At 39.4% G+C, this 72,089-nt stretch overlaps 6 protein-coding genes across 8 annotated transcripts; 4 read left to right on the top strand and 2 right to left on the bottom strand.

Annotated features, from left to right (window-relative positions):
* Window positions 1-34,483: 34,483 nt before the first annotated feature.
* Window positions 34,484-35,065, top strand: LOC142550552 (uncharacterized). The gene has a single exon (XM_075659627.1). The coding sequence runs from the start codon at window positions 34,484-34,486 to the stop codon at window positions 35,063-35,065; it is 582 nt and encodes a 193-aa protein (XP_075515742.1).
* Window positions 35,066-45,039: 9,974 nt separating this feature from the next.
* Window positions 45,040-47,435, top strand: LOC142551128 (chaperone protein dnaJ 49-like). Of its 2 annotated transcripts, none has more exons than XM_075660186.1 (3): window positions 45,040-45,168; window positions 45,371-46,599; window positions 47,019-47,435. In XM_075660186.1, the coding sequence occupies exon 2, from the start codon at window positions 45,542-45,544 to the stop codon at window positions 46,595-46,597; it is 1,056 nt and encodes a 351-aa protein (XP_075516301.1). In that variant the 5' UTR covers window positions 45,040-45,168; window positions 45,371-45,541; the 3' UTR covers window positions 46,598-46,599; window positions 47,019-47,435. The 2 variants fall into 2 exon arrangements, with proteins under 2 accessions (XP_075516301.1, XP_075516302.1); XM_075660187.1 differs by having other exon boundaries at window positions 45,371-46,605.
* Window positions 47,436-49,097: 1,662 nt separating this feature from the next.
* Window positions 49,098-52,449, top strand: LOC142550495 (uncharacterized). The gene is made up of 10 exons (XM_075659575.1): window positions 49,098-49,742; window positions 49,822-49,992; window positions 50,073-50,727; window positions 50,824-50,922; window positions 50,993-51,049; window positions 51,128-51,226; window positions 51,298-51,354; window positions 51,423-51,598; window positions 51,688-52,151; window positions 52,250-52,449. The coding sequence occupies exons 1-10, from the start codon at window positions 49,224-49,226 to the stop codon at window positions 52,389-52,391; spliced, it is 2,439 nt and encodes an 812-aa protein (XP_075515690.1). The 5' UTR covers window positions 49,098-49,223; the 3' UTR covers window positions 52,392-52,449.
* Window positions 52,450-53,470: 1,021 nt separating this feature from the next.
* Window positions 53,471-54,688, bottom strand: LOC142550551 (uncharacterized). Its single transcript, XM_075659626.1, has one exon. The coding sequence runs from the start codon at window positions 54,686-54,688 to the stop codon at window positions 53,471-53,473; it is 1,218 nt and encodes a 405-aa protein (XP_075515741.1).
* A 7,067-nt stretch (window positions 54,689-61,755) lies between these two features.
* Window positions 61,756-62,196, top strand: LOC142550550 (putative mitochondrial protein AtMg00240). The gene has a single exon (XM_075659625.1). The coding sequence runs from the start codon at window positions 61,756-61,758 to the stop codon at window positions 62,194-62,196; it is 441 nt and encodes a 146-aa protein (XP_075515740.1).
* Window positions 62,197-62,826: 630 nt separating this feature from the next.
* LOC142551127 (glyoxysomal fatty acid beta-oxidation multifunctional protein MFP-a-like) lies at window positions 62,827-67,873 on the bottom strand. 2 transcript variants are annotated; one of them, XM_075660184.1, is made up of 18 exons: window positions 67,648-67,873; window positions 67,094-67,165; window positions 66,949-67,014; window positions 66,805-66,861; window positions 66,626-66,693; window positions 66,470-66,551; window positions 66,015-66,070; window positions 65,608-65,910; window positions 65,442-65,528; window positions 64,946-65,120; window positions 64,731-64,852; window positions 64,473-64,636; window positions 64,151-64,405; window positions 63,950-64,071; window positions 63,716-63,837; window positions 63,488-63,651; window positions 63,278-63,416; window positions 62,827-63,116 (listed from the first exon to the last, which is right to left on the bottom strand). In XM_075660184.1, exons 1-18 carry the CDS (start codon window positions 67,745-67,747, stop codon window positions 63,081-63,083), a joined length of 2,190 nt encoding a protein of 729 aa, XP_075516299.1. In that variant the 5' UTR covers window positions 67,748-67,873; the 3' UTR covers window positions 62,827-63,080. The 2 variants fall into 2 exon arrangements, with proteins under 2 accessions (XP_075516299.1, XP_075516300.1); XM_075660185.1 differs by having other exon boundaries at window positions 63,488-63,636.
* Window positions 67,874-72,089: the final 4,216 nt, after the last annotated feature.

Raw genomic sequence — 72,089 nt, 5'->3', positions numbered from 1 at the left:
TCGATGCAACTACAACATGACATATAGTATCGATTCATTGACAACTCTCGATAAACCAATGGTTGTCGAATCGGTCGGGATATATGAGTTGAAGGGACCGTACTGTACGCTAACCATAATTGAATGGTTCTTGCAGGCACTATCATTTGATACCTAGGGAATCATGTAAGCGATGCTGCTAGGCGTTTAACATGATTGGTTGGGTACTATCAGACTTGACTTCTGACGTTCTTGTTATCAAGGAGTTGATAAGTAAGAATGAAGCAATTGGGGTATGCTCATATAAGGACATGTTTAGTCCGAATCACATGGAGATGTGAACCCACGGCTAGTTGTATCAATGAACCATTGAGGGCCACACAAGTACTTTCTTTCTAGATCCCGTTGAGAAGTAAAATAGTTCAATGTGTTGAACGGAAAATAGAAGTATGACTTCTATAAGGAGAACGTAACTTTTTATTTGAGGAAGTGTTCCTAAATTAAAAGTTGGCCAAACGAGTAATATATTTGAAAATTGTGATTTTCATATACATTATTATGGACTAAATTAAATTAATTCAAGTGTTGAGTTAATTAAACACTCGTGGACCTAGTAGATTCCAAATAATTAAATTAATTCAAGTGTTGGATTAATGAAATAACATTAGGCCTTGTAGAGCCCAATTAGAAATAATTATTAAACTAGTGGGCTTGAGTAAAATCAAGTAAAGTTTAAATGGTCTCAAAAGTGTATGAGACATTTAAATAAAAGTCCAAGGGCCTTGTAATTGTTACAAGCCCAAGTAGAAGGCATGCAAGGGAGGTGAAGGGTTGGAGGCAATTTTTTCAATATCCAAGGCATGACATGCAACTTTTTGCTTTTGCTTTTTTCCCAACCAAGAAAAATGTTTCTCTCCTTCTCTCCTATTACACTAGATGGCCGAAATTTACATCTCTTTTCTCTCCAATTTTTGTTCTTCAATGGTTGAGAAACAATACACTTCTCAAAGAAAAATGCTCTAATTTTTCTAGTGCAAAATTAGAGTGATTCTAGCTAGTTGGTGGTGGGCTTAATATTTGAGCAAGGTGGGCTCAAAGGGAAGCTTGAAGATTGTCTTGCCATTCAAGAGCTAAGGTGTTTACACCTTAGTTGGAGCCATCATCAATCTTTTAAGATTGATAGGACATTTCTATAAACACCCTATGTATGACATTTTGGTGTTTTTGTATTTGCTACACACTAGTATTGAGGTGCTCGAAATTTTATGCTACAAAATATGTTTTTCGAAAATTTGTTGCTTCCGTTGCGCATTCGGGCACCTAAAATCGATCCCTTTCAGAATCTCCACGCTAAACTCAATCTCTCATCCTCTTCTCGACCCTGATCATGTCCCACCTGTTGTCATGCACACATACAAACACAACAATAGCCGGATAACTCCGGTGAGAATATAATTCCCAGTATAAACCAAGTATACATGCATTTCATATAAACATATACAAAAGCATATAACAATTATCAATAACATGTATCAAATCTGAAAACATGAAATGATATAACACTGTAAATCAAACTCATATCTCTGACTCGACTCATCTCTAGTCTAGTCTAGGGATCCCGGTTCCCGAACATTGGCATATTATATCGAATATCTGCAATAGAATTAAATCTACTTCTAAGCACATCGATATAAACCAAACATCCAGTGTCTAGGCACCTCTGCCAATGACTCGTTCTCGATATCTATCTTCTATTCTCTGCTTTTCTATAAATCAATAGAAATAGCATTCACATTCAAGTAATACAAGGTATTAAAAAAATAACAAACAATTCTGTGGTTTTGGGAAACTCAAGTCAAATCTAACTCGAGTCATATTTCCCGGTTAATATTGATTTTTACCTTTCTTTTCGTAGTTCTGCTCGTTCTTCTATCGGTTCTGAAGCTTTCAATACCAATCTGGAATAATATTCAAGAACCCCAATATCACAAATAACTCAATGAAATACTGAATCTGATCAATATTCAGTCTAGCTAACTGTCGACGGCATAACGGTACAATCTCGAGATACCGGCGATAAAAACACATGGCTAATCTCAACAATTCATAACCAATCAATAATCGCAATTCCAATACCAAATCTGTATATTCTCAATAAAACATATCTGAAAATCATAACAATTGTATACGGTGTCCGTTCTTCGATTCTGTTTCGATTATACGATGTCTAATATCTTAGGAACACCATATATTAATCATATCTGATTTCTCCAACATTCTTAATTTCAAATCATGTAGGAACTGAATAAAATTTACATCTTTGTGAAGCCTTTGACAGGAGGATTACAGAAATGTATTCGGATTGAAAATCGGCTGGTTAATTCTTGCCAAACCAAATTCCTAAGCTTGGATGAAGCTTTGAAGATTTCCCCTGAATTCTCTCGATTCTTGCTGATGGAATGAAGGGAAATGAAGGTATATATATATATATATGTGTATATATATATATATATATATATATATATATCCTGCATGGCTAGGACACATGTCTTATTCTTCATGTCTATCAGGCGGCATTCGGGCGGTTAAAAATTACCGCTCGAGCACAGAACATTCTGTCGAGCACTATATTTGTTGTACACTGGCACTCGAGCAGTCATTTTCTACCGCTCGGGCGCCAGACGTTCTGTCCGAGTACTAAACTTTTGGTGCACTGGCGCTCGGGCGGTCTTTTTCTACCGCTCGGGCGCCAAACATTCTGTAAAATATTTGTTCTTGTAATGCACCGGTGCTAGGCTTCTCTACTCCCGTCTTACTTTAGCTCCTGAAATCTCAATTCTGTCAATTAATTAATGTCTGCTGACAGTGAAAAAATCTCGGGCATTACAATATGAATATATAAAATTATGTGTATATATGTATTGTTAATATATCATGCATTATCATAAGTTGTTGATAATAATAATAATAAAATAATAATAATAATAATAATAATAATAATAATAATAATAATAATGATGATGATGATGATGATGATAATATGATAATTTTATTATAATAGAATTAAGGAGTCCTGATGGAAGAGGGATTCTTGATCCCATCAAGAATTGTACTTAAGAATGACAATGGGGCGGCGCGGATTTGCCATCCCCGAATTCCATCTCCACCCCCATACCTACCACGATCCTCGCTTTTTTGAGTCCGAGAAATCTCCAAACCCGAAACCGTGGGGATCAAATCCTCATCCATGTCCTCATCCCCGTTTCAAAAATATTAATGAGGTAAGACGAGAGAGGATTCGGGAATTTTCACAAACCAAAACTTATTATTATATATTATTATTAGTGATAATATTAATATCAATATTATATTATTAATACTAATAATATTATTATTTTATTATTAATATTAGTTTTGGGACAGGCTCGGGGACGAGGATAGTAATCTCATATCCTCCCGAACTACTTCGGTGATTTTTAAAAATCTCCGTATCCGAACCCGAAAAAATCGTGAATCCTCGTCCCTGTTTCGGGTTTTCCTCGCTGGGCCTCGAATTCATGGGAAAATTTGTCATCCCTGATTGGACTCTATAAATATACTATTAGGGGGCATATAATACGAGAATTTTTATCCACAAAAAACACACAAAAGCCTTCCTCCTTTCCAAAGCAAGCTTCGGCTATCACAACAAATTTATTGAAAAATTTCAGCTACCACTTATTTCCACGGCCGCGCCCCGGGCTGCTGCATTGGCTCTGGATTTTAGAAATTCGGACGATCAAGCCTCAACACACGAATTGTTTGGCTTCTCTAGTGCGATCTAAGAGAGCAACACAGATCATGGACCGGATTTGATGATCAAGAGAAGAAAGATCCGGTCGTAGGGATATACAAGAAATGTCATCTCCACTAACCCCAAATTGATTTGGTGTCCATCATTATGAATGTGCGGGTAAAAAAACTTAACACCCTATGACATACGACGTCCAAAAACTGTTTTGAACGTCAAAAAAATTTTAAAAATCTTCCTGCTGCGACTTGTGTGTGAGAAAACGGTACATCAACAGTGGTATTAAAGCCAGACTATTCTCAATCGTATGTTTGAATTCAAAATTATCTTGAGTTTATTATTTTAACCGCGTTTGAAATTCCAGGAAAACGCCACCCCTGAAAATAAAATTTTGAAACAAAAAAATTTCTGCGTGGCTGCACATAAAAGTTCAGGGTAGCACGCCTGAGCAGCGCTACGCAACTTGCCCATGCATTTTTTTTAAATAAAATTTTTTTTGGGGGCTGGCCAAATTTTTCTGGCAGCACACAACCCACTATCCGAACTGTTCCAGCAGCAGGGGCGAGGGCTCGGGCAGTTCTGGTAGACGAGGACTCTGTTTTCCAATTTTTTGGAATTTATGGGTCAAAATTGGTATTTTCTGAAAATTGATCAAATTTTCCACGAAAAATAAATTTTGATTAAATCGCGGAATTTTCTCATGAAATAAATAATTAGAATTAGATTTTAATTATTTATATAAAAAATAATTTTTATAAGAAATATAATTAATTGAAGTTAAATAAAAGTTTATTTAACTTATTAATTATGACAGTTAGTGATAATTTATAAAATACATGATTTATAGATAATATGTGAATCGATTTAATATAATATTTGATATTATATGGTAAAAAGATAATCGAGAGACACGACCAATTTGCTAGGTGTATGCTAGGATATTTTACATGTTGTATTTTTAATTATTGGGTAATTAAAAGTGGACCTAGTTTATGGTTCGTTCTCATCCCTAAATTTGTATCCCAATGTGCCATGAAAATTTAATGTAAATATTATATTAATTGGGAGATCAAGATTTAAATTTGGTGCGCCCATATCCTCGAAAGGTGTTTTGAAAATCGAATACATGTAAAATATTGAAAACTTATGTAATATTGGATTTGCATCCCTACATTTACCTAGGTTCTGGACATGGATCCGTATATGGCTCATATGGATTAATTATCTCTCGATTATCCTTTATTATTTATGATGTATATGATATATTACAAATAATCAGTATGTATATTATTATTAATATAATAACAAGAGTTTCATGAATCCGACAAACATACAAACAAACAAAGTATGAGTTTTTAAAATTAATGATGAGACAAATTTTAAAATTGAAATATCTCCTTTTGGATAAGATCCAAAATTTAAATCAAGCCATTAAAGGAAAATATAGAAAGTTTAATATTTTCATGTCTTCTATCAATGGCAGTTGCATGATAAACGCTACCCACGGTCAATGTATGACTCATAAAATTTGGGAGGTCTGACGTCGGAAAGTTGTGACTTCCACTGAATTATTTGATGTGAACTACGTGGAAGTCCCATGACTTCGGCTCAAAAATTGGGGGATCTCATGGCGACCATTCACTAAGGTTCAACATTGATGGGTCGGGCTTGACACGTGAAGAGAAGAAGATCATATTATTGGACTCTCCTCAAACGTGATGCAAAATTACTTGAGAGTTGCAAGAAGTTGAAATTGAGCTCTATATTTTGAAAACCGTGATTGGCTGATATTATTCGAGATCGTGATTTAGCAATTGGGCCTTGTATAGTCACTAAGGAAATTGGATTTCTCATTTTCTTCAGAGGGGTGGGGAAAATATAAAAATAGTAGGAGGCAATTCGTAAAAACAAAAGTCCTATATTTTACGTCTTAGAAAATATTTTAAAATATTCAATAACGTTTATTTTGTTTCTTTTTCAGTATATTTGCGATAGTCGTCTCGAAACCCACTATCTGTTATTCTCAATCAAAACAAGTTAATTGGATCTAACTGTCACGATTGGCTGAAGAATTTAAAAATCGTTTTAAATTATGAGAAAATATCATATGTTCTCAAGAAACCTTCTCAAAAATAGGCAGCTGCAAATGCCCATGTTGAGAAAATTTCCAACCTTGATAAATGGTGGTACCATGATCTTCAAGCTAAGAGCTATATGGTAACTTCTATGTCAAACGAGATGCAAAGGCAGTTTGAGAAAGCTGTAAATGATGTTGACATTTACGGCCACCTAAAAGAGTTGTATGATGAACAAACATGTCCATTGAGGCACACTATTGTTAAGGAGCTCATGCCATCACGCTTGAGAGAAGCGGCCTCGGTCCATGAAAATGGCGTGCGGATGATTGAGCTCATTGAGAAGTTGGTGGGCTTTGACCTTGTTATCTCCAATGAATTGTTCACAGACATTCTACTGTTGTAGCTGTCACCGTCCTTTGATGGGTTTGTGGTGAACTGTAACATGAACAAGTTAGAGACTAGCCTTGAAGAGCTGGTCAACATGCTGGCTAGTTATGAAGCCACCATCAAGAAGGACAAACATGTCTGGGACGAAGAAAGGGCCAAAAGGGAAGGATAAGAAGCATTCCCGTGCTTCCAAGAATAACAAATCTAGCAAGAAGCAGGCTGCAAACACTTCTAAAGGGTCCAAAAAGCATGAGAAAGTAGAAGATGTTTGCTTCCACTGCAAGAAGCTTGGATATTGAAAGCGCAATTGCAAGGAGTATCTTACCCAGAAGGGTTCTGGTAACGATATATTTTATATTGAAATAAAAGTGTCAATTAATTCAAATTCTTGGTTTTTGGATACCAGATGTGGATCTAATCTAAGAAATAATTTGCAGGTGATGACAAGAAGTAGAAGGCTGAAGGAATGTGGGACCTTCCTGATAATGGGTAATGAAGCAAGAGTTGCTGCGCTAGCCATATGAGATATTTATTTAATGTTAAATAACAATTTTAAGTTATTTTTTAGAGATGTTTATTTTGTTCCAGATTTAATTTAAAACATAGTTTCCATTTCTATTCTTGATAAAGATGGATTTTCTTATTTATTTAGTAAATGTGTTTGTATTATGTACAAGAATGAATGTTTGATTTCAACTTGGTGAAATACAAAACAATCTCTATAACTTGAAAAAAAGATATTCCAAACAACCATGTCCAAAGAAACATGATAACAACGACAAACAAAAAACAAGATATTCTAAACTAAGCACACTTAAGGCATAGTAAACTAGGATATATTTCCCAAATAAGGATGCACAAACTAGTGAGAGATGGCATGTTTGACTCGTAAGACTTAAAATCTTTAGAGGCATGTAAGTCATGTCTGAAAGGAAAGATTACCAAAGCCTCTTTCCTAAGGAAAGTAGAACGTGCACATGATCTGTTGGATTTGATCCATACAGATGTGCGTGGATCACTAAATGTTACACTGAGACATGGTCAATCCTCCTTCATTACCTTTATTAGATAACCCCTCGAGATATGAGTATCTATATTAAATGAAATACAAGTCTTAAGCATTTGAAAGGTTCAAATAATTATGATCTCAAGTAGAGAAATAATTAAGAAAGAGTATTAAAACTCTTCGATCTTATCGAGGTAGAGAGTACGTAAGTACTAAGTTTCAAGAGTACCTAAAAAAATTAAATTCTCTCACAACGGACTCCCACATCCACAATCCAGTTGAATGGTGTGCAAGAAAGTTGAACATTGATGGACATGGTTCGATCTATGATGAGATTCACAGAATTGTCGCCATCTTTTTGGGGATTTTCACTTGAAACTACGGTAAACTTGTTGAACCATGTCCACATAAAAGAAGTGGATAAAACTCCATATGAGATATGGATGAGAAAGCCACCCAAATATTCTTTTTTAAGAATACGGGGATGTCCTGCTTATGTGAAGCAGGCGGTGAGAGACAAATCAGATAGTAGAGCCAATTTGTGCTACTTTGTGAGATATCCAAAGAACTCCATTGGATGATAATTTTATGATCTCAATGAAACAAATATGTTTGTTTCAATGAATGTCACCTACTTAGAGAAGGAGTTTCTATTAGATATAAAAGGCGGGATGATAGAACTCGATGAAATTTGGGAACCACCCACTACAGAAATAATAGATACCACACCCAACAGCCAATCGAAGAAACACAAGCTCCTAGGAGAATTGAAAGAGTTTCAAGGCCGCCTAATAGGATGAGCCCGCTTCTTGAGGAGGGCTAAGGTGAGCCCATTCTTAGATGAGATTCAAGAAACTTCAAGAAAGCATTATCTGATGCTGATTCACCTAAATTGCTTGAAGCCATGCAGTCCGAAATGGACACCATGTATTTGAACCAAGTATGGTCCTTAGTAGATCAATCTGAGGGAATTGTTCTCATAGGATGCAAGTGGGTTTAAAAAGGAAACTTGGAGATGATGGGAATGTGGTGACCTTCAAGGCGAGGTTGATAGCAAAAGGATATACTCAAAGGCAAGGTGTTGACTATGAGGAAACCTTTTCTCCAATCGCGATGTTCAAGTCCATTAGGATACTGCTAGCCATAGCAACATAATATGACTATGAAATATGAAAGTTGGATGTGAAGACATCGTTCCTTAATGTGGACATTAAGGAAGAGATTTACATGTCTCAACCTGAAGGATTCACATCAGTAGAAAGTGAGTATAAAGTATGCAAACTTCATATATCCATTTATGGACTCAAGCAGACATCAAGGAGTTGGAACCTAATATTTGAAAAAACTAATCAAAGAGTTCGATTTTGCCAAGAATCCCGAAGAACCTTGTGTATACAAGAACGTTAATGGGAGTGCAATGACATTCTTGATGCTTTACGTTGATGACATACTATTAATTGAGAATGATATATGGATGCTGCAATCAATTAAAATATAGTTAGCTGGTATATTCACCATGAAAGATATGATTGAAGCATCATATGTAATAGGAATACAGATCTATAGGGATAGATCAAATAGGATGATAGAGCTCACCCAATCCACATATATTGATACCGTATCGAGGAGATTCTCTATGGAGTAGTCCAAGAGAAGATATCTCCCAATGTCTCATGGTGTGACTCTATCCAAGTCTATATACCCTAAGACTGATGAAGAGATAGAAACCATAAGCCACATTCCATATGCGCCTGCTATATGCAATATTATGTATAATATGATATCTACTCCACCTGATATTGCATATACACTGAGTTTTGAAAGTATATATCAGTCAAATTCCGGTCTAATAAATTGGAAAGTTGTTAAGGACATTCTTAAGTACTTTAAAAGAACTAAGAATTTGTTCTTGGTTTATGGGAGTTGAGAATTAAAATTGGAAGACTATACTGATTGTAACTTCCAATCAGATATGGATGCTTCGAAATCAACCTCTGAATTTTTATTCAAGCTCAATGGTGGTGTTGTCTATTGGAAGAGTTCCGAGCAAGACACTACAACAGATTCAACTACTGAGATCGAATACATAGCTGCATCGACCGCATAAAATGAGGGTTTTTAGATGAGAAATTTTATTCAAGAGTTGGGTGTAATTCCTCAAATATTTGATCCAATCGTGTCTACAATGACAACATCGGTTCCGTTGCAAAAGCAAAGAAACCGAGGGTCTCATCAGCGATCAAACATATACTGAGGAAGTTACACATAATTCGAAAGATTGTAGGAAGAGGTGACATATCAATAGAGAGAGTCTCTTCCGCAGACAACGTTGTTGATCCACTGACGAAGTCCTGCAAGGACCATTGTTTGAGCAGTGAGAGATTGTTAGAGTAGGTGCCTAGCAAACCAACTTGTGGCTTGAGATTTTATCGACTCTAATGTAAAATGATATTTATTTTAATAATATTTTACTATTGTATTCTATTATGTCATTATGTTTTATCTGTATACCTATGCAAGCTGCATAGACAAAGTCATTGAATAAACAATAGGTACCATGAGATCCATCTCTCAACATAAGATCATGAAACTCATTAGGAAGTGCACCGTATATATTAAACATGTTTCTAGTTGAATCAGCTGCCTAAAATAAAGATAAATGTTGTTTGAGCTTGAGACTAGTATATTTGATGTAAACGTTGTGTTTGATTGGCAAGACCATGGAGATGTCCATTCATACAGAAAAATGATCATATGATGATTCACTAAACAACACTCCCTCGGACTGTCCAAGTGGTTCTCACTTATCGAGTAGAATAGTCCGTGGTTATGACTGTCCACCATTATTCCTTTGACCTGTGACAATTTAGGGGTTCTACGTACTAGCATGCACTTTGACCTATTTACCAACTCCATTGAGGGTCATCAGGTGGCGAGGTTGGGTGTAGTTTTGAAATACATAGGAGCAAATGAATTGTAGTCGAGGATTCACTGTTTTCCTATGAGTTAAGATATCCTATGTGATCTGTTAAGTTAATAGTACAAGGAGTCTCTGGCCAGAGCAAGAAATGTTCTTTAGGAATGTGTTTTCCTAGTTACACATACCATGTCACTATTAGTACTCAAAGATAAATAACATCTTCATAAAATTCATATTTAACTCTTGATATATCAATGGTTGCATATTCGATCGTGATAAATGTGTTGAAGAAACGTACTATACGCTAACATAATTTAAGGTTCTGGCAGGCATTATCAACGATACGTAGGGGATCATGGGGTGATGCTACTTAGGGGGGTCAATTGTGTCAGGTGGGTCGGTTTCAGGTCAACCCGCAAATTTTTTTTATTTTTTTTTCAACCTAAACCCAACCCGAACCCAAAGCAACCCGAAAACCCCCAACCCGAACACGAACCCGTCTAAGCCCGACTCAACCCATCTAACCCCCCTAACCCGGATTTTATTTATTATTATATTTTTAAAAAAAATTAATGAAAAAAATTCGAAAAAATAAAAAATAATAATATTTTAATTTAAACACATAATAACAAAATTTTCGATTTAAATTTGAAAGTTTAATTGTAGAAAATTAAAAGCATATTTACTAAATCAAATAAACATTATTAAAAAAATTAAAAAATAAACAAAATAATTATTAAATGATGAAAATTTATCATATATATTTATAAATTTTGTTCAAACATACAATATATAAAAATAAGTAATATTTTAAAAAAAATCGGGTCAACCCGTGACCCAACCCGACCCAACCCGAAACCCGTCTAACCTGGCACTAACCCGAACCCACCCAACCCGAACCCAACCCGAACCCGAAAAACCCCAACCCGAACCTAATTTTTTTCGTGTTGGGTCGTGTCGGGTTGACGGGTCGTGTTGCATTTTGACACCCCTAATGCTACTAGACGCTCTTACCATGATCTGATGGGTGCAATCGAAAATAATTCTGACATTCCTGATCAAAAATTCGATGGAAAGAATGAGTGTAACGTACCGTACTTTACACTACTTGAAATTTGCGGAAAAATAAAAATTTTCTTAAATATAAAATAAAGTTTCGAATTTGCATTAAAATGCCTCGTTCGTCTAAAAACATTTGCCATAAACCAACCACACTCAAGTTTGCCAACCATCTAAAAGTATTTGCAATAAAAGATCACCATAAAAATTTTACTAACGAAAATACTTGTTTTAGAACATCGTAAACAAACATGAAATCAGAGTATTTGAAACTTTCATAAATTCTTAAAAACATGGCGGTCCTCGGGTTTAGCCTCTTGCGTAGTCCAAGCCAGCTCATTGATCTCCCCCTCGTCTCCTCAAATTCATCCTCACCTGCATCGATCAAGTCTAGTGAGTCTAAAGACTCAACATGTATAAACTAGAGATAATGAGTAACATGTAATAAAATCACATGCAACTTTAAAATAGGACGTACATACTGAAATTTGAACTTGCTTATAAAAACTTGAACTTACGTACATACATAGACGTGCCATAACGTGAAACTTTTCTCAAACACCCTTGCATACTTGTACATACTTGAACATAAATAACTTCATAATTTTGCGTAGAGGCATGTTTCAAAGAAAGTGACTCATACATAAATACGCCTGATCAGACTAAACCACAGTACTGGGCTGACAGGGAAAATCCACTGCCACATACATGAGATCCCCGTTCATGCTTTAACGGGTGGATTGGTCCCTGGTCATGCTTTACCACTTTCCAATCCTGATCTAAACCCGTTCATGCTTTAACGGGGTGGATTGGTCCCTGGTCATGCTTTACCGCTTTCCAATCCCATACATAAATTTGGTCACAAGACATTTAGCATACCTAAAAAACTTGAAATATTTTCTTTTGCACGTCGAACATACTTACTTGGCATTGAGGGATTCGTTGGATCTCGCTTGGGGCCACTGCTGCACATACTATTATAAGTTCAAAGACTTATCTTGCATAACTTATACGTAAGTAACTCGTGCTCGCCACCGAAATAAATAAATAGCTTATGACATTCTATATAACTCGGGACTTGACCTCGTTAAATAATCGTACTAAGCCATGATATAGAACCCTAAAACAAATCCTATATTTTTACATAAATAATAACCATCGTACTAAACCATGATATAGATCCTCGAAGCAAATCCTAAAAAAAATAAAAAAATTTAAATTTTTTTTAAAAGGGTTACACGGATCCGTACACGGGGTCCAGGTAGACGCTGAAAATTTGCATTTTGAAGGAAAAAGGACACATACGGGTCCGAATAGGGGTCCGGGTAGACTCTGAAATTTCGTATTTTGAAGGACAAAGGGGACGGACCATGAACCGACACCTCGAGACCCATCCTAGAGTGCTAGACATTCATTCAAACTAAAAAAAAAGGCTCTAAAACAACGACGTCCAACTTACAACGCAATACAATCATGAACACGAAATTTGACACCAAATCAATTCCTACGATTTCTAACTAAACAAAGTGCCTAACGACACGAAACGAAACACCAACAATCATCCCAACATCATTCTCGATATACATAAACGCAGCAGCGATCACCCGTCGATCCCCAACGAAGCCTGCAACAATAAAACTTCAAGAACACATCAATAGTATATATTCTCAGAAAACGCAGTTTGAGCAGTCCCACAAAAACGATCATAACTCACTCATTTCTTATCCAAATATTTTGAATTTACTGTCAAATCGAAGGTATCAAAAAGTTCTATTTTTTATATGTTGAAAGCCTTTCCAGAAAATCGACCGAAAAGTTGCAGTATTTAAAATGACAGCAAATTTGGAGTTTTCACATCTAAAATCGTTTCAAAACCGATCCAACAAATTTTTGCTAAACATTTTACAATATACATGGATTTTTACGCATAATAAACAACACAACACATAATATGACGAGATCTACGCAGGAAAAATAGAATATACATGCCTTATGATTATTAAAATACCGAAACGGCGATACCGATGCGAGAACAGAGCGAGGTTTGATCCGGGACGAACGTGGCACTGTTTTCCTTGAAGAAAACTCGACGAAATCTAGCTGGAAAGATCAGAAGAAAGGGGCGGCTGTTGTTCTCTCAAGAACCCTAAGTTTGTGTGTATATGTGTGTGCGTGAGTTAGCTAGGTAATTAAGGAAAAGTTTTGCTTGATTACATACTTAACATGCTAATTAAATTGCTAATACAATGCTTACTCAATATTAACTTTACTAACTATCTCACAATAAAATTTAAAGTACAAAATAAAAAAATCTTTAAAAGTTTTAAAATCTAAAAATTACCTAATAATTAAATTAGGATTTTTAAAATACTAAAAACTTATAAATCATTTAAAATGCCTCAATCCTAACTTAAAATAAAATACCACATTTTAAAATTTGCCAAAATCGCCGCTGGTCTCTTCTCCTGGATCCCGCATCGAATAGTCGTCTGAAACATGAAACTCAAGAAAATATTTTAACGTGCATCACATAAGCTTAAATAATTTAAAATAATGTAATTTCATAAAACATGCATCGCTAAAAATCATTTTAACATTAAATAAATGATTTAACAATTAAATAAATGCATGAGTTATAAGTATACTGAATTTGGGCTCTACAGTTCCTCCCCCACTTATATAAATTTTGTCCTCCAAATTAAATCTTACCAAAGAGTTTCGGATAGCGACTTCTCATATCTGCGTCGGTATCCCAAGTGGCTTCCCCCACTGATTGATTCAGCCACTAGACTTTGACCAACTTCGTTACTTTGTTTCGAAGTCTCCGCTCTTGCTTGTCCAGGGTTTGAACAGGTCTTTCCACATATGACAGATCTGGAGCCTACTGCAACTGCTCGTAGCTCAAAACATGCCAAGGGTTAGCTAGGTGCTTCCTCAGCATCGAGACATGAAAAACATTGTGTACCCCGGCCAGATTTGGCGGAAGGGCAACACGATAAGCTAGTGTCCCAACTCTGTCAAGAATATCAAACGGCTCAATAAACCTCGGACTCAGCTTGCCTCTTTTCCCAAATCTCATAACACCCTTCATAGGTGCTATCTTTACAAAAACGTGGTCTCCTACGGCAAACTCTAGATCTCTCATTCTCTTATCAGCATAGCTCTTTTGACGACTATGTACGGTCTTCATCCTGTCTCGGATCTTGATCATCACATCTGCAGTCTGCTGAACAATCTCTGGACCAAGTTCTGCTCTTTCACCGAATTCATCCCAATGAATCGCCGATCTGCACTTCCTTCCATACAATGCCTCGTATGGAGCCATACCAATAGATGATTGGTAACTATGGTTGTAGGTAATCTCCACTACAGGTAGCTTAGATTCCCAAGTCCCATGGAAATCGATCATACAGGCTCGCAATAAATCTTCCAAAATCTGAATCACCCGCTCATACTGTCCATCTGTCTGAGGGTTAAAAGCTGTACTGAATAGCAACTTCTTCCCCATGGTTGCATGCAAACTCTTCCAAAAGGACGATGTAAACCTCGGGTCCCTGTCGGACACAATAGAAACTGGGATTCCATGCAATCATACTATCTCCCGGATGTAGAGCTCCGCATATTGCGTCATGGAGAAAGTCATCTTCACTGGTAAGAAATGTGCTGATTTGGTAAGTCGATCCACTATAACCCAAATAGCATTGGATCCTTTGACTGACCTCGGCAAACCAACAACGAAGTCCATGGTGATATTCTCCCACTGGTCTCTGATACTCTGCCTTCACCTGCTAACAAGTGAGACATTCAGACACAAACCGAAGAATGTCTCACTTCATACCTGGCCACCAATACAAACTCTGCAATTCTTTGTACATCTTGGTGCCTCCTGGGTGAATTGAATACGGAGATCCATGTGTCTCTGTCAGAATATCCTCTCTGATCGAATCAACACTAGGCCCCCACATTCTACCTCTGTATCTCACAATACCATCGGACACTGTGTAGAGTACACTGCCCTTGGCCTCATCATTCAGTCTCCATTTCTGCAACTGCTCATCTGAAGACTGACCTTTACGGATTCGATCAAACAACGAAGACTGGACTGTCAGATTATACAGCCTAGGAGCTCTGTTTTATGATAAACTTCTAAACCAAACCTCTGAATCTCAGTCTGAAGAGTTCTCTGCACTGACATCTGCGCTACAAATGCAACTTTACTGCTCAAGGCGTCTGCCACAACATTAGCTTTTCTCGGATGATAGCTAATTTTCGCAATCGTAGTCTTTTACTAACTCTAACCACCGTTTCTGTATCATATTCAGTTCTTTCTGCAGTGAAGAAATACTTGAGACTCTTGTGATCAATAAATATCTGGTATTTCTCGCCGTACAAATAATGTCTCCATATTTTCAATGCAAAGACGACAGCAGCTAACTCAAGATCATGAGTCGGGTAGTTCTTCTCATGCACCTTCAACTGCCTGGAAGCATAAGCTATCACCCGACCATGCTGCATCAAAACATTGCCTAAACCGAGCTTAGACGCATCGGTGTATAGCACAAAATCGCATTGCCCCATTGGCATGGCTAACACTGGTGCTGAAATAAGAGCTTGCTTCAAAGTATCGAAGCTCTTCTGGCACTCGCCACTCCACACGAACTTAGCATTCTTCTTTGTCAGTGAGGTGAGCGGCACTGCTATTGACGAAAACACTTATGAATAAACTTACGATAGTAACCTTCTTAACCCAGAAAACTGCGGATCTCTGAAGCATTCTTAGGCTCAACCCATTTCTTAACGTCTGCCACCTTTGCTGGATCCACCTCAATAGCACTGCTAGATATTATATTGCCCAAAAATGCTACCTTCTCCAACCAAAATTAACACTTACTGAACTTTGCTAATAACTTGCGACTCTGCAAGATCTGTAAATTTGTCCTCAAATGTTGACTGTGCTCCTCGTGGCTCTTCGATTATATAAGAATGTCGTCAATGAATACTATGACGAACTAGGTCTATGTAAGGCTGAAATACTCGGTTCATGAGGTCCATGAAAATTGCTGGAGCGTTCGTCAGTCCAAACGGCATCACCAAGAACTCGTAATGCCCATCCCTGGTTCTAAAGGTTGTCTTGTGAACATCTGCATCTTTCACCTTCAGCTGATGATACCCCGATCGAAGATAAATTTTTTTTTAGAACACTGTGGCTCCCTGGCAACTGATCAAACAAATCCTCGATCCTTGGAAGCGGGTATTTATTCTTGATCGTTACCTTGTTTAATTCTCAGTAATCGATACACAACTTCGTGCTCCCATCTTTCTTCTTTACGAAGAGTATTGGTGCGCCTGAAGGTGAGAAACGAGGGCGGATAAATTCCTTGTCGATAAGCTCATGTATCTGCTGTTTGAGCTCTAACATCTCCGCTAGAGCTAATCGGTACGGTTCCTTCGACATTGGAACAGTGCCTGGTATAAGATCGATGGCGAACTCCACCTCTCTCTCTGGTGGGAGACCTGTGATGTCATCTGGAAAGACGTCAGGAAAATCTTTGACTAGTGGTACTTCAGATATAGACGGAGTGGGTACGTCAGGTGCGGAAACAACACTGGCCAAGAAAGCCTGACACCCTTTGTGAATGAGTCTCCGCGCCTGCATGCAAGAGATCATGCGAGGAAAACTCCTCCATCTAGCTGGCTCAAAGAGAAATTTTTCCATACCCAAAAGTTCTTACTAACACTGACCTTTTCTGGAAGTCGATAATAACTCTATTCTTCGTCAGCCAGTCCAGTCCCAGAATGATATCAAATTCTGGCATCGGAAACACAATCAAATCGGCATACACTAGGTGGCCCTGCAGTTCCAGATCGATGTCTCTGACCACGCTAGTAGCTGACAATTCTTCCCATGATGGGACTGTCACCGTATAGCTCACGTCGAGTCCAATAGACTTGACGTACAGGTGACTAGCGAATGTCTCCGAAATAAAGGAGTGGGTGGCTCCTGAGTCTATCAGGGTCTCCGTGGTTAGTCTCTTTATGAATATATTTCCAGTCAATAACGTCGTGTCTGGGTTCGCCTCCTGAGCATGCATGGCGAACACTCTGTCCCTGAGTTGGCTGCCTCCATTGTGGGCAGTCCTTTAGCATGTGGTCAATGGCTCCACATTTAAAGCACTTGCCTGACCCATATAAACATTGTCCCGGGTGCTGGCGGTTGCACTTCGGGCACACCGTGTGGTAACCTGGCCTCTGTGGCGCCTTCTGCTTTGGCATAGGACCCTTGCCCTTTGGCGGTCCTTGATATGGCTTCTTCCCTGGCTGCCCCTGGAACGGCCTCTTAAAATGAGGTCACTGTTGCTGCTGCTGTGGAGACTGATAGGGCCTCTTGCCCTGCCTATCAGCCTCAATATCCCTCTGATCTTGTTCTGCCGCCAAAGCTCTGGACACGGCAACTGCATATGTAGTAGGACCAGCTACTCGGACATCTCGGCTCAAGATCGGCCGTAACCCATTCATGAAATGCCTCAACTTTTCCCGGGCATCATTAGCTATCAGGGGTACAAAGTAACACCCCCTCTCAAACTTCGCACAAAATCTGCAACGCTGCTGTCTCCCTGCCACAGCGCCATGAACTCCCTGGTCAACCTGGACCGTACTTCCTCAGTGAAGTACTTGGATAAGAACACCTCTTTGAATCCATTCCAGGTCAAAGCCTGCAGATTGACCGATACGAACACGCTCTCCCACCACCGTCTGGCATCCCCTGCTAGAAAGAATATGGCACACTTGACCCGGTCTGTATCCTGCAGTTCCATGAAGTCAAAAATCACTTCGATGGACTTAATCCATCCCTCTGCCACCATCGGGTCAGTCGTCCCCGCAAACTCCTTCGGATTCATTCTCTAAAATCTTTCATACACCGCTTCTAGTTGGGGCCTCATCCCTGCATTCGCTGTAGCCTGGTTCTCCGCAAAATGTAGCGAAGAACTGCGTCATACCTGCAAGCATCTGTGCCTGCATTTCCGGCGGTGGAGGAGGAGGAGTGTCTCTCTCCCCATCGCGAGTCTCCCTGTCCTCCTCTGTTGCTTCCTGATTAATCAAGTATCTAGGAGGCATAATGTTCCAATAATTTACCCAACACGTAAACCCGATATGCATGAATGTAATATCAATAACACACTGATGCACGTAATTTGAACTTAAAACATGGACATGCTGAAATCGTGACTTACAGTAACATAATTCAAAACCTTAAAACTTACAGACTTGAGGTGTGACTTCGTGAGCTTCTTGCAACTGACAGTAGACATAACCCTTTACAAGAACACCGCTCTGATACCAACTGTAACGTACCGTACTTTACACTACTTGAAATTTGCGGAAAAAATAAAAATTTTCTTAAATATAAAATAAACATTTGAATTTTGCATTAAAATATCTCGTTCGTCTAAAAACATATGTCATAAACCAACCACACTCAAGTTTGCCAACTATATAAAAGTATTTGCAATAAAAGATCACCATAGAAATTTTACTAACGAAAATACTTGTTTTAGAACATCGTAAACAAACATGAAATCATAGTATTTGAAACTTTCATAAATTCTTAAAAACATGGCGGTCCTCGGATTTAGCCTCCTGCGCAGTCCAAACAAGCTCATTGATCCCCACCCCTCGTCTCCTCTAAGTCATCCTCACCTGCATCGATCAAGTCTAGTGAGTCTAAAGACTCAACATGTATAAACTAGAGATAACGACTAATACGTAATAAAATCACATGCAACTTTAAAATAGGACATACATACTGAAATTTGAACTTGCTTATAAAAACTTGAACTTACTTACATACATAGACGTGCCATAACGTGAAACTTTTCTCAAACACACCTGCATACTTGTACATACTTGAACATACATAACTTCATAATTTTGCGTAGAGACATATTTCAAAGCAAGTGACCCATACATAAATACGTCTAATCAGACTAAACCACAATACTAGGCTGACAGGGAAAATACACTGCCACATACATGAGATCCTCGTTCATGCTTTAATGGGTGGATTGGTCCCTGGTCATGCTTTACCACTTTCCAATCCTGATCTAAACCCGTTCATGCTTTAACGGGGTAGATTGGTCCCTGGTCATGCTTTACCGCTTTCCAATCTCATACATAAATTTGGTCACAAGACATTTAGCATACCTCAAAAACTTGAAATATTTTCTTTTGCACGTCGAACATACTTACTTGGCGTTGAGGGATTTGTTGGATCTCGCTTGGGGCCACTATTGCACATACTATTATAATTTCAAACACTTATCTTGCATAACTTATACGTAGGTAACTCGTGCTCGCCACCGAAGTAAATTAATAGCTTATGACATTCTAGATCACTCAGGACTTGACCTCGTTTAATAATCGTACTAAGGCATGATATAGAACCCCAAAACAAATCTTATATTTTTACATAAATAAATTTTAACCATCGTACTAAACCATGATATAGAACCCCGAAGCAAATCCTAAAAAAAATAAAAAATTTTAAAAAAAAATTTAAGGGTTACACGGACCCGTACACGGGGTCCGGATAGACGCTGAAAATTCGCATTTTGAAGGAAAAATGACATGGACCCCGTGTACGGGTCCGGATAGGGGTTCGGGTATACTCTTAAATTTCGTATTTTGAATGACAAAGGGGACAGACCATGAACCGAGAGACCCATCCTAGAGTGCTAGAACATTCATTCAAACCCAAAAAAACGCTCCAAAACAACGACGTCCAACTTACAATGCAATACAATCAAGAACACGAAATTTGACACTTAACTCAACCAAGTGCTTAACGACACGAAACACCAACAATCATCCCAACATCATTCTCGATACACATAAATGCAGCAGCGATCATCCGTCGATCCCCAACGAAGCGTGTAACAATAAAACTTCAAGAACACATCAATAGCATATATTTTCAGAAAACGCAGTTTGAGCAGTCCCACGAAAACAATCATAACTCACTCATTTCTTATCTAGTTATTTTGAATTTACTGTCACATCGAAGGTATCAAAAAGTTCTACGTTTTATATGTTGAAAGTTTTTCCAGAAAATCGACCGAAAAGTCGCAGTATTTAAAATGACAGCAAATTTTGAGTTTTCAGATCTAAAGTCGTTTCAAAACCGATCCAACAAATTTTTGCTCAAATGTTTTACAACATACATAGATTTTTATGCATAATAAACAACATAACGCATAATATGACGAGATCAACGCAGGAAAAATAGAATATACATGCCTTATGATGATTAAAATACCGAAACGGCGATACCGATGCAGGAACGGAGCGAGGCTTGATCCGGGACGAACGTGGCACTATTTTCCTTGAAGAAAAATCGATGAAATCTAGCTGGAAAGATCAGAAGAAAGGGGCGGCTGCTGTTCTCTCAAGAACCTTAAGTTTGCTCTCCTCTAAAAAATAATAAAAATCTGAAACGTGATTGTGTGTGTGTGTTTTTTTCAGCCGTGTAAGTGTGTGTGTAGATGTGTGTGCGTGAGTTAGCTAGGTAAATAGGGAAAAGTTTTTCTTAATTACGTACTTAACATGCTAATTAAATTGCTAGTACAATGCTAACTCCATATTAACTTTACTAACTATCTCACAATAAAATTTAAAGTACACAATAAAAAAATCTTTAAAAGTTTTAAAATCTAAAAATTACCTAAGAATTAAATTAGGATTTTTAAAAATAAAAACTTATAAATCATTTAAAATGCCTCAATCCTAACTTAAAATAAAATACCACATTTTAAAATTTGCCAAAATCGCCGCCGGTCTCTTTTCCTCGATCCCGCATCGAATAGTCGCCTGAAACATGAAACTCAAGAAAATATTTTAACGTGCATCATATAAGCTTAAATAATTTAAAATAATCTAATTTCATAAAACATGCATCGCTAAAAATCATTTTAACATTAAATGAATGATTTAACAATTAAATAAATGCATGGGTTATATGTGTACTGAATTTGGGCTCTACAATGAGGCTAATTAGGGTAAGCCCGAATAAGAATAAATGTTATTATGAATTATAGGGAGATGTGAACTCACGCCTAGTTGTATCCCTGAACCATTGAGGGTCGCACAAGTATCGGATTCTCTGTTCCCGTTGAGAAAGTCAAAGTTCAAGGATTTGAATTTGGCGACTATAGTTTGATGGAGATTAAACATGATGCTTATAAAGGATTTTATGAGATGATTCCATAGAATTGAGGAAATGGAAGTTAGTTTAATTGCTAATTATGGAATGAGAGTGGAACTGCCTGTTTTGGTTAATGAATTCACTAAATTGACAGTTGCCCAATATGGTAATTGAAATTTTTTCTCTTTGAAATTTTCAATTTTCATTATATGAACAAGTCATGTATTCTTGATACATTAATGATGTCGGATCGTCGATCTGGGATATAATGAGTTCAAAATTATTTATTTTGTAAATTTGGAATTTAATAATTAAATTATAGTATTAGTAGTGGTGACTACTGATATGTGTACAAATTCTTATAAAATATTATAGAGATGTCTAGAATTAATTAACTAATAAGTTAATAAAATAAATTAAATAATGGTTATTTAATTTTAATTAATATGTCTATGCATGTATTAAATGTGCATGTGTAAATATATTAATGTTAATTATACAATTTATATAGAGATATAAAATAATGTGTATCTATATTATTAATATATCAGCATTATTAAAAATTGATAAATACATGATATAATAATAATATGAGAATTTTATTATAATGGAATTAAGATGTCCTGATGGAAGAGGTATTCCACGACCATCACAAGCGAGGAACACAATATCTGATCGTGGAACAGATTTGACGATCAAGAGGACGAAGATCCATTCATAGAGATATACAAGAAGAGCCATAACGCTAACCCCGAATTGGTTTGGTGTCCAGCATTATAAACGCACAAGTATAAAAACTAAACACTCTATGGATGGTTTTGACATACGATTCCCAAGGACAGTTATGAACGTCAAAACAAATTTTAAAACTTCTTCTGCTCCTTTGGTGTGAGAAAACGGTACACCAACACCATCAACCACCCATTAATTACTTACATTTCCCTCACATGAAGATTTGATTGAGAATCAAATGGATCTCCACACATCCTTTTAATCTTATCATTCTCTGATACTTAAGTTTTCTCTAGGCCACTTGAGGATCTACACCACTCAAACTTATCAATGATTACTGACTTGGTAAGAAAATCAACTATGTTATCCTCTATATGGATTGTATATCCACACTTCTTTCTTCTATTACTTGTCAATTGAATTCCAATGTGTTTAGTTATAGAATGAAAGGCTAAATTCCTTGCAATGTGCAAGGTGCTCTGATTGTCACAAAAAAGAGCCTTCTTTTGTTTGTACCCGATCTCCTCCAATAATATTTTATTCCATATACCTCCTTGCAAGCTTGAGTAGCTGCCATATATTGTTCTTCTGTTGTAGATAACGATAAAATTGTTTGTAGTTTTGAAACCCATTTTACCACTTCCCTCTGCTAGTGTAGACACATAACAGTAGTATATTTTCTCTTATCAGGATCACCTGCGTAATCTGAATCGACATAGCTCCTGAGTGTAAAATCTGACCCCTCCATAACATATTGCAGCATTTGAGGTACCCTTAATGTATCTAAGAATCCTTTTAACATTTCTCCAATACTCTAGTCCAAAATTTTCCATATACCGACTAAGTATTCCCACTGCTTGTGCAATGTCCAGTCTTGTACAGATGAAGGCAAATATCAAACTTCCACTGCTGATGCACATGGTGCTCAAGAAATCTACATCCTTTCTGCTTCACTGCTAGGACACATCTCAAAGAATAACTTGAAGTTAACAGGAAGATGGTTCGAAATTGACTAACTATCTTGCACGTTGAAGCGTTGCAAGACTTTTTAAAATAATTTTTCTGGGAAAACCAAATCTCTCTTTTACTTCTATTTCGGTGAACTTGCATCCCTAGAATCTTGTTTGTTGGTCCCAAGTCCTTTATATCAAATTCCCTTGTCAATTGTGCCTTACATTCTTGGACCTGATCTTTGTTGGGCCTGCTACCAACATGCCTTCCACATATAACAACAAAATGATATAATTATCACCAGACCTCTTGAAATATGTACAAGGTTCTGCACTCAGTCTGTTGTATTCAAGGCTCATGATATAGGAATCAAATCTCTTGTACCAAAACCTCGGCGCTGTGTGAGACCGTCCAAAGATCTGTTTAACCTACAAACCAAGTTCTCTTTGTATTTTTCCGCAAAACCTTCTGGTTGAAACATATAGATTTCTTGTTCAAGATCACTGTGAAGAAATGATATTTTCACATTTAGTTGTTCAAGATGTAGGTCAAACACCGCACACAATTCCAACAAAAATCTGATTGTTGTAAGCCGAACCATATAAGAAAATATCTCATTGAATTCAATGTCTTCTTTCTGAACATACCCTTTTACCACCAATCTAGTGAGATAAAGCTCTACTTCATTATTGTCATTACACTTGATCTTATAGACCTATCTGTTACTAATGACTTTCCTCCCTTTGGTAGTGTAACAAGAGCACAAGTTTTATTTTTGTCTAATGCCTCTAAATCTTCTTGCATTGCTATTATCCACAAGGATATATCTAAGTTTTGAGTAGCCTCGTTGAAACTCGATGGCTCATCATCCTCTGATAATAGACAATATGCAGTATTGCTTTCAGTGACATAATGTGAAAGCCAACCATGTGGTCTTATGTCTCGAATTGATTGCCTCGCATTGGAAACCTCGGACTCAACATGTTCTTATTCTTTGTCCTCTGGTACTGTTTCATAAGAAATTTGACCTTCGTTCTTCTTATTTTACACCTGAAATATAGTAGATTCTTAATTCAATGTGCATTTGTGTAGAACCCGTAAATCAGTAGACGTATAAGCCATGCATAATTCTAGATTTTTAAATTTAATTGACTTCATTGCATAATTATTTTAAATGCATTTGTTTGAAGTTAATTATTTATTATTTCAGTTCAGCAGTTTGATTTTTTAGCATTTCAGTATTTTCAGTGAGGCCGGACCGGAGTTGGAGTTTTGAGATAGAATTTAAGATTCGAGAAATATTTCCAGAAGTTAATTTAGCTAGCAAGTAAGTTCATTTAAGTTAAAAAGAAGTTTAAGGAATTATTTAAGTTAGTTGAGGAATTTAATTTAGTTATTGGAGGTGATTAAGAAATGAGCTCATTTAAGTTACTTAATTAAGGGGTTAGTTCACTAAATTAATTAAAGGATTAGTAAGGCTTTCAAGGATTATTAGTTGACTAGATAATCAACATTTCCCTTTATTTTATCATGCATTTTTCGGCCACCCTTAGTGCTAGAAGATTCATTTTCCAACTCACCAACTTTGACCAATTCTTTGCATGTAATTAGTAGGATAATTCTAGGATTTTTGGGAGCACAATTTAATTAAATAAATGGACATATCCTAGTCTAGAATCAAGCTAAATTTCGGCCACCACCTCCTAGAAGCATCCACCAACTCATTTGATATCAATTCAAAATTCAAATTCAAAAGGGGAGTGGACTTGGTCTTGATATGATCCTATTTTTGTGCACCCTTCTCCTCACCTTCATAACCATCACTCCCCCCTCCACCTCCACCGAAAATAAGACCCCTTTTCAGTAGAAAAAACGTGGATAGCAGCTAGGGAGAAAGGGAGAAAAATCGAGAGCCAAGAAAGGTAGAGAAGCAAGCCACTCCGTCTCCTCCGCGCCGTCTCGTCTCTTCTTTTCGTTTTCTTTCGAAACGAAACCAGGCATGTCTAGATTTCTTTCAAACCTCAATCAAGTCATATTATCATTTATTTTTCAGTACATGATCATGTTTTAGCAAGCAAAAACCGAGATACATGTCAAAATATTTTGGGAACACACATGCAGAATTTCGGCTCTTCATGGCAAGCTTCACGATTTCTTTTGGTTTGTGAGTTTCAGGTATTGGATCGACTCCAGGCTCCCAAGGCGGCTTGTATACATGTAGTAGGATGCATTAGGACCATGTTGGTCCATTCAAACCAGCCCCATGCTTGCTGGAAATTCAGAATGACAGCAAGTTCCCCATAGGTGCAGAAATGTGATTCGAAAATTCAGTTTGGATGTCAAGGAGGAAGGATCTGATCTTGGCTGCCCCAAGGGCCTATAGCCATGGTTGGATCACTTCCCTAGCATGTCTAAGACGTGACTAAGTTGCCCTTTTGGTGGCTTGGTCCATGGCTCATCGGTTTTTAAATAATCAACAAGAACAGCCCCTTTCCCCATTCGGCCCTTCCATTTTTCAGCATATGGTTCGTTTCTTTTGTGGCTTGGTGTGGATCTTGGTTGGCCTATGGCCCTTAGCCACGGTTCATATCATGCTCCTAGATGTCTAGATCGTGCCATGGTCAATCAAATGGCCACTGGAACGACGCAAGACATCGATCATAGCATAAACACTACACACGCATACACGTTGCTCTCGGTTGGACCCTTCGGTTAAGATTTGGTGTGATGCGGATTGTGGCTGGCCTAGGGCCCTTAGCCATGGTTCAAATCATTCCTTGGGATGTTGGTAAGAGTCTCTGGTCGGTGGTTCACGCCCCTAATGGCCGATAGTCTCGAAACCAATGCAAGTCTTGTAGTGCGCAGCTGCTGTATTTTTTTGACAGCAAGTATGCTGCTGTTCAGAAGCGTCGTTTGAGTTCTTGGTTGGCTTTTAGCCCATGGCCTTGGACTGGACAGTGCCTTATTGAGTTAGGAAGGTCATGTTTTCAACCGTTCGTCATTTGGATCATTTTTGAGGTCGTACGAGAATTTACGGTGCAATGTGCCAAATTGACTCTCGAAAGAGCGTTTCGTGTTTTAGCCTCCATTCCACCTAGATTTCGACCCTATCATTTTAGGAACATTATTTTATGATTTTTCAGCGTATTTTAATCATGACTATATGTCGGTTCAGTGTCGGTTCAGGTTGGCTCGGAGTCATGATTAAATGCGAAGTCATTAGGCGTCATAGTCGCATCTTTTGAACGTAAATTGCATAGTTGGTCATGTTTAAACTATTGCATATTTTTCATGGCACAGTTAGGTTGCAGCGAGCCTGGGGGACGATCCAATCCAATCCAGTTGGTAAAATTACAGGAATTTTCATTATGCCAGTTAATTATTTTACGTGCATTAAATAGAAAATGATTATTTTTGAGATTTATGCGATATGGCTGTGGTTCATTCACTATGTGGGAGTGTTATTTTATACGGTCGCCAGTGACCGATCAGTTCAGTATGGTACTACCCGGTCGCCAGTGACCGGCCAGCTCAGTTCAGTTTCAGCCTCCCCGGTAGCCAGTTACCGATCAGTTCAGCTTAGTGCAGTGGCCACAGGCGTAAAACATAATCTCAACAGAAAAATTTTATCAGTTATTTCAGTACAGGCTCCAAGGAGCAAATATTTTTACAGTGATTTCCAGTTCAGTTATGCACGTATTATAATTGCTCAGTACAGATTATTTTCAGTATGCCTCAGGACATGATATTTTATCACATGCATATATTAAATTCAGATTTTTACTCGTTACCTGCGATTTATGCATGCTGAGTCTTTAGGCTCACTAGACTTGATTGTTGTAGGTACTGATGAGGCCAGGGCCGAGGGCGGGGACCAGTGAGCCAGCTTGGGTCGGCAGTAGTGGCACCCGAGGACCTCAGAGCAGCAGTTGTTATTTTCTTCGCAAACAATTTTTATTAGTTGTTGGATATTTTTAAATCGTTGTTGTTGGCAAAACTTTGATTTTCTTCCGCTGCAATATTTTGAAATATTGGACTTGATTCACCAGTGATTTTATGAATGAGGCCATTTAAGTTCTTTTAAAAAGAAAATTTTTAATTTTTCCGCAAATTTTCAAGAAAGGAGTTTTAGGCCCTTCACAATTTGTCTCCCTTTACTTTATCTTCGTCGAAGATAACATATCTGCTGATGACAAACTTGTGGTGTAAGGTCCAGGAAATTCGATCTACGTAACCTGAATGCATGCAATCTAGAGTTTTATTTTAAAATATGTGTTTATTGATTTTTACGCATTTAATGCATGATTATTGCATGGATAGGTATTATTTCATGAGTTATTTTAAATTTTCATGTATTAGGGTTTTAAGTTGCATTTCGCGCTCAAACGAGGAACGAAGACCGCGGAGTATCGGGAAAAATATTTTTATTGAAGGATTAATTTTAATTAATCATTATGAAGTTTTTTTAAGAGAGTTTTTCGAAAATGGGCCTTGATGGGTATTTTACTTATCGTGTCGTATTTTTTAAATCGGTACGTGAATTTTATCGAATCGGAGGACTTTTTGAGGGCTCGGGAAATATTTTCAAAAACATACCAAAACTTAATATTTTTTGGGAGCATTTTTGGGCTTGATGGGTTTTTTTAATGCTAAATGGGCTCCAAACCCTTTTAATTTTTATTAGGGCCCATTATTGTATTAACTTCCTACTTAAACTTTACTAAACCTAACCCTAGCCCTACTTTATAGTCATGGCCGCCCCTCCCCTCATATATCAGCCTCCCTTTCAGTTTTTACAGCAATAAAAATAGCAGCAACTTCGGCCATAGCTTGTTCCTTCAAGAAAGCTTCTCCCCGCCTCTCTGGTTCACATCCCGCGCGTAGTTCTTTGAGTTTCTATCACATTATTGATAAGGAACTCCATGTCTCTCCATTATCGCATCATCTACGTCATATATGTGTTGTGATATGTGTCATGTTTATAGAATGTTTGGTCCTTGCATATTACATTGTTATCTCTTTCGGATTCATCATGAAACCGCACGGTTGTGGTTGCATCTAACGTTTTTTTTGTTTTGGTGCAAAGCGATGCTCGTGTAACGTTGTAAGGGTTGTATCTTGTGCTGATTAAGGATGTGTAGGGCCGAGTAATGTCCTAATCGCGACTGGTTTAAGTGTCCGAGCGTTTGAATCATCATAGCGTGGGTAAGGGCTAGATCGAGAGATTTGTGTGTCCAGCCGTGCATGGTTCGATCTTGGCACAGAAACTGACCCTCTTGGGTACGTGACAGGGTTGGGAGAGGGCCGTGAGCTGCTGGTATTTGTCCAGGAACTGATCGAAAGAGTAGGTTGAAGGGTGGCTCGGTTGGTTTGTTGGGGTGGCTTCAGGTGTAACACGCAGGGTTGGTTGGTTGGGCAGTAGGGTTAGCTAAGGTGGGTCAATGAGGGTCTTGTGGTTTTGGACTTGGTTCCAGATTATTTGGTTAGTTGCTGGTCCGCTTGGTCTTGAGCTAGATCGGTTATTTTAGAGCCAAGGCGCATTAGGGTTTTGTTCTCCTTGGTGCATAATTTTTCAGTAGGAATAAAGGGTTTTTGAGGATTCAATATGTTGTGAAATGGGTTTTAAGGAGTATGGTTAAGTATTATTAAGTCATGTTTTGAGTTGAGAAAAATTTGGTTAAGTTTCAGGTTGGTTCGGATTAAAACCGAGACCCATGTCCAAGTTTTAAAATGAATCGCATAAGTTGTGAAACATGCTCGAGATTATGTATTTAAGGAGTTTGGTAAGTTTCGGGTCAAAATTTAGATGTCCAGGGTAAAATGGTCATTTTGGGTTTCAAAGGGCAAAATGATCATTTTGCATCTGAGTCGAGATTTTAGTCCTGGCAGCACACTGAGCACAAATTTGTCATGTTTTAATTGTTTTTGTATCACAAGCATGATTTTTATGAATTATGAAAAATACGTTGCATGCTTGGTTTTAAGGAAAAATTTGTATATGCATGATTTTGATAAGTGATAAAAATGATGATGCTTTTTGAAGGATGAGACTTGGTTGTGACTGACGATTTATGTATACGATGATGATGAGACCTAGGCACAGTGGATGGGTAATGTTGTCGCTGATGTTCGACAGCCGCCGGGTACCACAGTTATACGTAGCTCGATCCATCGAATAGAGCTGATACTAAAGTCACAACTAATAAACTGAATTCAATTAAAAGAAAATGTATACATATATGATGTTGTGTTGAGACATGTTTGACACGTTATGATTTTATACGACATGTTTATTTTTACGCTTTTAAGTTCATGAAATTTATTTTTAGTAAGGTACTTTTCACTGTTGCATGTTATGTATATGTACTTGTTATTAATATTACAGGTGTGTTGAGTCTTTAGATTCAGTAGGTGTGAATGATGTATGTGAGCATGTTGATGAGGAGGTTGGAGGTGCCGAAGTCTGAGTAGGCGGGGCGGGCTGGATGTGCGCACGTGAATCCGAGAACCATATATTTTCTGCACATCATGATTTGAGATAGGAGTGGACACGAATATTTTTACTCATTCATTTTATTATGTTATTGGTTATTAGGATCTTTACTCGTTCATAGTTTTTTATTTTAAACTGCAGTATTTTCATCCGGTAGTTGATTACTATTATTTTGAAAGGAGAAATCTTCTGAAATGTTGCATGCATGATTTACGAATTTTCGAGAAATGACCTTGTAAAAAAAATTAGTTGCATTTTTTTTAATTAGTAGCTGTTTTATGTGGATAGTAGGATCCCACAAGTGGAACCATTTTACTCCATCAGCATAACCTAAGAAGATACGTTTTCTTGATTTCGAATATAACTTCGATCTTTCTTGATCATTGTATAGAACATACACATAATTTCCAAATGTATGAAAATTAGAATAATCAGTCGGCTTCCCAGTCACATCTCCATTCTCTTCCATTGTTAGTCATCAAACACTTGATTTTCTTTTCATAAAAAAGTTCAACCTGCTCTTTGAAATCATTGAAGATCTGTAAAAAAAATATTATTTCTTCTTAATTGGATACACCCAACATCTCCTAGATAAATTATCAGTGACCGTGACAAACTATCTCGCTCCTCGTATTGATACAGCCGTTGCTTGCCAAACATCTGAATGAATCAGCTCCAAGATGCTTTTGCTTTTAACATTAAAGTGCCAAACTTTAATTTGTATTGTTTACTGGTAACACAATGCTCACAAAAGAGTAGTGACACTTTTGTAAGTCTTGGTTGCAGCTTCCGTTCTGAGAGAATTTTCAACCCTCGTTCTGACATATTCCTGAGCTTTCTATGCCATAACATTTTTAATTCTTCTCATAAACCAATTGATGTAACAGCTAGTTCCCTCTCTTTGTGATTTTTTCCCAGAATTACATACAAATTTGCAGCAACTTTTTCCATCTTCATAACCAGAAGCACATCGCACCCTTCACAATTTTCATAATTTCATTTTCGATACGGGTTTTGCACCCTATATCATCCAATTTCCCCAAGGACAAAAGATTTTTTCGTCAAACCTTTCACATATCGTACCTCTTTTATGGTGCGAATGTTGTCGTCAAATATTTTAATTTTGACATTACTGATCCCAGCAATTTCCAAGGCATGATCATTTCCTATTAATACAGATCCTCCTGAGACTGGTTCATACTTATCGAACCATTCTCTTCAAGATTTCATGTGCTATGTCGCTCTTGAATCCATAATTCATTTGTCACAAAATTTGTGTCTGCTTTCTTCAATTGTTGCTACTTCGTTGAATAATATTTCTCCACCTCAAGTACTTGCCACATTTCTTTGAGAACCCTTCTCGATACTCGTACGCTATTTCTTGAAGTGAAATTTTTCGTCACATTGAAAGCAGTAAATATTTTTCTTCTTATTTATCGACTTTGATCCACCTTATCTTTAGATACCATTGGAGTCACGGTCTATAAATCTTCCTCTTATCATCGTTAAAGCTTATGTTTGCTTCGAAGTTACCAACCTATATTCTTTACTCTTGCGTCGACTTTCTTCTTCGAGAACTACAATTAAGACATCGTCGAATTTTAAAGATCCTTCAAGAATATTGTTCATTAAGTTGATCATATGAATCTGATAGACTTTCAAGTAGAAGCTCTGCACGTTCATTTTCATCTATTTTATGCCCCATATAAGTGAATTGGACAAATAAAATATTTAGTATGTTGATATGATCGGTCATCGATGAGGATTCCCCCATTTATGATCGGTCATCGATGAGAATTCCGCCATTTGAAGAGCATAAAACCTTCTCTTTAGGAAAATTTTATTGTGTAGTTACTTGACCTCATACATCTTTGTCAGAGTATCCCATATAACAACTTTGTTATTTCGTACTTGCCCGCTATTTTGTCTACAATAATTTAGTAAACTGGACAAAATAATCCCGTCTTAATAAAAAAATATCAAAAAAACTTTTCTGATGTGGAAGATCAGTCTAGGCTGCAACAACATAGCATACTCAGAATTTTAAAAAATTTTAAACCAAGACTCTGATAACATTTGTTGGTCCCATGTGCGGTAATTTGAGATAATAATATTAAACTAAAGTATAAATCTGGATAACGTGATTTACGTAAAAAAAACCTCTAAAAATTATTAAGGTAAAAATCAAGAGCAAGATAAAAAAAATTACAAAATAATATTTTATAGTATACAACCACTCATTGGGTTTTCAATGAGAACACACACTCACTTAATATAAGAGAAAAAACACCTCACAAATGTTATAGAACTAAGCACTTAAATACTATGAGAGAAAAAACTGAGAATGAAATGATTATGACAGCCACAAACTTTCATCCATCAACCACCAATAACACATTAATTACTGACATTTCCAAGTCACAAAAGAATAGGAAATGAATGAAAAAGAATTATATAATCAAAATCCAGAGACCTGACCAGCGACTAAATCCTGACAGACCAACATGGCCATAGATTCGATAAATAGATAGCAAGGAAGGATAAAGGTTAAATAAATTTGATAATATGGTAACCCTGATTATATAGAGTCCGAGGAAGAAGACTCCAAATAGGAAAAAAAATTAATTTCCCAAATTACGACTTACTTTCCATTTATTTATTGCAACATAAAGTCCTTCCTTGGGCCAAAATCCTGTTTTGTTCATGATACCCCGGAACGTCCCGGGTCAAGGATGAGCCCTGAGACTTCCCGAGCCGTGGGGTATATCCGTGGTTAGTGCTCGAACCAGGATGGGACGCCCTCGGGTCGATAGCATGGCAGAATGGATTAAGGACTCGAGCCATTGTACCATCCGAGACACAATTGCCCCGAGATATGAAGTACCTAGAATTCTTCTATAATTAACCTGAGAGGCATTCTGCTCAGTCACCTCGATACGGGTGAAGTATTTAATGCCGCCGACAGACAGAGTGAATAGCCGACCTACCTCTGACATTAATGCAAGTGGTCAATAAATGAAGTATCCTGGATATGTCAAGTACGCGATTTGACATGTCAGAGTAATAGGGTATAATCAGCCACCCTATTATAATTAATGCTCAAACATGAGAAACGAGGTCATCATTGCATCCTCTACTATAAATACCAGGTTCTTGCATTTATTTCTCATTCAGGTATTAACTCATACATTTCATACTCTCATTTCATCCTGTTACACCAATCACACAGCTATCAATGGGCTACATTGGTTTTATTGCTTGAGTACCCTGCTGACTTAAGCATCGGAGTGGTCACGCCGGACACCTCTCCGGCGCTCATTCACGTGGTTACTTTCTTGTTTGCAGACCCCTCAAAGTATTCGAGAAGTCATAATCCAAGTCGAACGCCCTATTCAATTTTCCTTCGATATTTTGATAGCAACCTCGGCAGAGTTCTCGACCCGACTCATCAGTTTTCCCGGGCTGCATCATTGGCGCCGTCTGTGGGAAGTTTTGAGTTCTAAGGCGTTGATATGGCTCCTACTAGAAGATCGAACCAAGACACTTCTCGGGTTTAGGAAGAAAACAATACTCGTCTTTCCGACGCAGGTGGTCCTCCCCCTAATGGCCCTCAACCCACCATTCATTTAACTCCCGATGAGTTAAAAAGGATTTTCACTGATGCTGTTAATTTGGCCACGACAAAGAAGGCTACCACACACCATTCCAGTCATCCCGATCAGCAACGTGAGCAGCCGCAAGAAGAAGAGAGGAGAGAAGAGGAAAGGGAATCAAGCGCGGGTTTCAAGTCCCCCACTGTTGCAGAAGAGTTGGAGGAGTTGAGGAAAAAAGTGAAAGTGCTAGAAGGGCAAGTTGGTTCTAAGGGCGGCACTCCAATTGTAAAGGGTTGCCCATTTTCTGACACCATTGTTCGGGAACCATTACCCGGGCACTTCAAGTCGGCCAAAATCAAGGACTATGATGGGAGTTTCGATCCCGAAGAGCACCTCGCTCGTTTCGAAAAAATGGCCATGTTGCATTGTCATGAGGACCAAATTAAATGTAAGGTGCTCCTCACCACCCTGGTCGACTCTGCACAAAGGTGGTTTGAAGGATTGGCGCCACAAAGCATCAATTGCTTTGAAGATTTCCAAAAGGTGTTCTTGCATCAATTTAGCAGCAGCAAGAAATACAAGAAGACTGCTTTCAGTTTGTTTGAGGTGAAGCAGAGGCAAGATGAAACCCTGAGGGCATATCTCAAAAGGTTCAACCGGGTGGCCCTAGATGTGCCGACCTGCGCACCCGAGACGAAGACTACAGCGTTTATGCAAGGGCTGTGGGAAGGGGATTTTTTCCGATCCTTGACCAAAAAACTGCCCGGAAACTTCGAGGATCTCTTATCCCGAGCGGAGAAATACATTAATATAGAAGAAGCGCAAAATCAGAAGAGAGAGGCCTTGAAGAGAGCAAGAGGAGATCGAGCTGTCAAACCCGAAGAAAGAGCCCCCAAGAAGAATGGCTCGGGAAATTTCTCTCACGTACCTTTGAGAGTTGCCCGGGCAGAGAAATTCAAGAATGTAGGACGGATGTAGCCCCGCTTCCCAGTTCTGTGGCGAGGACATCAAGGCCAGAGCCGAAAGGGTATTGTACCCTCCATAAAGACTGTTCTCACAACACCAATGAATGCCGGATCCTGGGGAAGAATTCTGATAGGCGTCCTATGTCAGCATCTCATCCTCCACGAGATAAGTCTAGGTAGCCACCCTAGTTGTCTAGATGTCCCGGACCAAATATTCCTCCGAAGACAGTGAATATCCCAAGAGGAAGTAGGGGGGAGAAGCGAGTACTCGGGAGGAAAGAGTCAAGCCGGCAGAAAGGAAGGATCCCTCCCCGAGCCGAGGACTAATCAAGATGATTTCGGGAGGATCTACCGATGGCAATTCCAACCGGGCCCGGAAAGCGAGGAGTAGGAGGGAATGTTTGGAGGTTGATGGAAGGAGGAGAGATGAGCCGGTTATCAGCTTTGGACCAGAGGATCTCAAAGGAGTAAGCCTACCTCAAAATGAAGCTCTTGTCATTCAAGCCCGAGTGGCTAACTATGATGTGTTGAGAGTATTTGTTGACAATGGCAGCTCGGTCAATGTCATCTTTAAGGAAGCTTTGGTCCAAATGGATTTACATGAGTATCAGCTAGAGGCGGTTGAAACTGCCTTATTTGGTTTCGCTGGGCACGCTGTATATCCTGAAGGGAAAATCGCTCTACCCTTGACCCTGGGTACTGGAGACCTGAGGAAGACTGTGATGACTGCTTTTACAGTAGTGGATTCCCCATCTTCGTACAATATCATATTGGGAAGGCCGGCCATGAATGAGATGAAGGCCGTGGCCTCGACTTATCACCAAAAATCAAATTCCCAGTACGAGGACAGGTTGGAGAAGTTAAAGGAGATCAGCCCTCTTCTCGGAGGTGTTATGGGGAGACAGTCAGGATAGATCAAAAGAAGGCAAGAAGGGAAGGGAAGGAGAAAGAACGTCAGGAGGAGACCCATGAGAGAGAGGTGCACTTTGTTGCTGAGGAAGAACAAGAAGTGGTGGAAATTGAGCCAGGAAAGAACGTCCGGGTGGCCCGAGACATCTGCACAGTCCACCCGGGTAAATCTCTTGCAATGTTTGAAAACTAACATCAATGTTTTTTCTTGGTCTCAAAAGGAATTATCCGGGATCTCGCCCCAAGTGGCCGAGCATAAATTAAACGTCCTCCCAGGGTCCCGGCCCGTGAAGCAAAAGAAGAGACATTTTGGCCCCAAAAAAGATAAAGTAATCGAAGAGCAAGTGGGGGAGTTGTTAAGGGCCGGGCATATCAGGGAAGTCCAGTTCCCTACCTGGCTGTCAAACGTGGTTCTCGTCCCAAAATCTACAGGAAACTGGAGAATGTGTGTTGATTTCAGGGACTTGAACAAAGCATGCCCAAAAGATTGTTATCCACTCCCCCGGATTGACCAGCTGGTAGATTCCACTTCTGGATGCGAGTTATTGAGTTTCTGGATGCCTATCAAGGGTATCACCAAATCCCTCTACCTCTGGAAGATCAGGATAAAGCTAGCTTTATTACCGTCGGGGGCACCTTTTGCTATGTCGTTATGCCTTTTGGATTAAAAAATGCGGGGGCTACGAACCAGCGCCTGATGAATCTTGTCTTCCAAAAGCAAATAGGTCGGAATGTGGAGGTGTATGTGGATGACATTCTAATCAAAACCCGGGAAGGCTCTCACTTCATTGATGATTTAGCTGAAACTTTCACCACTTTGAAACAATACGGAATAAAGCTCAACCCGAGCAAATGTGTATTCGGGGTTAAGAGTGGTAAATTTTTGGGATTTTTGGTAACTGACAGGGGAATCGAGGTTAATCTTGAGAAAATCAAAGCAGTAATGGATATGTCTTCTCCTCAATCTACCCGAAATGTGCAAAAATTAACCGGGAGGATTGCCGCCCTATCGCGTTTCATTTCTCGATCGGCCCATCGGAGTTATCCATTCTTCCAAGTCCTAATAAAAGCGCAGAAATTTGGTTGGGATGACAAATGTGAACAGGCTTTTCAGGACCTGATGAAGCATCTGGCTGATTTACCTATCTTGGCCAAGCCTGAGCCCGGGGAAAAGTTATGGGTCTATCTCTCCGCTACTGAATTTGCTGTTAGTTCCGTACTCATCAAAGAAGAAGGAACCGATCAGAAGCCTGTATATTATGTTAGCCACGCCCTTCGAGGAGCAGAGTTGAAGTACAGTGAATTGGAGAAGGTAGCATTAGCCCTGGTAATGACCGCTCGAAAGTTGAGGCCATATTTTCTCTCGCACCCCATTGTAGTCCTCACCAATTCTCCCCTCGGGAGAATCATGACTCACGCCGAAGTCTCCGGGAGAATGGTCAAATGGACTGTGGAGCTCGGGGAATATGATATTGAATACAAACCCCGAGCTGCAATAAAAGCGCAGGCATTAACGGATTTCTTAACAGAGATGATTCAACCGGCTGAAGAAGAGGTATGGAGGGTGTTTGTTGATGGCGGATCAAACCTGTCAGGGTGTGGAGTGGGGGTCGTCTTGATCGCCCCATCAGAAGAGAAAATCAAACTGGCTTTAAGGATTGACTCCAGGGTCACAAATAACGAGGCAGAATACGAAGCTGTTTTGGCAGGGTTACAGACTGCCCAGGAAGTTGGTGCTTCCCGAGTCATTATTTATTCTGACTCCCAGTTGGTTACCCAGCAGATCAAAGGGACGTATGAGGCCAAGAATGAAAAGATGCTCACATATTTAAAGCTCATCACTGCTCGAGCATCGTCTCTGACAGACTGGAGCATCGAACAGATTCCCCGAGAAGAAAATGCAGAGGCCGATACCTTAGCCAAATTGACTGCTTCCATGAAAGAAATAAACACCCGAGAAGTTCTCTGTTTTACCCAGCTAGTGCTCTCTATTGAAGCAGAAACACCCCCAGTCCAGAAAAGCTCATGGATGACTCCTATCATGGAATACATATGACATGAAAAGCTCCCAGAAGATCGAGCCCAGGCTATGAAGATCAAAAAACAGGTGCCCAGGTTCGTCCTTTTGAATAATGTTTTGTATAAACGATCCTTTCAGGGCCCATTACTGTGGGGAACACCTTGGTGGAATGGCACTGTCTCGGAAAGCTATTTTGGCTGGATTCTAGTGGCCTCGGATGAGTCAGGATGCTGCCCGACTCGTTCAAAAATGTCCGGGTTGTCAACATCATTCTAATTTTCACCATCGTCCAACCACAAATATGCAACCAATCTCAGCATCGTGCCCTTTTGACCAATGGGGTTTGGATATTGTGGGTCCATTCCCCATAGCCCGAGCCCAGAAAAAGTTCCTCCTGGTGGCTGTGGATTATTTTTCCAAGTGGGTAGAGGCCGAGCCATTAGCCAGGATTACTGAGGATAAAGTCATGAAATTCCTGTGGAAAAGTATTGTTTGCAGATACGGCATCCCGAGGAAATTAATTTCAGATAATGGGAGACAATTCCAAGGAAAAAAGATCACCTCCTGGTATCAAGAAATGAAGATTATTCAATCTTTCACCTCAGTAGCTTACCCTCAAGCTAATGGCCAGACTGAAGTGACTAACAGGATCATTGTGCAAGCCTTGAAAGCCTGGCTCCACGGGAAAGGTAAAAATTGGGTAGAAGAATTACCAAGTGTTTTATGGGCATATCGAACTACGCCTCGATCATCGACTCGGGAAATACCCTACGGCCTTGTTTATGGTTCAGAAGCAGTCCTGCCGGTGGAGATTGTGCAATCTTCTACTCGGGTAGAATCTTACCCGAACAACAATGATCTATCCCGGGCCATTGAACTTGATCTGGTTGAAGAGAAGAGAGACAGAGCAGACATCCGAATGGAAGCTTATCGCAGCCGGGTAATGAAATCTTATAATAAGCATGTTCGGGCACGAGACTTTCAAATAGGGGACTTGGTCATGAAAAAGGTCAAAGCAGTGGGTGACGTAGGGAAGTTAGAAGCCCGGTGGGAGGGACCTTTCAAAATAATTCGGAGAGTCAGTTCGGGTGCAGCTTACTACCTCGAAAATTCTCATGGACATACTCTCAAAAGGCCATGGAATGCTTTTCATTTAAAGAAATATTATGTTTAAGAGCACGTGTATTTATTGTTTCTTCCTCAAATAAAGAAATGATTCACGAAAATGTCTACAAAGCCCAAGGACCCGTACCTTGGCCCAGGGACCCGTACCCCGGTCATCTACAAAGTCCAAGGACCCGTACCTTGGCCCAGGGACCCGCACCCTGGTTACACAAAGCCCAAGGACCCGTACCTTGGCCCAGGGACCTGCATCCTGATTACATACAAAGCCCAAAGACCCGTACCTTTGCCCAAGGACCCGCACCCTGGTTACATACGAAGCCCAATGACCCGTACCTTGGCCCAGGGACCCGTACCCCGATTATCTACAAAGCCCAAGGACCCGTACCTTGGCCCGGAGGACCCGTACCCCGGTTATCTACAAAGTCCAAGGACCCGTACCTTGGCCCAGGGACCCGCACCTTGGTTACACACAAAGTCCAAGGACCCGTACCTTGGCCCAGGGACCTGCACCCTGGTTACATACGAAGCCCAAGGACCCGTGCCTTGGCCCGGAGGACCCGTACCCCGGTTATCTACAAAGCCCAAGGACCCGTACCTTGGCCCAGAGGACCCGTACCCCGGTTATTTACAAAACCCAAGGATCCATACCCTGGCCATCTATCAGCCCCATGAAGCCGGTTTGGTAATTTGCACCCCGGTTGCTTATCAAGATTAATTTCTTATGGGGCCCTCAGATCTTTGCTTTAAAAAACAAAAAAAAAAATGCATTGATTAAAATGCGAAATTATTACAGAATGAATGCAAGCTGATATACGATTTTGGAAGCAATGCGAGAAAAGAAGATTTCATTTAGAAGGAAGATATTTACAAGGTGCCCGGAAACCCAGGAATAAAAAAAAAAAAAAGAGAAGTCTTAGTCTATCTTAGAATTTTGACCCTGGTCCTCCTCTTCTTCGTCTGGAAGGGCTGCAACGGCCTTCTCCAAATCAGGAAAGTCCTCCCGAGCGACTGGAACCAGACCTGCCTCCTCAAATTGCTCCAGGCACTTGTTGAAGCCTTGTTCGAAGTAGGGGAAGGCCCTGTCAGCCACCATCTTCTTGAACTCGGGAGACTTCAAGAAATTTGTTATTTGCTCCGCCTGGGCATTCTTTATGAGGTGTACGGCATTCTGGAGGTCTTCAGCTCTGACTCGAGAGGACTCCGCCTCTGTCCTAGCCACCGTCCCCTCCGCCCTAGCCTCCGCCAGCTCTGCTCGGACCAGGTCCATCTGCTGCTCCCAGAATGCTCTCTCCCGGGCCAGCACATGATCGTGGAGCTCTTTAATCCGACCTACCTCTCCCTGGAGCTTGTCATGTGCCTCCCGGGCGGTCTGGGCTTGGGCGTTAGCCCCCTTCGCAGCATGAGCTACCCGCTCGAATGAGGCCACGAGCATTTGGAGACCCTGCAAAAGTATGGAGTGTCAGGATTGATAAATATAAATGAAAGAGAGGACGAGTAGGAAGGGAATACTTACGGAAAAAGTCCGGGCTACTCCATCTACCAACATCTCGTTGGGATGGAGCCCCTGGAGATATGCCACCTCCTCAGGACGCAGAAGGCCCCGGACCATCTTTACAAGATCTAAGCTGACAGTATCTCCGAAGATACTGGGCAGAACCCAAGGCCTTCCCCCAGACGGACCAGCTGAAGACCCAGTAAACTGAGGGTATCGAGCCACCTCCTCGAGCACGTCCTCTACGGCCACCGTCTCAATGACCGGCTCCATGGCCGCTTTTCTCTTGCGGTGGTTAAGAGGAGTTGGGTCCGCCTGAGCAGCTTGGGAAGAGGTTTTCACTTGAGGGAGGATGGTTTCCTCCTGAGCACCAACCTCCGCTTCAGCTCGGCGCACTTCGGGTTCTTGGGCATCAGCCACCGCCCTAACCCAGCGTTCCTCCTCTTCTTGAGCCTCTCGGGCCCTCTTCTCCGCTCGAGCCTTTTTCTGCTCAGCTTTTCTCTTAGCAGCAGCCTCCTGAAAGCTTGCCCTGATCATATCTTCTTCGGCTGCATCGAAAATTGATATTAGATTTAAAAGCAGACAAGAGATGAGTATGGCAGGGAAAGTGATTTACCAGCCTGCGACCCGGGTTGATCAAATTCATCAATAATCCGATCCACTGGGTCCTTAGGCCGGGACCCGATCCCATAGTGAACTAGATTACCCCCCCCTTCCCCCCGATCAATACCGAGGACAGGTAGGATTGCTTCTCCAAAGCATCCCAGGCGTGGGTAAAAGGAGGAAGGAGCTTGAAATCTCGGGGAAGCTCGGGCTGCGTGGGCATAGAAGATAGAAAACCCAGAGCACAGGTCAGAAGAGTTGGGAATTGAAGAAGGGATGTCAGTTAGAAACCGATAATGCATCCAGGCCATGAAAGAAAAGACCTCATCATTAAATCGGCAAGAGTAAAAATAATGAAAAACAGAGTAGTTGATCAGAAGGGACTTCATGCGGAACAAAACAAAAGTGGCTGCCATTATTCTAAAAGCGTTCGGGTGGAGGTGATTGATGGGAAGATTGTATAACCGAACAACACTTTCAAACAAATAGTGAATCGGAAAACGAAGCCCACTCCTAAGTTGTTCTAGGAAGAAGGTATGAAAACCAGGAGGAGGGGTGTCAGGGTGGTCGTTTGGCCCAGGAATTTGAATTTTGTAGGTGGATGGGATGGAGCCTAGAGACTTAATTTCCTCTATGCTACTTGGACGAAGTGTAGAGGTCACAGTAGAAAACCACGGGGGTCCTGCTGCTTTGTCCTTCCCCTTGACGGAAATCCCTGCAGGCCGGGTAAAAGAAGCTTTGGGTTTTTGGAGGGTTCGGGAGCGGGAAATGGAAATACCTACGGGGGTGTGGGCCGATTGATCGGAAGGAGTCGGGGAATTATCTTCTGATCGACCCTTGGCATTTTCGCCAGAAGTAGAGGAGGTAGAGTTGGACATGGCTAAGTAAAAAAGGGAGAAGAGACTTACTGGGAAGAAACGAAGGTGATGACCGGTAGTCAACGAACGGAAAGATCGCCGGAATAAGATCTGCGCGGTGGAAAAGCTCGAGAGAGGAATTCGGCAGAGCTTCGCTATAAGTTGAATTTGTAAATGATTTTTAGAAAAACCGGTCATCTACTATATATAAGGGAAGAAGATGATCTACGCCGTTGATCTAAAGCAAATAAAATGGACCAGATCAGCTTCGGAAATTGAGCGACATAATTAGGCGGTGTATTTGAAAAAGATTGTGCACGAATCGAGGAGTCGTCATCATTTATCTGCTCGGAATATGAACGGTTCCTGACAGATTTTCAGAAAGGGGCGCATCATTCTGACATCGCATTAATTGCTGGAGGAAACTATACGACAAAGTACTATAAGCCCGGGTGGCACGAGGCCCTGGCATATTAGTATTAAGCCCGGGAAGCACGAGGCCTCGGCATGTTATTATTAAGCCTGGGTGGTATGAGGACCCGGCCTTCAATTTTAGACCTGGGGTATTGTCGTTTATCACTTATCCATCCTTAATTTGTATCGATTTATTTGCAGGCGATATAAAGGAACACAAGATACGATAATTAAAAATTTTATTAAGGGAATGGTCGTTGTCGTATTACAGTTATTTTGGAAGATACATAATCTTGCCAGTCATTCATCCAATTTGTCATTTCTTGAAAGTTAAGATTCGTGAAACTCAGCATTGGAGATCTTGTTCAGATGATGTCATTCTTTCCACAACATCGCGTGCAACAAAACTTGATCGTTGGCTAGATCTGCAGTCCGGGCTACTCCGAGCTCCCGCCTGTATTTCCTCGCCACCGCCCTCTGTGTGCGAGTAAGAACCAAGCCATTCTGATGCGCAATACTAATCTCTTGAACCTTGTGCCAGGTAGACATCAACTTCACCTCGATATACTCTTTGATAGTCCTTTTCAAATTTTCCACGTAAGGGCGTAGTTCAACCGGTATTTGGCTATGAGCGCCAACGGAAGAGATCGTCCTGCTGCAGGCACTGGAATCACTTGAGCTCGACATATTAAACTGATTCACAATTCATCCACACCGTCTTATTTATAGACAAGTAGCATTAATATCGGAGAAGTTGGAAAGGCTCACGGAAGTCGAAACACCTTCCCATTTATTCAGAAGAAAGGTAATCACAACCGTTGAATGAATACATGAATGGTCAGGATCGATCTTGAAAATAGAGCTGAATAGACGAAAAGACGTGCACAAATATCAATGTGTTGTAATTATCAGGTTCTCGGAATATGAAACGATCTCCTGTAATATAAATACTAAGAGCATGCTAGCGACCCCTGTGGACTGCCCGAGAACACTAACCGATGAAACATATTAGCACGGGAAAAAATCAGGCCTCGGTACCATAATCTTATCCCGGGCTGTGAGAGAGCTCGGCGATCTATTTTAAACCCGGGGATATAAGGTTCTAGTACCTCATTCTAAAACTGAGACGTGTGAGGTCCAGGCATTTCGGTTTGTCGATTATCCATTATTTATCTCCGATTAAGGTCGTTCAATTTTATCTGTTATTCTATACGTGATATATATATACAAATGACAGTCCAAGATGCTAGAAAATAACGGAAATGTAAACAAAAATAGCCTTTATTTATTTGAAGAAATTCTTGCGAACTACATCATAATATGCCTCCTCTACAAAAGCCATCCACAGGGTCATCCAGCCTTTCATCCCTCCCGTGGACGTCTTGAGGTAGTTATCAGAAGTGGTGAGGTCCGTCAGAATTTTCCTTTCTTTATAGAGCATCAGCTCGTAGACATAATCATCGTCAAAGAGATCCGCTGTCTCGGAAACGTGCAGGCATTCCCGGTATTTTTTCAGCTTTACCACCAGTCTCGAAGCATTAGCTTCCCCGGTCTCGTAAAGAAGCTTTAATCTCTGAAGCTTTTCCCAGTAGCGAAGAATTTTGTGGAAAACTTCATCTTCTATAGCAGCCTTTCGGGTTTCCAAGGCAGACTTCTTGAAGGACGCAGCCATATCCAGGGACGTCGAGCCGCTTGCACCTGCCATTGTATTCCTTAATAAGTTTGTTGATATCTTTGAACAGAAGATGGATTACTATATATAGGAGTGGGAAACCAATCCACACCATTGATTCACAATGAATCAAACGGCTCAGATTCACATAGAAAATTGTGTAAAGATATTTGAAAAGACGCAAAGGTATTCGAAAAGACAGGTCCGGGAATCAAGGTGTCATAATGATTTTTTGGGAAATGAGGAGTCTCTGACAAATCCTATGGCTTACGTCAGCAATACCCACGTGTCACTACGCTATAACTACCCTGGAAGAAGAACAAGTGGCAAGGCGATTTTCCTGTCCGGGCGCACAAGACTTATCGGGACAGCGAGTATGACTCTAGCCCGACTAATTAAGAAGGGAGTGATGATGCCCCGGAACGTCCCGGGTCAAGGATGAGCCTTGGGACTTCCCGAGCCGTGGAGTATATCCGTGGTTAGCGTTCGAACCAGGATGGGACGCCCTCGGGTCGATAGCATGGCAGAATGGATTAAGGACTCGAGCCATTGTACCATCCGGTACACAATTGCCTCGAGATATGAAGTACCCGAATTCTTCTATAATTAACCTGAGAGGCATTCTGCTCAGTCACCTCGATACGGGTGAAGTATTTAATGCCGCCGACAGACAGAGTGAATAGCCGACCTACCTCTGACACCAATGCAAGGGGTCAATAAATGAAGTATCCTGGATATGTCAACTACGCGATTTGACATGTCAGAGTAATAGGGTATAATCAGTCACCCTATTATAATTAATGTTCAAACACGAGAAACGAGGTCATCATTGCTTCCTCTACTATAAATACCAGGTTCTTGCATTTATTTCTCATTCAGATATTAACTCATACATTTAATACTCTTATTTCATCCTGTTACACCAATCACACAGCTATCAATGGGCTACATTGGTTTTATTGCTTGAGTACCCTGCTGACTTAAGCATCGGAGTGGTCACGCCGGACACCTCTCCGGCGCCCATTCACGTGGTTACTTTCTTGTTTGCAGACCCCTCAAAGTATTCGAGAAGTCATAATCCAAGTCGAACGCCCTATTCAATTTTCCTTCGATATTTTGATAGCAACCTCGGCAGAGTTCTCGACCCGACTCATCAGTTTTGCCCGGGCTGCATCAGTTCATGTTATTTACATGAATAATGTCTTTACCCACTCAACACACATGTGTGTTTAGTGAATAAATAATGATCACTCATTCAATGATGATATATGGATGAGTGAGCATTATTTATCACTCAACACACATGTGACATGTTGAGTGAATGAGAACACTACCTATGTAAGTAACATCTACCAAACCCCAAAATCCGAGTATAAAATCAATTTTATGATTATTTTTTACATCATTGTAAGGCAACAAATTATTTCTAAAATATTTTTTGTGAGTCGAATATCTTATTCGATTTTACAGATTAGATATTATTAATCTTTATGCAAAAAGTGTTAATTTTCATTTTAGATATGAGTCGGGATCCGTCTCATGGATTCGTGAGATGGATTGATTCAAATATTATTCTTTAATTATTTGGTTATTAGGATGAAGATTCAATTCAAGCAAATAATTTGGGATAATTGCGTCACATAAATATATATAAACTCGACATATTGATGCATCTATATACTTTAATATATATCGATTTTCAAATAAAACTGATTATTTTATTATATTACCCAACAAAAAATAATATATTCTTGATATTAAATTAATTAAGTCATCATATATAAATTAGAAACAATGTGGAAAGTTTTGATTGGTGGATCCTGGAGTCAGTCAGGCTCTCTCTATACATGGGCCGATACGCGGTTTCTTCTTCCTGCACATCATATGAATCGATATCATATCAGGTTTCGCAACTGATGCAAAAAGTAAGCCAAGCCCCCTTTTTCATTTGATTGAGTGATCGATTTTGTGTTTTATTGCATTGTTTTTTTTTTTCCAATTATTTGTTACGCACGCGATTCTTGATTGTGAAATCGATATTGACAACTCCTTTCTTGTTGCTTAATTTTTTCTATTTTTCCCAATTTAGTGAGATCCTGATGCATTCTTATTTTTACTTTTTATTAGGTTATTATTTGGACTTGCGGGAAATTGAGCACCTTGGATTTTATTGATTCGTGAAGTTCATCAACTTCACGGGGGCGTTGGATTTTCTAGGTTTTGAACCTTTAGATTGAATTTGGGACATTTCCTCGAATTTGATTGGCTGTATTTCAAAATTGTCATTAAGCAATTGTTATGGATAGTAACAAGGATGAGGCTTTGAAGTGCTTTAATATTGCTCGAGAGGCCATTGCTGCTGGCAATAAACAAAAAGCACTTAAATTTATTGGGATCGCTCGCCGCCTGAATGAGAATTTACCCCTGGATGATCTTTTGGCTGCGTGTGAAAATCTTGATGCTTCTTCTGTCAGTGCCTCTAACGATGTGGAGACTATCAAGAGAGGGAGGAACAATCTGGGTTCAGTTGATGGTGATGGGGTTTCAAACGAGGAGAGGAATTACACAGAGGAGCATGTGCAGTTGGTTAGGCAAATTAAGAGTAAGATAGATTATTATTCCATTCTTGGCGTGGAAAAGAGCTGTTCTGTGGAGGAGATTAGGAAGGCTTATAGGAAATTGTCTCTGAAAGTTCATCCTGATAAGAATAAAGCTCCGGGAGCTGAGGAGGCATTCAAGAAAGTTGGCAAGGCATTCAAGTGTTTGAGTGATGGTGACTCGAGGAGGCAGTATGATCACACTGGTCTTGTCGACGAATTTGAGTATAATCAACAGAACAATGTCAGGCAAAGAAGAAGGAGAACAGGGAATGACTTTTTTGATGATGACTGTGACCCCGATGAGATATTTAGGGCTTTCTTTGGTCAGCGTGATGCATTCAGAAATGCTCGAGTTTACAGGACTAGAACAACTGATGCTGGTGCTCATCACAGGGAAGATTTGGGTGGTAATGGACCGAATCTTATGCTGCTTCTTCAGTTGCTACCATTTTTAATAATCGTCCTGCTTGCCTATCTTCCTTTCTCTGAGCCAGAGTATTCATTACAAAAGAACTATTCATATCAATTCATGAAAACAACGGAGAAACATGGGGTTGAGTTTTTTGTCAAATCACCTGAATTTGACCAGAATTATCCTATAGGCAGCTCTAATCGACAAGACATCGAAAATAATGTGATCAAGGACTACAAACACATGCTTGGACGGTATTGTCACATGGAAATGCAGAGGCGTCATTGGAACAGACACTTTCCAACTCCTCACTGTGATAGGCTTGAAAGTTTCACATCATGAAGGTCAAGGTTTTTCCGTGTCTGCATGTTCCATTGACCTGTACTAAGTTGAATCTTTGCAATTATATAACTGTTTGAATGATGCCTTTTACTAAAATTCTTTCCCTTCTGTGATATAGCTGTACAAATGTGGCTCCCTTAGAGGGAAAACTTAAGCTCGTAACATAGCTATTATAATACATATCAACAACATTTTGCTATGCAATTTCCTTCTTCAAAAATTTCGAGTCCTAGTTTATAAGCTGCTCCTAGCCTGCTTGAACAATGTAGTCCTGTAATTCGTGTAATTCAATAGTGTTTGAATAATCATTGGCCTGGGACTTACTCATCTACATCTTATATCCCACTGAATCTTTTTACTTTAGGTTCTGTTATTCGCTAGAGTTAAAATGGTTGACACGTAAAATTTTGACTTTTTGCAGTAAACTGGAAATTATCCATCTCTAAGTGAAGTTATTCCTTTGTTGAGTATGCGGATCTTATAAATGCATCGACCTTCAACTTTTTACTTCCACGAAGCCTTACATGTCCTTTATGGAAGTGCCTTTAGCGAACAGAGGTATTTGACCAAAAGATCGGGACCATGAATCTACTGCTAACATTCAGCTTTTCTGGCTGTGGCTTTCTTGCATCTGGATCATAAACAGTATGAAGGAGGTTTGTGGCCTCAACAGGCCCCGTGATGTTTTTTTCTTTTATTTACTGTTATTGTGTTGCAATCATATGAAATACCGTGTACTGAATCAAAATCAATGTTGATGAAAACTGCTAGATGTTTTGAATCTAGTGTGCTTTGTGATCTACTTCTACCTTGAAAGATGTTTAACAAACACGCCTTTCCCTGCAATTCTTGTAATCTCTTTTATCTTGTATCTCTTTGATTTGCTAACTTAACAGAATCCATCCAAGAACATGCATGCGTGAGATATATGGGATACCTGAAATGTCCCAACCATTCAATATATTCAAAATATTCGGTGGTAAAACAAGACTCCCTACTGCTTGCACATAGGGAAAAACATTTTGTTTTCCTCGTTGCAATTGGGGTGAGCCCGATTGTCGAGTATTATGACCCTAGGGCAAGAGCAAAAGAAGAAGCATGCTGCAAAGTTACTTGAACTGCTTGAGCACGGCAACAAAGAATGAACTAGATTGAACTAGATCAACCGTGGTGAAGAAGTTCTCACAATTGCTTCCTTCTGATTATTCAGGTCCTTATATAAGTTATTATCTGGGGCTCTAGTAGATAGAGTATCTTACTTCACTGCCATTCTACGTAAAGTGTTTTTTCAGATGGAAGAAGTGAGGTTCTACTCAGAATCCAGAAACAATGGATTGCTTTAGTTTGAGTTATTGCATGTTGGGGTAGAAGTTTCTCTATGTTATCCAAGTGAAGAACCATTAGTGATGTCAAATGATGACTCGAGTCTTGTCTTCCAGTTTATCAGCTCATAATATTCTTTGTGGTTTGTTAAGCTCTCCAAGTGTGGTCATTTTTTACTCAAAAGTTAATAGATAAGTGGAAAGGAGACTGTTATATGCTACGTTTTCACAGGTTGGTGTAAATGTTTTTTTCCCCTTTTTTGCAATAGGCATTATATTTTTTTCAGCCGGACGGGATATGTGCACGAATATCCTCACACATCATTGTGGATACCGATCGCAAAAGGTGCAATTAATGTTGCCATCACCGTTGATGCAAGAAAAAATGAAAAGAAAACCACCACTTAAATAGTTTCCAAAAAAAAAAAAGAACTCCCACTTAAATTACATATTTTGTTAGCAAATAGAAAGGTAATGTAAAAGAAAAAGATGCGGTACAGCAACCATGCCATCGACTTTTTAACCCCTTTTACCAATAGATGCAGGTCATGATACAATGAAAATTTTGCTGTATTCAAATCTTACATCAAACTCACGACATCACAAGTGATGAACAGTAAAACATAACCTAACAAGGATGGACCAAGAACATACTAAAAAATTTTAAGCTTTTTTTTCTTTTTCTCAGCCACTCAAACAGCTAAGGATGAAGGGATTGCAGCCAAATTCGAAGTAGCATTCTTAAGGGAAAATTAGGGGAAAGGGAGTCTGTTTTGTTTTTTTTTAAAAAAAGGATCCATAATAAAAATTACTTTTATGCCCCTGTGTTTTAAGTTTACAATATGTGAAACACACGATTAAAAACACTCTTTTGCCAAAAACCAGCAGAGACCCTATTCCATTCCGAACCCTAAACCCTCCGTTCCCGGAAAAACGTCTCCGTCGAGTCTTCAAAATCTCAACCGAAGGAATGACAGACGAAAATGTGGTAATTTTCGCGTTTATTTCGATTTGTTTCTTCTGAATTTTAGTCGTATTTTTTAGTATGTTTGCTGCGTGTGTGTGTGTAATCGACCATGGTTTTCCACCATGGTCGACCATACAAATTGTAGGTTGTTTGTGGTCGACCATAAAGTCTCCGATGCAAGTTGACAATTCAATAGAGATATAACGAGATTTCTGAGAAGATTCATTTTTATTTGAACAACGAGGAGAGAGCCCATTTTTTCGAGCATTCGCCTTTTGGTAATTTAGTTAGGTATTATAGAGATTTTAAAATTTCCAGCCAAATTCTATGGTATTTAATGAGTAACCAGATACTTGATAGTAGTAGTGATGATTTGTGGATGGTGGTGCGCAAAAGGCCTGTTAGATTTTCTTTGTTAGAGTATTGTTTAATAATGGGTCTCGATTGCGCTATAGAGCCCGAAGATTTACCAGGTAGAGGTGTATTTGCCACCACACACTTTCCCGGTAAGGCTGATATTGTTTTGGGTGATTTGGAGGGAAAGATTATGGTCCAAGAGCATAACGAGACTGGTCTAGACATGGAGAAGATAAAGATGGCAAGTCTATACTTTTGTTGTGCCGTATTCGGTGGGGCGACGAGGAAAAAGACGACGAAGATCGATCCTAAATACTTGAGGCTTGTAGATGATTTGGATAGGTTCAACCATTATCCCTGGGGTAGAGTAGCCTATCAGGATGCGGTCCGATGTCTGAAGAAGGATCTTTTAGGACGATATAATTACCTCGCCGAGGCACGGGGCTGGAAAGAAGTTGAGGGCAGCTTCCTTGTCGGTGGTTTTGTTATCCCTCTGCAGGTATATTATTTTTTGAATGTTATAGTGGATTTGTTATCTCTATTTGTACCAGTAACACTGTTTGAAATTTATGTTACAGATCTTCGCTTATGAATGTTATCCGAGCGTGGCACAGAAGTTAGCAAGGAGAAGAGATGTGGACGGTTTGATGTTGCCCAGGATGTTTCAGTGGGTGACTAAGACGTGGGCGTCAAACTGTGTCCTAACTGGTGTTGAAATCGCTGCAGTCTTCGGTGATTGTGCTATAGATGTAAGTAATATGAATTGATTTGGTAAAATAACCGTGGACATTAATTTTAATTAATTTGCTCTTTTATTAATTATATGCAGGATTGTCTGGGATTTTTGACTCCTACTCCTGAGGAGCTAGTTGCACCGTATTATACGACCAGGCATTTTGTTGATTCTGCGCCTGATGCGGCGATCACTCGGGTACTCGAGCTCTGGAGGCAAGGTCGAACAGTCATATGTAGTGAGCACCCTGTGGAGTCTCCCTCGGTCCAGCCCACGCATTCTGCACATTCACCTCCCTTTGACCAGCACATGCATTTTGGACATTCACCTCCCTCTGTCCAGCACACGCCTCCTGCACATGCATCTCCTGACGTTTCCGGCATCCGTCCTGGTGAACTCGATAGATCCAGCTCTAGGACCAGTTCTTCTATGCGTACGGGTCCTAGAGTCCACTTTGGACTCAATCCCTCCCGCCGCCCATCACCCTTGGAGCATCGTTTCGAGCGGCGATTGACTGCGTTGGAGGATTCCGTTACGTTCATGCATGTGAAGATTGCAGCAGAATTTATTGATACCAGAGCGTTTATGAGGAGTATAAATCAAGCTCTAGTTGACTTGAAATCGAGTTTGACTGAACAGATTAGAGCTGGTTTTGCTGAGATGAGGTCTAACATGCCAGTGCAGGAGGACAGAGATTATAGCATAGTCTATACCAGAGGGCGGAATAGGAAAGCATCTGAGGCAGATTTTGGTGAGTTAATTTTATTTATTATATTTATGTTTATGTAGTATAATGATTTAGTACAATTCTAATAATTATTTTAATTTGTTTGATGTGCGCTTTTAGGTGTGGATGATAATCTGGCTAGGAAAATTGCGAGTACTAGCCAAACACTACATATATTTGAGCCTAACCTTCCGGTGATTATAGAGGAGTCCTCAGAATGTGAGTTAATGCACTTTTTTGATTTGATATTTATGTATAGTATATTAAACAACAAAGTCTTTATTTTTAGATATTCAAGTGACTCCGGTTCCGCGTAAGTCAGGTGGTGAGGCGACCACGTCTAGAGGTTATTACAGTAAACCTTGTCTATTCATATTTGCATTAAAGTTGTTATTATTTTAATTTGTTGAATGTACGCTGTTAGGTGTGGCTGATAATTTGGGTAGGGAAATTGGCAGTGGTAGCCAAACCCAACAGATATTTGAGCCTAACCTTCAAGCCATTCAAGAGGAGTCCGCAGGAGGTGAGGTAATGCACATTTTTTATATTTATATTTATTTATAGTATATTAGACAATATATTTTATGTTTTCAGATATTCAAGTGACTCCAGATGCGCGTATGTCAGGAGGCGAGGCGACCACGTCGAGAGGTTATTAAACTATACCTTGTTCATTGTTCATATTTGCATTAAAGTTGTTACAATTGATCATTTTATAGATGCCGGTGTGAGGCCACTTGCGGAGACCGTGACACTGAAGGTCAACAACTCGCTTGCGCGAGTTAGGGCCTCGATGCTCGACCGTTCGCCCAGTAGGATTCGAGGTTTTTATGCCGAATATGAGAAGTCGTTCTACGGGCCCATGGCTATCGCAAACTCGCGTGTAACTTTTCTTGTAAGCTTTTAAATAAATCTTTTATAAAGTTTAAATTTGTAGAGAACTTCTTTTAAAACTTTGAAAACCTTTTGTTATGTTGAATTCAGCACATCGGCGAAGCTCTCCGTGGATTGCTTGAGATGCAGATCCGACATCCTGAAGTGATGTCGGCAGATGATTCGTTGATGGACAAAGATTTCTACTCTGCGATATCAGTTTTGGCCGAAGCTAAAGATATCGATTTCAACATAAATCTGGCACCGATTGTGAGCAAAGTCAAAGATAGTGATCCAGAATGGCCGTGTCTCTCGTGGGAAAAGGCGCGAAGAATTCTCATCTCTGTCTACACAGATGGGCGCTGGTTTTTGCTAAAACTCGTGACAGGGGTGAATAAGTGCATTATATATGACTTGAAGCGAAGGCACGATCCCAAATTCAAAGATCTGAATGAAGACATAGAGCCTATACTTATAAACGCTGCTCGTCTGCTATCCATTGTTGGGAACAACCCACACCCCGAGAGGCCATGGAATATAAAACTACATGATGAATTCCGTGCCAAGATTATACAGTACGTTGTCAACTTTCTATTTAAAATATAATAACTTCATTATTCTTTTTTTTTAATGTTAACAATAAATATTAACTTCTCGTTTTTTTTTTTCACAGCGAAGATTCAGGAGCGTTTGTATTAGCGGTTGCCGGATACTCTTTGTCCAGGAGTGCGCAAGTAGTACTAACTTTAGATGATAGATTAGTATCTGAGTTTAGATACTTTTTAGCTTGTAATATGTTCCTTAATGATTGGTGATTATTGTGATGTATCTGACAATTTTATGTCATTATTGGAACATCGTTTTCTTAAGTAATTTTTGGTGTTATTTTGTTGGTCGACCACTCTCGTTTTTGGTTGACCAAAAATTGTCTGGTCGACCAACAAATTCTGTTAGTCGACCATAAACGAGTTTGGTCGACCAACGAGTGATGATCGACCTTTACCTTTTATAGTCGACCATTATATTGTGTTGGTCGACCACCACTGTTCTTTTGGTCGACCATTGTTATTTAGTTTTAGGGTTTAGGTTTAGGGTTTCAAGGGTTTAGGGTATTTAGCGTTTAGGGTTTCAAGGGTTTAGGGTATTTAGGGTTTAGGGTTTCAAGGGTTTATACGTTTCAAGTTAAATGTGAATCATGGAATCGAACTATTTTTTTATATTTTTAAAAAATAAAAATCGTAATTTCAAAGTTATGTTATATATTTTAATTTACATATGAATCAATTCATCACAATCTCAGTATTTTGTCACGATCTAAAAAACAGGATTATGTTATATGTTTCAAGTTAAATGTGAATCATGGAATCGCACTATTTTTTTATATTTTTTAAAAAATAAAAATCGTAATTTCAAGATTATGTTATATATTTTAATTTACATATGAATCAATTCATCACAATCTCAGTATTTTGTCACGATCTAAAAAACAAGATTATGTTATACGTTTCAAGGTAAATGTGAATCATGCTATTTTTTTATAGTTTTTAAAAAATATACTTCGTAATTTCAAGATTATGTTATATATTTTAATTTACATATCAATCAATTCATCACAATCTCAGTATTTTGCGACGATCACAATTATGTTACATATTTTGGACAATTATTAATATATATTTTAAAAAAACAAAACTCACCATCAAGCTAATGGTCGACCATGAGATTGATGGTCGACCAAGGAAAACTAATGGTCGACCATCAAGCTAATGGTCGACCATGAAATTGATGGTCGAATTAACAAAGCTAAGGGTCGACCATCACCCTACCGATAGCTTGATGGTCGACCAAAGAAAAATAATGGTCGACCAAAGAAAAATAATGGTAGACCCTCAAGCTATCTCTTGCTGAATTCACCAATCGAAGGAAATCTGTTTTGTTTTCTTCTGCCAACTCTCTTCTCTAGCAAAGGAGGCAACACCAATGGAAAATTAATGTTGCGTGGCCATTCATTTTCTTCCGGAACGGGATACACAGTCTCTGAGTAAGCCATGCACCATGACATTGTAGAATAGTACTGTGAACACATATCATATAAATCAATATTCGCTAACCAACTAGCTGTGGTGGCATGAGCACATGGGATTCTATCAATATCAAAAACTCGACATGTGCATCTTTTTGATTCGAGGTCCACTATGGCCGAATGTCCACGACTCCTAACATCAAACTCCATACGTCCTAATTCAAAAACTTGCATTCCTTGGGCATCTGTGAACCTGCTACGAAGAATCCCCTCGATCATAGGGGTCAAGTTAGTGTTACTTGCAATTGATGCGTGGCGATATCGGGCAAACCAAGATGATGCCAGTCTCTGCAAGGAATCAAACAATGCAATGATTGGCAGCTTCCTTTCTTCAAGCAGTCTAGAATTGATTGACTCAACCCCGTTTGTCGTCATAATATTGTAACGGGTCTTCGGACAATACGCTCGAGTCCATCTATCAAGTGAGTCTCTCTCGTCCAAATATTGCGCTGCCTCAGGATATCTATTCCTAAACTCATTGTATGCAGTATCAAACTCGAAAGTTTTATAAATTTTTGCAATGTGCAAAAACATTTCGGTTGCACCCTTCTTTTTGCATCTTGTCTTCATGTTTTGGGATAAATGCCACGTACAATGCCCATGATGCGCATTTCTATAGACAGTAGAAACTGCATTAATGATCCCCTGATGCCTGTCAGAAATTATCACCAATTCATCCTCGTCTGGTACTACTTCTAACAACTTCGTTAAAAACCAACTCCACGAAGAAGTACACTCGACATCTACGACTCCCCACGCCAAAGGATATTGGTGATAATTTCCATCTTGTGCCGATGCCACCAATAAAACACCATTATACTTGCCTTTCAACCACGTACCATCAATTGATACAAATTTTCGCATATTTCGATATCCTCTAACGCATGCACCAAAAGCAAGAAACATATACTTGAATCGATTTTCCTCATCGACAAATATGTCTGTTATGCTTCCTGGATTCATCTGCTCAACTATGTGCAAATAACAGCTCAATTTTGTAAAACTCTGCGTAGGATCACCTTTCAACATATTGTCTGCTAGTTCTTTCCCTTTCCAAGCCTTGTAGTATTATATATCAGCATTCATACTATTGCGCATCATCGCCATCACCGCTTTTGGTACAATTGGCACTGGATGACCTTGGAAATTATCCACCAACATATCACGAACAACAGCAGAACTCGCTCCACGGATTCTCTTTCCTCTCCCAGTCAAACCACATGTGTGTGTATTGCAATATGTTCGAACGGAGAATGCACGTGAATCATTCTTAATCAAAGAGGTCCAGATTCTCCACTTACAATCAGACACTACACATTTTACGGCATACACCTTTTGGCTACTTTTTACCGTCTCAAATTCAAAGCAAGCTTCCAAACTTATTCTAATTAGCTCTTTTTTCACCGCTTCTCGGTTTGGAAACTCTTGACCCACAAACAAGTTCGAACCATCCGTGAATGAAAATGTGTCATTATCAAGAGCCACATCCACAACCAAATTTGCATCATTGCTTTGAACCAAATTTGCCTCGCCCTCAATTATGTCATCACGTGCTTCATCATATAACTCGTCCGTGTTACTACGATCTACATGCATGACATCCACATTATGCGCTTCGTCGAATGTGTTACTACGATCCACAGGCATGGCATCCACATTATGCGCTTCGTCGAAAAAATCACTGCTATTATTACGATCCATAGACACAATATTCAAGTGAAAATAATCATCAAAATGACTTTGTTCGTTAATATTGCAATTGTTCTCATCAATAGCATTTCCGTGCAAATTATCACAAGAATCAAAAGAAGCAACACATTCAATTTCAACTTGAAGTACTGGCCTACTTCTCGGACAACCAAGATATAAATATGCTTTCAAATCATGGTCGTTCTCTATATAAATTGGTTGAATGTTGCACGGCAAATCTAGTAGATAACTCAACCTCAAGTTGGAAGTGTCTTCTACTTTCCCAGCTCTGTATAGTTCACTTTTTAATCTTCAAAATAACAAATATCATCATCCACTGGAATAGCAACAAACTTTGCATTGGCCCCTGGATTCCATTTATAAACCAGCCCCTCTGTCACTTCCCATTTTCCATCAAAATGAACAACAATAACTGTTGGCATATCTACAAAGTGCAAAAACAAATATGATAATTAGAATGGGCAAAATGTTGTAAAAACAAAAAAAAACGCACATGGTCGACCAAAAAAAAGTTGGTCGACCAAAAAAAAGTTGGTCGACCATGAAGTTATGTAGGTCGACCAATAAGCTCACGGTCAACCAACTTAATTTCAGAAAAAACAAGAACTTGGTCGACCATTAAGATTGTGGTCGACCATTAATAATTTCTCTTTGGTCGACCACGAAGAATTCTTTTTTGGCTTCGAAAAAAATCATTTGATGAACGACACAGATTATTCATCTTATTTTTGGTCGATCGCTGCATGAAATGATGAAAAAAATGAACTGGTCAAAGAAAATTGAGCAAACTTACTGTATTTTTCTTCAAATACAGACGTATTCAGATACAGAAGAATGGGGGAACAATATGTAGGAGTAGATTTAGATCTGGATATGAGGAATGAGCGCCACAACACTTGAGCAACCGTGGTCAATTTCGATTTATTGATACGCGGAAGAGGTAGATGCGGTAGATGAGTTCTTTAAATTTGGGAAGCTTTGAGAATTTTGTGGGGATTTTGTGCGTGGAATGGGAAGAAAGAAAGAGAACAACTAACAATTAATCAATTTAGGAAGTTAACTTTAATTAAGGTTTAATTAACTAATCAAGAGTCAACTCCTTCTTTTTTTTTAAAAAAAAGTCAGACTCCTTGTTTTTTAAATCTTTGACCACGTAATCCCATTTTTTAAATTGGCCCCATTCTTAATCGAGCCAGCAACACTTTTACTAGTAGAAGGCTGCTTGCCAAAAGGTCTCATTGGACTAGCCAATGCCCATCCCCAACTTTTAACTCTGCCATGTGAAAGATTTACCACTGATGAATGAGTTGGAGAGAATGATTTATCCTCAGTTGAAGAGGAGGAAGAGGATGAAGGGGTCATAAAACCACTGAAAATCCCACCACATTTCACTTTTTCAGTGACACCAATTTTATGAGCTGAGGGAGTTTTGGGCTTTGCTTCCCTCTGAGACTCCACTCCGCGGAGAGTACAATCACCAAAGCCAGTTGAAATCTTCTCAAAGAAATCACCCGAAAAGCTCCTGCTCCCACAACCAACAGATCTAGATCTTGAAACCTTTTTGTCAAATGCAGCTTTCTCATCAGGGCTACCATCTTCACTTTCATCCACAACCACAAAGTCTTCCTTTTTCTTGTCCCATGTTGAACTACCACACATAGTTCTCGGTGTAGCTGATGAGGAGTTCAAAGGTTTGTAGTGTATCGTAGCTGTTTTGCTAGTTGAGAGCTTTGGCATGTAAAGGAATTACCAGAATTCTGTCCTGTGAATATGATCTTTAGGATGATTTTCAGCCAAGAAATGCACCCCTCTTCTAGGAGGAGTTGTTGACATACTTCTCTTGAGAATGATGTTGGAATCCGAACACGCCATCGTTTCATCCTTCTGTTTCTGCCTCCCATGGTCCAAAATAAAAGGCAGTCTTGACCTCCTAGTTGTGTCGTAGCCAAGAAAACCACTTTCCTTACCTCTGGTGGTGTCAATGTAGTTCGGAAACAGAGAGTGAGTGGATGAATTCGATACAAGACGGCGGCCTTGAAGGGTGGAAGCGGTGCTATCACCGCCAAAGTTAGATCTAAAAGAGGGAGTTGAAGATGAGGAGGAAGAAGGGAAAACAGCTACAAGAAATAAAGAAGAAACAAGCTTTCCAAGCTTTTCTTGAGGCATAAGGCACAGATCCCACCAGGAGTACTGTTCTGGTACTGATGATTTACACATCCCATGTTTCCTTCTCCCAAATCTTCGTGCACAACTTCCATCACCATAAGTTCTCACTCCAAAATCTTGAAAACCCAGATGATTTTAGGATCAGGGCTGCTGGTTTTCTCCCCTTGCTTGGCATAAATCTCGAGAAAACTAGAATGCATAAAAATTCACGCTAAGGGGGAAACTGGTCGAAGGACTATAACTTGTAAGAGTGGTAATTAATGCAAAAAAATGGGCACTGAAGTGAGCAAGGAACGATCATTTATGAGGCGAGTCCCCAGGACCACGTGGAAATCAAAATAGGTATGATTTAAACTTGGCAAATTAACAAGACAAGACCAGCTAACCCTAGCTCTGTTAGTGGCAGGCAAATGTGCCTTGTTTGGCATCAACTATCTACTTCTTCCCATCTCCAATTTCTTTCACCTAGCCTACCTGTTAGTAGTATATACCTACACACGTTTTATTAATAATTGATTTGTAGAAGCACGCTTACTCCCCTGTATATAAACCAACTTGATGTGGCGGTTATCAATAAGAATGAATCATTGTTCTCAGCTCAGTGAGCTTGTTCTCTCATTTATTTACATGGTATCAGAGCAATAGGGTTTCTCTCTGGAGCTCGTTTTTTTTTCAATCGCATCGCCTTCGCAGCTGTAACCGATATTCGCAGCTGATCTAATCCGATGGCAAACAATTGCAATTTCAATGATCCGTTATACATTCATCCATCCGACACTCCGGGAACGAATCTGGTGAGTGATCAGTTAATTGGGGTGGAAAATTATGGTATCTGGAGCAGAGCCATGCTGATTGCCTTGCGAGCAAAGAACAAGATCGCTTTGATAGATGGCAGCAATCGACGACTACCAGTTGGGAGTCCAAACTTGCTTCAATGGGAAAGATGTAATGCTCTTGTATTGTCCTGGATAATGAACACTGTATCAAAGGACATTTTTGGTGGAATAATATATTTATCAGATGCTTCGATGGTGTGGACAGATCTGAAGGAGCAATTTGATAAGATCAATGAATCGAGAGTTTTCTCGTTACACAGAGAAATTGGACGCCTCACTCAAGGTAATAACACTATCTCCACGTATTACTGTAAGCTTAAGCAGCTTTGGGATGAATATTCAGCTCTTGTTGTTTTGCCTTCGTGTGAGTGTGACACTGCTAGAAAATACTTGGAGCATGAGCAACAACATCGGCTTCTTCAGTTTCTGATGGGGCTTAATGACAGTTACATGCATATAAGAAGTCAAATTTTAATGATGAGTCCATTGCCTACAGTTGGACAAGCCTTTTCCTTGTTGTCCCAGGAAGAATCTCATAGGGCATTATCCTCTGTTGAGGTTCCAGTAGCAGCATTCTATACTAATCAGTCCAAGGGAGGTAAAGTAATAAAGGAGAAGACAAACTTGTTTTGTGATCACTGTAATTGGAATGGTCATACCAAGGAATATTGTTATAAGCTTGTTGGCTATCCTCCATGGCACAAGCTGCACAAATCCTCAAGTAAAGAACCAAACAGAAGTATATACAAGGATAATTGGAAGAGCAGAAAGATGTCAGGAGATGCCAATTTTGTAGAAGAAAGCACTACCGCTGACCACTCAAAAACAGCAGCTGGAACTCCATATCTCTTTACCCCTGATCAATACGCTGAAATCCTAAAGCTTTTGGGCAATGGCAAAGCACAAAATGACTGCACACCAGCTGTAAATATGGCAGGTACTCTCTCGTCCAATGTAAGCTCAGAATGGATCATTGACACAGGAGCCAATGAACACATGATTGGTGATTGTTCTCTGTTAAAAGGCTCTAAGTCTGTGGTAGATTCATTTGGCACCGTGAGACTGCCAGATGGTAATAGGGTTAGTATTAATAAAGTTGGCTCAGCCTCTTTAACTAGTTCCATTGAACTAGAACATGTCCTATACATACCACACTTTCAATTCAGTCTTCTCTCGGTCTCCAAGTTCACAAGGAATTATGGTTGCTTTGTCACATTTTACCCTCATTTCTGCATGTTTCAGGACCTCAGGACTGGGAGAATAATGGGGATTGGTAAAGAAAGGAATGGCCTCTATCACTTCACTACAGAGGCAGTATCAAAATTAACTCACAAGGATAGTTCTGTTTTTCCCCCTTCTTTGCCTAAATTTGATGGCACATATTCATGTTCGGCTACTGAATCTTGTAAGCATGTCAATATTGATACTTGCCATAGGAGATTAGGACATATGTCTATATCAAGGATGCAAATGTTGCTTTTATACAAAGAAGTGATACACTTTCTCATTGCTCTGTGTGTCCTGTTTCGAAGCAAAGTAGACTGAAATTTCCACAAACTAGTTCATCTAGATCTTCATCTGCATTTCAGTTAATTCATATGGATATTTGGGGTCCATTTCATACCACTACCTACAATGGTGAAAGGTATTTCCTTACCATTGTGGATGATTTTACTAGGGGAACGTGGGTTTACCTTATGCAATCTAAAGTGGATGTGCTTAGAATACTTAAATTGTTTTTTGCCATGGTGGATAATCAATTTTCAAGAAAGGTTAAGTCTGTAAGAACAGACAATGCAGCTGATTTCTTCAAAAGTGAGTGCCAACTTTTCTTCTCCTCTTTGGGAGTGATACACACTAGCTCTTGCCCTTATACACCACAACAAAATGGAACCGTGGAAAGAAAGCATAGGCATATTCTGGATGTGGCACGAGCTCTTAGATTTCAGTCATCCTTACCACTCAAATACTGGGGGGATTGTGTATTGACAGCCGTGTATCTAATTAATAGGGCTCTCACACCATTGCTAAGGAATAAGTCTCCTTTTGAACTGCTGTTTCAGAAGACTCCTTCCTTAGCCAACTTGAGAGTTTTTGGATGCTTGTGTTATGCTTCAGCCCTACCAATAAGCCACAAGTTCTCACCGCGTGCTGTACCATGTGTCTTCATTGGATACTCCAGTGTGCAGAAGGGGTACAAGCTTCTAAATCTGCAGACACATAAGAGAATAATTTCCAGAGATGTGGTATTTCATGAAGACATATTTCCCTTCGCTGTTAATGATCAGCCTTGTCCCATTTTCAACTCATCACCTATGGAGGATCCTTCTCTTATTGATGAAGGACCAGCAATTACTCTGCCTTTAGATGAACCATCAACTTCCAGTACTATGCCTTCTGATGCCCCACTACGAAGATCCAGCAGAATCAAAGTTCCTCCTATTTGGGGAAATGATTACTCTTGCTCAGTTGCACATAATCGTGATCATGACACTTGCCTTTATCCTATGACCAACTACCTAACATATGATCATTTTTCAAAGACACACCAGAACTTTCTAGCAGCTATGTCTTCCGTAAAAGAACCTCACTTTTATCATGAGGAGGTTGCTGATGTTAGATGGCGTGATGCCATGAATGATGAGCTTGTTGCTCTGGACAGGAATCACACATGGGATGTTGTGGATCTTCCACCTCAAGTCAAACCCATTGGATGTCGTTGGGTGTACAAAGCTAAACTCAAACCTGATGGTGGTATTGAGAGGTTTAAGGCACGCCTAGTGGCCAAAGGGTACACACAACAGCCGGGTATTGACTTTCATGACACCTTTTCTCCCACTGCAAAAATTGTAACAATTCGTTGGCTTCTCAACGTGGCTGTTAGTCATAACTGGCCTCTATTTCAAATGGATGTCACCAATGCATTCCTTCAAGGGGATTTGGATGAGGACATCTACATGGATATTCCACAAGGTTACAAAGTTCAAAAGGAAAATCAGGTTTGTAAGCTAAGAAAGTCATTATATGGGTTGAAGCAGGCCTCTCGCCAATGGAACACGAAATTCTCGAATGTTATGATTGAAGGTGGCTACTGTCAATCCCAACATGACCATTCTTTGTTTTTTAAGCATGATGATAACTCGATCACTTTGCTTGTGGTCTATGTCGACGACATTGTCATCACGGGAAGCAGCCAAGCAGCCATCACAAGTTTGAAGATGTTTCTTCATTCCAAGCTACAGCTTAAAGATCTTGGTCATCTTAAATACTTTCTTGGCATTGAAGTGGCCCGTTCCAAGAAGGGTCTACCTTAACCAACGGAAGTATGCGTTGGAACTTACAGCTGACTCAGGTGTGGCAGGGGCTAGACCATTCGATACACCTATGGAACAAAACAAGAAGCTCACTAGCCACGAGCTTGATTCTGCTATGGAACGCCATCAGAAGCATCCTCCTGCAGATGCCTTACTGGTGAATCCAGGTGAATACCAATGTTTGGTTGGTAGGCTAATCTATCTGACTATAACTCGGCCTGACATTTGTTATGCCGTCCAATTCTTGAGCCAATTTATGCATGCTCCGAAGGCATCTCACTTGGATGCCGCTATTCGCGTGGTCAAATACATTAAGAAGAACCCGGGACAAGGCATTTTATTCCAACCTTCTACATCACTGTCTCTTACAGCATATTGTGATTCGGATTGGGCTGCTTGTCCAATGAGTAGGCGCTCCGTTACTGGTTATTGTATCAAATTAGGGACCTCGCTCTTATCTTGGAAATCCAAGGAAACAAAACACGATCTCACGATCATCAGCAGAAGCTGAATATCGTGCAATGGCCACCACCACTTGCGAAGTTACTTGGATTGCTGCTCTTTTGCGTGACATGGGCGTACATATTCAACGTCCTACGACATTATTTTGTGATAATATGGCTGCTATCCACATTGGTGCTAACCCTGTGTATCATGAAAGGACAAAACATATAGAGATCGACTGTCACTTGGTCCGTGAAAAAATCAAGGAAGGCTTCATCTGTACTCGATATGTTCTTACCCACCAGCGGGGATATTTTCACGAAGAGTTTAGGAAGAGCTCAACATGCTTATTTGCTTGGACTTCTAGGAATTTGTGATCTACATCAACCTTGAGAGGCACACTGTCCACATTGATATCAGCATGCAATGCTTTCAGTTTGTTGTCTATAATACTTCAAGCTTGATGTTCACATCCACACCAAGCTTGAGGGGGGAGTGTTAGTAGTATATACCTACACAGGTTTTATTAATAATTGATTTGTAGAAGCACGCTTACTCCCCTGTATATAAACCAACTTGATGTGGCGGTTACCAAACGCAGCACATCACACAGTCAAAGAAAGCAAGAAAGAATCTTTGGCTTACATGTGTCGCTAAAGAATACACGAGGGCCTCTGTTATATCATGCGAGTGAAAATATTCATAAATATATTGTTTGAATTCTCGAAGCCATTCAAATCCAAACAACTCCATGGAAATGCAAAAAATAGATGATAATGATGATAAATTGAGTTCATTCTCAGTGCCGTTTATTTAGCTCTTCTCGTCTGTTTCCATCACAAGATACATATTTTAAAGCATAAGACAACACGAAGGTAGCAGAGAAATTTAAAAAACTCGATGCCCACAATAGCGAATCATATGCATCAATCCTAGGCCCGTAAATCAACCTTACAAGCGCGACTTCACTGGATCAAAAGTATAACTCTGCATGAACAGACCAAACTTTTCAGTACTAGATGTAATGACAACGTGAAATGGATACAAGAATCAAAACTAGACTGCATATGCAATCATGATTTTGGGGGCCATAACGAGGTGGAGGATGATAAAAGCATCACATCATCATAAGACATGAGAATTCTCACCAAGGGAGCTCCCTTTGCGGCTCGTCCGGCCAAATAGGAGCAGGGCTTGAAAAATCCTCCATATGAGTTCAACCACTCCTCCAGTCTTGAAGAGATGTATTTTGATCCGAGTGTATCGGCCCAAAACAAGATACCTCCTCTGTTCATGAGTAACAAGAAGGGTTATGCAAAAACCTAGGTGATGTGTAAACCATAAGGTGGTGAGCAGACCTGTAAGGAGGAAAACCCATCCCCATGACGGCAGATATGTCGAGATCAGCAGCCTTGACTGCAATTCCTTCGTCCAGTACTCGACAGGCCTCATTCACCACAGGAAAGAATATCATCTCGATTATATCTTTATCTGGCAAGTTTGTTAACTGTGCAAATTCAATCTACAGGTTTAGATGTCAAAATAAGCACTCAGTTTATATTCAGGAGCTGAGATGAGAGAACCACCTTTGGGTCGATGCTGACACCGGATATCTCTCTAGCCTTCTCAATGCACTTCTTGAGCTCCGGATCTGGAGCAGCTTTGCGCTTCTCGTCATATATATAGAACCCTTTTCGAGTCATTTCACCTAAAAGAAAAACATTGTAAATTCACAAAACAAGACTCTCATTGTTTCTTAAAATCTGAAAACTGAAAAGCATTTAATGGTTGATTGGTATTCGATGAAAAGGAAGATGTACCTGCCCTCTTATCCTCTTGCATGAGTGGAATCAGCATCGACTTGTACGTCCTTTCAGGAAAATTCAAAACAAATTGTCCCCCAGTAGCAACGGCAACTCCAAATCCAACAAGGTCACACAATCTAAGGCCAACATTATCCAAACCATTAAGCCATCATTGCATTACGCTATCAAGCTATGTAGTGCCATGCAACACGTTACCTGAATGGACCCATTGGCATTCCAAATTTCGCGATGGCTCTATCAATCTTGTAGACATCTGCACCACGGTCTACAAGTAAGAAAGCAGCTTGAGTGTAAGGAAAGAACATTCTGTTGACAGCAAAACCAGTGCAGTTTCCGACCACAACTGGTGTCTTCTTTATTTTCTTCCCAACATCCAGCAAGTCTACAATTGCTTGTGGAGATGTTTTCTGTGTTCGAACTATTTCTAAAAGCGGCATCACATGGGCCGGACTGCAGGAATTATGGAACTCACATCAGTACAATGGGGAATTATTTAAAAAATTAGGCCAACTCTCACCTGAAAAAGTGAGCTCCAATGATACGATCCTGGGACTTGGTCTTTTCCCCAATCAAATTTAGATCAATAGTAGAAGTATTGCTAGCGAGGATGCAATGTGAAGGGCAACACTTTTCAAGATCAGAGAATATTTGCTGCTTCAAAGAAACATTCTCGATGACCGCCTAGTCAAATGACAGGCAAAAAGAAAACATAAGATACAGACAAAAAAAGGCAATAGTCTTAACCGATAGTAATTCTTATAATGTCTTAGTTCACCTCTATAACCATGTCCACATCTCTAAAGTCTTCATAATCAAGTGCACCCTTCAGCAAAGAAAGAGTTTTCTCAAACTTCTCTTGGGTCATTGCCCCTTTCTTGACCCGGCTTTGCAAATTTGCTGAAAACACAAAAACAGTCAAATTAATGTATACATAAATGAGTGATAATCAGCAAAGCTGGATAATATATCTAGAGCTTGGTCCAGTCTCACCTTTTACTCTACCAATACCAGCCTGTAAGAATTTATCATTCACTTCCTTCAAAATAACTGGAAAATTACTGAGAATCAATGAAGTTGCTATTCCAGAGCCCATAAGCCCTCCACCTAGTATTGCAACCTTCTTTATCTGCCTTGGTTTCAAGCCACTATCTGTGACCCCGGGAACCTGTTTGTAAGCAGAAAGGGAAATATAAATAACTTGGCTTGGTAATGCTAAATGCTGATATCTATTCAAAAGAGATTTTAGTAAATAAACAAGACAATCCTGTGAACACATGGAACTCAAAGACTGACTCTGTTCACACACATTTTGTAATCTGTGCCACATATGATAGGCATTAATAATCATGAACTCTGAAACACAATAAATCTGTGTTGAAGAATGTATTTTAGTGAAAACTGTGAACCCCGATAAACTAAAATTATTTCAAGGAATTTATGATATAGAATGCAAATTTTAGCTCTAATATTATAAACCACACTCCACCTTTGTGGTACCACGCTGGGCAAAGAAAATATGGACCAAGCTCTTGCAAGTATCCGACTCGACAAGAGTTTGAAATTCTTGAGCTTCCTGCCAATATAGATGCTCATTCATCTCAGGTCAAGGTTGGACTAATATAAATTTATTAAGTGATGAAATGGAAATGAACCTTCAAGAGCCCAGCATGAGCACCAGCAACTATGCCTTCCTCAATAACGTCAATGCAAACTAGGGGGTGCGTGAGGTTTGGAGCCTGTTTACGGGTCTGAGCTCGGGCAAAATTGAATATTTCCCTGGCTTCACGTAAAGATTCCAACTTTTCAGTTTTGTAAAAAGTGTTGATCCATGGTTTTTTAAGCTCCAAAATGTCAAGAGCCCATCGACGAGCAACATTCACTAATTCATCAGGTGAAGCTATTGCATCCACAAGGCCTAAACTTAAAGCATCCTCGCCTTTTACAGGCTTTGATGTCTATGCAAATACAGATAGGATAATATTAGATGTCAATCAATATCATCGAAGCTAAAAACCACAATACCAACTGAACCCAGTAACTCACAAAAACGAAAGCTTACCAACATCATTTCAAGGGCCTTGGCTATGCCAACAAGGCGTGGCAGTGCCTGTGTTCCTGAGAAAATAATTCAAAATAAGATTGTGTGAAATAAAAACATCATGAAACTTCATTTGAATGCTCCAGCCTCTCGTTATTTACAACAGACTCATGATCAACCAGAGGGTATAGGGTTCTACAATGATCAGCATTTTGGTATCCACTCAGATCCATTAGCCAGAACATCTGGCACAATAAGCTTGATTTAATAATGATACTCTCAATTTCATGTTTGAATGAATATAGTTCAACTATATCTGGAAGTAGATTTCACCATATTTTTGCTACTCATGTGGATAATTAGCTATCCAAATTATACCTTTTAACAATGACAGTTCCCACAAGTACGAGCTTCTTAAATGTTACTAACCGAAAAGAACCCACAAATAGGCACATGCAACAAAAATAATGCCATACCTCCAAATCCAGGCAATATCCCAAGCTGCAACTCAGGTAATCCCAATTGAACATTAGGAGTAGATACACGTGCATGACAAGCCTGAAAAATGACATAAATGGTCATCAATATTCGACAAGAATGCTTATACGAACCGTAAACAGTGGAGAATTTACCATTGCAACTTCTAATCCTCCACCCAAGGCAAGACCATCAATGGCAGCCACAGAGGGTTTTTTTGCAGCTGTAAGTAAAGTCACAGTCAGTTAAAGAACAGCTAAAAATACCAGAAGACATAGACCATGTTCTTGCATGTAGCAGGATGGTTAGAATGTCAAAAATCTCAACGACATACCTGCCACAATATTGCTGAGAATCTCCAAAGATACAAAACCGGGCTTCGGTGTTCGCACTGTGATCAAACACACACAACTAGCACAAGCTCAGAAGTGACGTCGAAGCAATAAAACCAAAACAAGACACAAACAGTACATAATACCACTTTTATCATGAATTTTTCCAAATGCACTTATATCAAAGCCACCAGAAAATTTTCCTTTTGCACCTGCTCAAGTAACAAATAAAGCTCCCTAAATCCGTAAGCCATGGTATTCAACATCAAACAAAATCTCCTGAATGTTTACCTGTGACAACAATTGCCTTTACATCATCCCTTCTCAAGGCCTGTTCATAATTCTCTTTTAAGCTGTCCAACACTAAAGGCATAACATAAAGATCGGTTAACAACTGCCCAGAACTAGGAAATCAAGAGCTCAATGCGATCCAATTTCTCAACCAGCGATCACACACAAACTCACGTTCCCTGCCAGTGCCGCCTAGAGTAGTAGAAAAAAATTAAAGAACTCTATTCATCCGTAAAATTTTTGAAATACGTCATACTTTTCTTAAATTTCAAATTAGAAATTCCATAGTATAGACTAAAGATCCAAACTTTTGTTTTTTTTTAAGACAAAATAATCTACAAACATAAGAAACATCAAATAAAAACCTTGGACAACAAAGATCAAATGAACTAGAACAATACAAAGAACCCATGTGAGGAAAGAAAGAAAAATGAACCCTTAAGCAGAAAATATCAAAGGAAAAAAAAGACAAGACAATTCCAATAAAAGAGAGGGCGTGGGAGAATCAAGACTTGTCTGAAAATTGCAGTGAGATCGCAGTTCACAAATAATACCATCAAAAGATAGAGAATTGACGGGAGGATTGAGGAGGGTGATGATGGCCACCCCATCAGCTCCCACATCAAGTGTCGTTCTTCCCTTTGAGCTGTTCATTTTCTGTAAAAGTATTTTTCTTGAAGAAAATGGAATGTCCAAGTTGAAATGTATTCAATTTAGGAGGAGGAGGAGGAGGAGGTGTCGTGAACACAGCGTTAACATTGATGTTGGAGTTTTAATGTATTTGGGGATGGGCCACAAAATTATCAATTTTCAATTTAATATTCCCCAGGTTCGGATTTGGAGATTATCCATCACAAATCAATCATATTTAACCGATATATAAAAGCGAAAAATATAAAATCCGAATTGAGTTTGAATTAGATATACCCAACTTTTAATTTGATTCAAAACTCTAACATTTTAAAATTTTTGGTGATGAATTCAAATATGTTGAAGAGTTATTTAAATTATGGGTAAATTGCTCATAGATCCCCGAACCCAAACTCAACTTTACTTAAACTCCCTACACCTCAAAATCTTTCTGTAAACTCCCTAATACCTTAAAATGGACAAAAATACCCTTATTCTTATTTTAAGTTTAATTGATCCTCACGCTTTCAAAATGGTATCAGAGCGAATAGTTGATTTATTTCAAACACAAATTTTATTATTATTAGTAACTAATTGTATGAGAAGGAAAATTTTGAAAAAAATTATGAATCCGAACTTCGGTTCGAGAAAAATAATTTACAAGGAATATTCCAATATTTTGGAATATAAACAAGTGCATCTAACTATTGTTAGATATCAGAAACAGAAAGGGAAGCTACTGCACCCTCAGGTAAACTTATGATTCAAACAAATAAGTTTCTGGATATAGTTCCAGATTCCTCTAAGTTCTCTTCAGATCTTAGGGAAATTCAGAAGACAGTACAAAATTATGGCAATATGCTATATTTTGTACCACAACGAGTTGAGAAAATCCTTGAAACCCAGGAAGAAATTATTGGAATGTTAAAGGATATTCAAACGAGAATTCAGAAACTGGAACAACAACCAAGTTCTAGTAGACGAACTTCAGGAGGTTGGTTGCCACCATCCTTTGGTACTGAACCTTTGTTACATCAACAAGGGAAGGCCAGAGTGGTGTCAAAACCTTTGACTGAAGAAGAAAAGATGATCAATCTAATCAAGTCTGTCTCAGAAAAGAAATTGATCTGATGACAACTTTAGAAAGGATTGGTTTGGAGGATCTACAAGAACTTGCGGAATCTTTCGCAAATCTCAAAGTAGTAGATCTAAAGATGAACACACCAGTAGGTGAAACACCACCTGCTATAACCTGGTCATCTTCTCAAGAATCACCAAGGAAAAGTGTGGGATCTCAGAATCTAAACATGAGAGAATCTCAAGCTGATTTCCATACTGGTGGAGGATCACACCCAGCATGAACGAGGACAAGGAGAAATCAAATTCCCTTGCACCAAACACCCTATGGGAAGACTGTTTTAGATACGATATATCCTTACGGGGTTATGCTTAACCTTGATGTATTAGACTTCAAAAACAGAGAAGATCTCATAGATGACTGGACATCTGCTATGAGAATTGCAGTAGGAACACTCGATATCAACAAAGAAGGATTCATTAAACTTTTGGAAATGAGTCTTATGGGATCAGTGAAAATTGCTTGGGACATGACTTCATTAGACATGAAGGAGTCAGTCCTAGCTGGTGAATCTCTTAGTGAGATCGCTGGAAAAATGGCTACCCTATTTAAAGCACACTTTATAGGGGTAGACTATTTCAACAGTCTAGATACAGAGAAGAAGAAGAAATATACTCAAGCTCTGTATAGTCTGGAATTACATGATATTGTTTGGTGTATGAATACATTATGTTATTCACTAAATATATATGTAATTCAGGAGTCGAAGAAGATATAGCTATGCAGCTTTTCTTCGCAAAAATGCCGAGTCCCTGGAGAGAAATGCTCATTAGGGAATACGTACCTGGAAATCCAAATACGTTGGCACGAAGAGCCTCTTTCCTCAAAGGAAAGTTAGCAAAATGGTGTCACATGGCGGCATTACAAAAGAATTACAAACGATTAAGGGGTATCAACAAAAGAACTCCTTTGTGTTGTAAGGAAAATGATCTTCCAACAATTATTGGAAGTAAACCACAGAAGCATAAAAGAAAAAGTTTCAGGACTCATCCTTATGCCCGAAGTGGAAGAAGTTCTTGAAAACCAAGAACAGTATGGTCTAAACAGAAAGCCAGATCTTACAAATCTGGACAAAGAAGTGGACCATCAAGAAGTAGGATATCATCCCAAGCATCGAGTACATCTCGAAGCACAGGAAGAACACCTACGAAGAAAACTTTCAGGAGAGCTCATACTCGGGCTAATGAAAGTTTCAAGGACTGTAATTGATGGACATGTGGAGCAAGATGTCATATCTCAACCAACTGTCCAGAAAATGAGAAGAGAGGTATTAAATGTTTCGATCCTTACCCCGGATATTGAAGAAGCGGTTTATTACCAAAATCTTATTCAAGTATACCGATTTGAGGACATCGCCTCAGATGAAAGTATATACGAAGAAGAAGAAGTCTTAAGTCAGGAAGAATCTGATGGAACAGAATCGGAATCTGACTGAAGACGAGGTGTTTCGACACAAAACACATGAAGATCTGTCTGGGTTTTTCAGCCAGACAACAATATCACATAACATGGTTCAAAAATCATGAGAGAAAATCCGAGTCTACAGAGATATCAAGGTTTCTCTGCAGGACAGATAGAAAAGTTCTTAGGAAATCTTGGTCTAAGAAACAGAAAGCATCATCTAATCTATAAAGTTTCTAGAAGGGAAATGGTTATCCCGATGGAACTTACAGGAAATAGAATGGAGATGCAGCTAATTCCTTCCAAAGAAATTAAGCAGGAATTACAAAAACTCAAGATAGAAGTAGCAAAGACCATGTCCTGGATTCATATCGGAGCAATCCAGATTATGATAAAGGCTACTTTCAAAGAAGGAATAGATTCACCTATTGATATTGCTATATGCGATAACAGAATGGGGAATCTACAAGATTCAGTACTGGGAACAATCTCAGGAAACCTCTGTGCAGGAAAGATTGTAGGAGTAATCTAAATCTATCCAAGGATAGCCTACAACCTGGCAGATCGAGATTTCAGCCGAGCCTTGACATTGCATCAGAACTTCAAGGAAAAAAGGTTGATGAAAGAAGGTAATGGACCATATTCTATTACCTATCAGATTTCATACGCTCTATCTAATACACATCATTCTGAATTGTTTATTAGAAACAAGTTTATTGAAATATCAGAGATATTTGGAAAAGTTGCTCAGGCAATTTATCCAGAAAGAATTGAGTTTCTTTTAATACAGGAAACAGATATCCAAATTCAAGACAAACCGATTCTACAAAGGAATCAAAGTCTTAGATTGGAATCAAGAAGACTATCTTTTCAAGGAGATAGAATTACAAGTTACAGATAGGGAAAAACGCCTGTCATAGAAACCCAACAGGAGCTGAAAAGTTTTTCTACAATAGGAAAGCTTAGATGCCCAGAAGGGTGGAAGGAAGTAGAAATAGTATTTGATATTACGAAGAAAAGGAATCAATTTCCTTGTAATACCATATATTATTTGGAACAACCTACGATAGGAACTTATCAAGGACTGATTAATATCGGAGAATTGGAAGTCCATATCCAAGGAATTCAAGGTAAAGAATCAGATCAACTGATTCTTGGACTAGAGTTTCTCGAGAAACACAAACCTTGGAAACGTCTAGAGTATGGAATGGAGTTTATGGCAGATGATAAAATATGGAAAATCCAATGACCACAAGTCCATTTTCCATATACATTCCAGTAGGAATGTTATATGAACAATATAAGGCATAATACTTTGCTGCTTATATTGATTCAGGGGATGGAATCTGCACAGCAAAACGTGGAATTTTTTCAAATAATTTGGAAGAAGAATTACTCAAGATTGTTGGGAGAGATTTTTCCAGAAGAATCTTAATCCTATGTAAAGGGATTAAGATGACTGAAATCATGATTGACGGTGCTGGACAAACACCTTGGTACAAGGTAAAGACACCAACAATTTATTTTCATGATACAGGAGCTGACATATTGTTAGGAAATAATTTCCTACAAATGTTTAAGTCCTATACTCAAGAAAATGAGAATAGACGATTAGTGTTCACAACACCATGTGATCACAAAATCATAGTCCAGAGACTACGAGAGGCATTTTATAGAAAATTGTCAGTCCAGTTTCGCAGCAAGCGTGGTGATTCAGGAAAACTTCTGAACCCAAAAATGAAGGATTCAAGACGGTTTGAAGAAACAATGCTCCAGTTGAGAGCAGATAAGGAACTCCAACCAAAAGATATAGAATTTCTTAAGATA

Source organism: Primulina tabacum, chromosome 7, assembly GCF_025594145.1.
Source record: "Primulina tabacum isolate GXHZ01 chromosome 7, ASM2559414v2, whole genome shotgun sequence".
In the NCBI taxonomy this organism is placed as follows: domain Eukaryota; kingdom Viridiplantae; phylum Streptophyta; class Magnoliopsida; order Lamiales; family Gesneriaceae; genus Primulina; species Primulina tabacum.
Note: the sequence above shows the minus strand (reverse complement) of the source record. Positions and strands in the feature narration are given on the sequence as shown.

Bases quoted from the DNA above. Each gene is read 5' to 3' on its own strand.
- LOC142551128 (XM_075660186.1), top strand. From the start codon at position 45,542: ATGGATAGTAACAAGGATGAGGCTTTGAAGTGCTTTAATATTGCTCGA.
- LOC142550551 (XM_075659626.1), bottom strand. From the start codon at position 54,688: ATGTTGAAAGGTGATCCTACGCAGAGTTTTACAAAATTGAGCTGTTAT.
- LOC142550552 (XM_075659627.1), top strand. From the start codon at position 34,484: ATGATTTCGGGAGGATCTACCGATGGCAATTCCAACCGGGCCCGGAAA.
- LOC142550550 (XM_075659625.1), top strand. From the start codon at position 61,756: ATGGAACAAAACAAGAAGCTCACTAGCCACGAGCTTGATTCTGCTATG.
- LOC142551127 (XM_075660184.1), bottom strand. From the start codon at position 67,747: ATGAACAGCTCAAAGGGAAGAACGACACTTGATGTGGGAGCTGATGGG. The intron at 66,862-66,948 runs GTATTATGTACT...GTTTGATCACAG, and splicing joins AAAAATTCATGATAAAAGTG to TGCGAACACCGAAGCCCGGT. The intron at 63,838-63,949 runs GTACATCTTCCT...TTTTTCTTTTAG, and splicing joins GCAAGAGGATAAGAGGGCAG to GTGAAATGACTCGAAAAGGG.
- LOC142550495 (XM_075659575.1), top strand. From the start codon at position 49,224: ATGAGTAACCAGATACTTGATAGTAGTAGTGATGATTTGTGGATGGTG. The intron at 51,355-51,422 runs GTTATTAAACTA...ATCATTTTATAG, and splicing joins CGAGGCGACCACGTCGAGAG to ATGCCGGTGTGAGGCCACTT. The intron at 51,599-51,687 runs GTAAGCTTTTAA...TGTTGAATTCAG, and splicing joins ACTCGCGTGTAACTTTTCTT to CACATCGGCGAAGCTCTCCG.